This window comes from Euphorbia lathyris, chromosome 8, assembly GCF_963576675.1.
Source record: "Euphorbia lathyris chromosome 8, ddEupLath1.1, whole genome shotgun sequence".
Taxonomy (NCBI): Eukaryota; Viridiplantae; Streptophyta; class Magnoliopsida; order Malpighiales; family Euphorbiaceae; genus Euphorbia; species Euphorbia lathyris.
Genome location: NC_088917.1, coordinates 52,371,955 through 52,434,309, shown reverse-complemented (window position 1 = coordinate 52,434,309; position 62,355 = coordinate 52,371,955). Strand labels below are relative to the sequence as shown.

The 62,355-nt window shown below is 35.8% G+C and overlaps 2 protein-coding genes across 2 annotated transcripts; one reads left to right on the top strand and one right to left on the bottom strand.

Moving 5' to 3' along the window:
• The first annotated feature begins 27,489 nt into the window (after nt 1-27,489).
• LOC136203761 (uncharacterized) lies at nt 27,490-58,556 on the top strand. The gene is made up of 26 exons (XM_065994986.1): nt 27,490-27,803; nt 29,803-29,991; nt 30,214-32,412; nt 33,430-33,505; nt 36,262-36,384; nt 38,198-38,447; nt 38,523-39,014; nt 39,077-39,262; nt 39,367-39,663; nt 39,930-40,577; nt 41,773-42,157; nt 42,284-42,411; nt 43,000-43,170; nt 44,569-44,769; nt 45,792-46,352; nt 46,515-46,574; nt 46,681-47,009; nt 47,601-48,030; nt 48,603-49,064; nt 52,744-52,860; nt 52,938-53,059; nt 53,143-53,875; nt 53,991-54,245; nt 54,588-54,770; nt 56,124-56,465; nt 57,473-58,556. Exons 2-26 carry the CDS (start codon nt 29,817-29,819, stop codon nt 58,220-58,222), a joined length of 9,675 nt encoding a protein of 3,224 aa, XP_065851058.1. The 5' UTR covers nt 27,490-27,803; nt 29,803-29,816; the 3' UTR covers nt 58,223-58,556.
• A 1,059-nt stretch (nt 58,557-59,615) lies between these two features.
• On the bottom strand, nt 59,616-61,676 carry LOC136202887 (protein SLOW GREEN 1, chloroplastic). Its single transcript, XM_065993850.1, has 4 exons — nt 60,968-61,676; nt 60,177-60,323; nt 59,994-60,074; nt 59,616-59,916 (listed from the first exon to the last, which is right to left on the bottom strand). The coding sequence occupies exons 1-4, from the start codon at nt 61,568-61,570 to the stop codon at nt 59,752-59,754; spliced, it is 996 nt and encodes a 331-aa protein (XP_065849922.1). The 5' UTR covers nt 61,571-61,676; the 3' UTR covers nt 59,616-59,751.
• Nucleotides 61,677-62,355: the final 679 nt, after the last annotated feature.

Below are 62,355 nucleotides of genomic sequence, written 5' to 3'. Positions count from 1 at the left end.
TTGAATTCATTTTACTTTTGATTCTTATATTTATATATTTTTTATTTTTTTCCTCAAAAAATACTTTTGACCAAATTTTTATTTATTTTTGTTTTGATCCGTGTATTTATTTATTTTTATTTTTTTATCCTGAAAAATAATTTTGACAAATATTTTTCTTTTATCATATAATTGAGTTTTAGAATTTATTTTTAATTATTTTAAAATTATTTTTTTAAATAGAATGTTTATACATTTTCTTTGATTTATTTTATTTCAGTTTCCTCAGTTTCATCTTAATGGTTGAAGCAATTGATTTTGATTCTTATACATGTGATTTATAGTACTGCAGATACATGTATATATAAAACTTATTGTTAGAAACACAACCATGGTTTATTACCTTATTTGAACCAAACATCACAATGAGAATTAGAGGTATATCATCTCTTTGTGGAACTGAAACGAATAGACATGGGGATCAAGGTTATTATATTCTTTTCTCCTTGTTTCCATTTCTTGATTCCATTCTGTTACCTTTGCACAAACCAAACGCCCCACAAAGAATATAGGTTATTAAATTGAAAATAGTAATCAATTAATATTGGCTTAATACATCCCCAGCCTCCTTAAGTTATTCAAAGATTATAACTAATCCCCTGAACTTCAAAACGTTACAACTAACCCCCTTAACTTGCTTATTTGGAACCAATAACCTCTCAAATAGGTCTAAATTTATGGTTTTGTGGGGTTTTTTTTGTGCTTTTGTTAATGTATCAGCAGATTAGTTAGATGTAGCTTCAAATAATTTGGAAATCTTTTATTTCTGTTGTAATGTTATATTGAAAGTTGTTTGGATTTAAGGGTTATTTGTTTCAACTAAGTAGCTTAAGGGGTTATTTGTTCCAAATAAACAAGTTGAGGGGTCATTTATTCCAAAAAAGCAAGTTGAGAGGGTTAGTTGTAATATTTTGAAGTTCAATGGGAAAGTTGCAGTTTTTGGAAAAGTTAAAGTGGCCAAGAATGTATTAGGCCATTAATATTTGTATTTACAATTGAAATTGATGCAATCAATTGCCATTCCCTCTATATTATTAAAAATTTGGCTTAATACAGCATTTGCTCCTGAACTTGTCCAAAAAGCTTGATTGCCCCCCTAAACTTTCAAAGTGTCCCGATAGTCTCCTCAACTTGCATAAAATGTTCAGTTAGCTTCCTAAACTTGCACAAAATGTAATCAATTGATCACTCAGTTGCAAAAAAAATAAGTTAAATGCGGAAAATGTATTGCACGAGTCTTAAAAAAAGTAAAACGACCAAGATCGGAGTATGCAATTCTAATATTAGAGAAGACAAGTTTTATAGTTGAGCAAGTAATAACTTTTTTTAATCTATTTTTAATTATGTTATAACATTCTAAGATGCGTGGAATACATCTTCCGTATTTAACTTACTTTTTTGCAACCGATTGATCAATTGATTATATTTTACGCAAGTTCAGGGAGGCTAACTAAACCTTTTATACAAGTTGAGGGGGCTATTGGGACACTTTGAAAGTTCGGGAGCCAATCAAATTTTTTAGACAAGTTCAGAGGCAAATAATGTATCAATCCTAAAAGTTATTACATTTTGAGCATAATTTATATTATCTTCCTCAAAACAAATAAAAATTCAATCTTTGTTTGGTTATAACTCTTGATATGCCACGTACATTTAACCATGACTAAAAATAAGATATGAAAAATATAGGAGTGTTTGTTTCACCTTTTCGGAGCAGCATTTAACGTTTCACTTTAAACCATAAGAAATAAAGTGTTTGGCTAGGTTTATACAACAACAACGTTTTAGAGTTTTTCACAAAAAGCTTCTTTGGAGCTTTTCATGAAAAATTGTTTATATATATTTAATGTTAACATAACTATCCTTCTAATTTTTAAACATGTTTTTTTAATATCATTCCTATTTCTATAACATTATTAACGAAAGAATAAGGTTTTACCCTAATTCAATAAAATTATTATTTCTAATTATTTAGATTATTTTTATTAATTTGGATTGTATTTTTTATTGGAAAAATTTCAAATATAACCATGTGGTTTTACCGATTTATATATGGGTGTTTGTGTTAGTGATTTTTATTTTTATTTTGCTAAAAGATGACTAAAGTTCACGTCGTTAGCAAACTAAGAACTTTTAGGTTGGCAATGTCAATTTTGACTATTGATAACCTCAAATTAGAAACTTTCAAGAATTAATTTTCTTTAGTACAATATTTACTATGGAATTACGTTTTCGATTTTCCAAACTCATAATTTTCTATTTTGATTACATCAACAGTTAAAACTGAGAGTATAAACTTACAAGTCTAGAGCTTTGCTTAACGATGAGGCTAAACTATTCTCAGAAATAAGAACACTAGAGAACATCACAGATACAAGCCATCCCCTTTTGAGGAATTCGGCCAAACACGGATAGTTTATGTATGGGGTTTTTCGTTCTCGTCATTGCAAGCTCAACCCAGTTCTTGTTCTGCTAGTATGAACATATAGGGAGCTCGAATTTCACTTGCTAGTGTGAACATAGAGGGAACATCTCTTATTCCACGGAGAAATGTAATTAATTTCTTTAACCTTATTTTAGCTATGTGATCTGTGGTGATGTCTTCAATTATGAACAATACTTTTTGATCTATCTTTCGATGACCTGAATCAACAACAAACAGTCAGGGAGGGGCTAGAATCCGACATCTCCTCTCTGATGCTTAAATTAGTAAGATACTTAAGAGTAATTATTAACTTGAAAGCAGTTAATGAGAGAAATGTAAATAGTAAATGTACCTAGATCTCTATTTTCGAGTCTATTAATAAATGATTACATACCTAAAGTGCAATATACTTTACATGAGTCAGCTTTTGATTGGGTTCGGTAAAGTGCCTTTCCATATGTAGACTTCTGGTTGGTTTCGAACTCATGTCCTTTTATGTCATTTCATGATGTATGATGTGATCTAGGGAACATGAGTGTATTTTTGAGGTTCGAAGCAACCATTGGTCCACGTGTTAAGTTAGATAACTTTATGTTGAAGCTTCTAATTAGTTGTACAACCCAACTCTTTTAGCTTGCTTTAATATGGGCCCTTGGTTCATTCCTACATGATTGATTCGACTGGGCCTTTATCTAAGCCTAGTCATTTTATCCTATATCAGATGCCCTCCCCTTAAGCTTTAAAAAGCTTTTTAGGGCTTCCTTATTTGAAAATGATGATGTCACTCTTGGAACTCCTATCAATGATGATGCTTTACTGAACCCTCACGTGAGCAGTCATTCCATAATCTGCCATTATGACCTTAGGCTTTGAGACAAACGAAAAGCCTAAGGAGTAATGATGGGAAACCTTTCAAACTTCTTCCTCTATATATAATGAAGAAACCATCTTCCAGAATTCACTTGGTGCCTTTGGTTTCTTCTCTGCAACTAAATTGTAAGTTTCTTTATCCTACTTCTCCTTTACTTTTTCTTTACATGGCTCCAAAATCATGCAAAATGCCTTCCAAAAAGATTCGCCTTTTAAAAAGTACCCAAGCCTCTTCCTCTCAGAACCCAGAAGAAGCTCTTGTGGAAATTCGCCAGGTAAATCCAAAGGTTTCTACATGACCCTCTACCATAACGCCAGAGCTTGTTACCAAAGTTGGAGAGAAATTTTCATGGTTAAAATAAATGACTATCACCATTCCCTAGGAAAACAAACGAGCAAATCAACCACCATCAGGTAAATTGGATATCTTTACTCAATACTTGTAATCGGAAATGAGGTTTCCTTTGCCCAGAGGTGTTGTGGCTGTTCTAAATGAGTTCAACATGTGCTCATGCCAAATTTTGCCTAACTCATGGTTTGAGCTTCTCATTTTCGATAAAGTCTGTGATGATTTGGATGTTGATTTGACCAGACCCTTGATTCGGCATTTATGGCACCTTGTGAAGAAAGGGGATGAAGACATGGTTTATTGGTATGTTCACACGTTTCGATGACCCTTTTTTTGGAGAAGATAATACAGAGTGTGAAAAACTTCAAACCAAAGTGGTTCTCGATAGGACTGAATGGTGTGGATCCCAATAACCCTTATGTTTGAGGTTTTCGCTTTGCCACGAAGTGGAATGAAGCTCCCATGAATTCGACTTCATGGAAACCCCCCAATACTTTGAGCCCCAAAAAGAAAGATGGAGCTGAATGGATTGAAGCTTACATCTTTAAGTGGACATATCACGATATGTTAAACTTGATCTGTAGTGATGGTTACACCTGTTTCCTGAGCAAGAAAGGGAAAATCATGTATCCAAGCTCAAAAAGGTTCAATAAGCTAGAAGGTGATTTTCTTTCCTTATTTTTAATTTGTGATATTTACTTAATACAGGCAATTCCAACTCAATGTCTATTCGTGCACAATTCACAGCCTGAATCAAGGCCCTAACCGCTGTTCAAAATCCTCCTAATGTTCTAGATGCCTTAGATGTTCCTACTGTTGCCAAAGGGATGAATGTCACACATGAGGCTGGGTTAAACATGGTGAATAGGACATGTCTCCTCCCCAATTCCAAGCTGATCAAACCATTGTTGCCAAAGGGCAAACTGAAGATAAAGCTAAAGCCCTTCCTTCTTCTCATGTTGGCGTAATAGAAACTGAAACCAGGATTAAGACTCCTCTTACCCTTGCTATCATTACTTCCACTCCATTTTTGCCTCTCTCTCTCTCTCTCCCAAACAAACCTTATAGGGAGAACGAAGAAGCCCTTCCATCCCTTAATGAGTTTATAATACTCCTTTTCTTTAGGAAGAGGAGAAACAACAAACTAAATTAGTGATTTCGATATCTTTATCCCCGTAGCTAATAACACTACGCCGGCTTTTGCTGAAAATCAAGCCACTTGTTCCCAAAAACTTCCTCATTCTCACCAAGCCAATCCGGATAGCTTTATTACATTTTCTCCAATTAGTGAGGGATCTAGCTATTCAGATTATGATGTTTCTGAAGCGATCGAATGGGTGCAGTTGGAAGAATTGAGTAAGGATGATCTTATATCTCGACTTTGTTGCCTCCAACGGATTTGAGTGCCTATTATTGATAACCCTAAACTCATTTGGAAGCGCCAAAGGGTGCCAGATATAGATTTTATCCCTTCCAAATAGCCAGGTAAATTTCACTTATGGTGTACAAACTTTACCCTAAATCACACTTTGGTGTACAAACTTCAATTTGTCACATTAATATATACGTACTTAGGGGTGACCTCCCACTATGGTATACAACAGGTAAAAATGACCAGTCAACGCTCAGTCAACGCGCCACCTCAGCTTTGACCGGTCAAAAAGTCAAAAAAATTCAAACACTAATATGAAATTACTATTATACCCTCCTCTTCTTCTTTCTTCTTCCTTTCCCTTCCCCTTCTCTTCTCCCTTTCTCTCACTTACTCTCTCCATCTTATTTATTTTCATAAGAAATCTGTGGAAAAGCATGTTCAAGCCAAACCCACAATATATTTGTCACAATTCAACAATATTCTTCACATGATGAAGATCCATAAACAGTACAAAATTACAATATCAAAGGGGAAAAAAGAATAAATGCTCTTTCTCAACAAACTCTTCTTTCATTTTCTCCCTAACTCCTCTCTCTCTCTCTAAAACTCCTTTCTCTCTCTAAAAAGCTTTCAACAATAGCCTAATTTTAATTTAGGGAAAAGTACAAAAATAAATCTTGTGGTTTGGCCCATTTTCGAACAGCACCCATGTGGTTTAAAAGTTTGCAAAGTGGTACCATGTACTTCATTCCGTTAGAAAACGCATACCAAATTGACTAACGGTGTTAAAAGTCAAAGGAAAAAGAGTTAATTTGGTCCTTGTATTTATTTATTTTATAAATTAATCCTCATCATTATCTAATTATTACAAATAAACCCCAAAATAAAAATTAAAAATCAAATACACCATCTTCTCCATCTCTTTCATTTCTTATTTTTGTTTTTCTTTCTCTCTCTTCTCTCTCTTCTTTGTTAATTTCTCTCTCTAAAATCAACTGAATTTATCTCTCTAAAAAACAATCTCTCCAAATCAATATCAAAATTAGTGAAAAGAAAATAGTATCAGCAACAATGGAGACGATATACATCCAAATCCAAAAAATGGAGAGATTGTTTACAACCAAAAAGGTACTTAATTAACAATCATAATTATCCAATAATTATATTAAACTATCTTCCAGAATCTCTAAAGATGGAAGCATATTCAGCACAAGTCTTCATCTTCCTCATCTTCTTCGATGTACCAAGCAGGAAGAAAAACCCTTAAACAATCACAATCCTTCATTTCATCATCTCTCCATTCAGTTCGTAAATCAAATGTCAACCCGTCCAAGAAGCCAATAGCGCCGTTACTGCCGACTTCGCCTAGAGTTTACAAGGTAGATCCAATGAATTTCAGAGATCTTGTTCAGAAACTCACTGGCACTGCCGAAGAATCCATAGAAGAGCAGAATCTGCCACAACAGCACCGACTTCAACGAGTGGCTCCTCCTCCGATTGTTATTCTTGATAGACAGTCAGCGTTTTTGTTTAATAATTTGCCGGTAAAAACTCCATTTTCGGCGTTGTATCGGGAGCTTATGTGCGATACACCTGATCAGAAAAGTAGAAATGTTTCAGAGAATGTAATGGCTCTCGGGTTCCTGGATTTGAACCTCTTTTCTCCGTCTGTTTGGTGTTCTTTTCCTCTTTTAAGTCCGGGAACTCTTTCCAGCTTGGACCAACTGTTCTTTAAATTGTAATTATTGGATAATTATGATTGTTAATTAAGTACCCTTTTTTGTTATTTTGATTTTGATTTGGAGATATTGTTTTTTAGAGAGAGAAATTCAGTTGATTTTAGAGAGAGAAATTAACAAAGATGAGAGAGAGAAAGAAGAACAAAAATAAGAAATGAAAGAGATGGAGAAGATGGTGTATTTGATTTTTAATTTGTATTTTGAGGTTTATTTGTGATAATTAGAAAATAAGGAGGGTTAATTTATAAAATAAATAAATATAAGGACCAAATTAACTCTTTTCCCTTTGACTTTTAACACCGTTAGTCAATTTGGTATGTGTTTGCTAACGGAATGAAGTACATGGTACCACTTTACAAACTTTTAAACCACATGGGTGCAGTTCGAAAATGGGCCAAACCACAAGGTTTATTTTTGTACTTTTCCCTTTAATTTATTATTCAATTTCATGGTAGTCCATCATCGTCATTGTCATCGTCTCCTACTTTCCTAGTTCCTAATTCGACCCCTCCAAACAGACACAGCAAAATTCTCTTCCTTGCTGCCTATAACTCTTCCAATCCTCCTTTCTGTGTGACAAAATCAGTCTCTTTCTGCATAATATGAAACCGTACCAATTCCTAGTTTCTCAAACAACCAAACACAATAATCTGAAGCTTCCTATATTCACCCAGCATCATCACTCTACAATTTTCTCTTCAAAATCAAACCTAAAATCCGACACTCAGTAGACTGAAACTATAAATTCAATCAACCCAACTCACCCATCACTAGTAATTACGCATCATTATCTGCTCAACTTAATCAAATTTTCTCAGTGGCATTTTTTCAAACATCTTGCTCCTATTCTCTGGTTGTGAAAATCAATTGAGTTAGAGAGAAGCAGGTAGAAAATGAGTTTTTCCAGAATCCATATAATTTGAATTTTATCAGATCAATTTCCCAAACCCAAATAGAAATGGACCTGTCTGATTGTGTAAGGAGGAGCCACCAGTTTGAATTTTAGAGAGAGAAAGGGAGAGTTAGAGAGAAGTTGCAACTGGTTTTAGAGAGAGAAATGGAGGGTTAGGGAGAGATGTAAATAATGAACGAAGGAAAGAGGAGATTCTTGAATTCCTCTTCAAGCTTCTGAAACGCATCAGCAAGGATCCCGCCATCAAAATGAGCTCGTTCTCCGGTTACTTTCAACCAGTTTTTCTTCGAGGATTCTCAGAATATCTTCCATCCATTGAACTGCTAGCCCACAATTATCACCAAGAAACTTCAATGCATCTTTTAACTTCTTAATTAGGATTAGATAAGCATGAAGATCGGAACCCGGGTTCTCGGACATTACCAAATTCTCCATCTGCTGAATCGAACTGCATATCCTGGAGGTAAAAATGATAAAGGATAAAAATGATAAAGGATAAAAGTTATTTATTTTTTATAATTTGTAGGTCCCACTTTTACTAATGATTTTAATAAAAAAAATGATGAGTTGGCAGTTTTGACCGGTTTGACCGATCATTTTAACCGGCCATATACCATAATGGGAGGTCACCCCTAAGTACATATATATTAGTGTGACAAATTGAAGTCTGTACACCAAAGTGTGATTTAGGGTAAAGTTTGTACACTATGGATGAAATTTACCCCCAAATAGCCTACTCCAAAGCGCTTTAGAGCGTTAAACAAGAATTGGCAAGGAAGGGGAAAAATAAGAAAATCTCTATGGAGATTGGTAATGAAACTGTGAACCAAGTCACGCCTAATGTCAGCTAGGAGATGCTGGATGCGTTTGCTTAGTATGATCAGCCAAAAGTAGCTTTATTTTTCTCCATCTGAAAATTATCTTCTTTTAGCCTTCGACTATAAATGGAGAGAAGTCATATTTTTCCCTTTTATGTGCAGTTGTGGCGGAAACTCTACGGGGAGAATATGAGTATTTAGATCCTCACCATTGCTGAAGATATCACTCGTTTGGAAGAAATTTCAAATGAAACTGAACTATTTCAACATGTGTCTGCATATACGACCATGAGAACCACCATTAAGTCTAAAGTGGCAGTAAGGTTTTATTATTAATTTTTTTATATCTTCCTTCCTAATTTTTTATGTACTTTTTGTAATTTATTAACAATTGTTGTTCTGACAAGATTTTTCTTCTACCGAGATATTGTGCCACCAATATTCCAATATGATTGAGCGATATCACTATCAGTGTGAAGAGCTAAACACTCAAATTGGTCTTACTAATGAGGCACTCATGCAAGTATATCAATGGAGACAAGAACTAGTCGATGTGAAAAGGCAGGATGAATAGTCCAAAGCAACAGAAACCGAAGCTAAATGTAGAGAAAAGCTTACTCTTCAATAAGCCCAAGGCATTACTGACTTGGAAAATATGATTAGGGACAAAGACATGCTCATAAAGAGTCAACTAAGAAGCCTCCATACTCTTCAAGCCGAACTTAACACTACCAAAAAAGAGTCAAATAACTTTTTGAGGGCACGAGACAAGTTTGAGGCTGAAATGTATGCCCTTAGAATTAAAGTTGTTGATCTAGAGGCAGAATTGGCTCAATCCCGAATTGAAAAATATCAGGAGAAAGATAAGTTTGATCTCTTTAACGAAGGCTTAGTTGTTGCTAAGGAGTCAGACACCTCTCTTCGGGAGAAGATATAGCCATTGGAGATTGTGGGCATTAAATATGGGTTGCAAAGGTAGAGAACAAATTATAAAAGGAACGTCCTTGTATGAAGTTGATAGGCGTGTTGAGAGTAAATATGTAAACAATGCCTTAACTCACTACAAGTTACGAGTTACTTAAAGCCATGTGTTAGTATCCGATTCGCACCACAACAACGCTTAGCCATCTGGAAGATGATTCAAATAGTTATGTATCTTGGTTATTTAAGATCTTTTATTTTTGTTCTTTTGTTCTTGATGCTAACGATTATAATGTAGCTCCCTTCAATCCATTTTTTTTAATAATAATGTAGTTCCGGCAAGCTTTTGGTCTTTTCCATCGGTTTTTTTCTAAACCGTTGCCAAAGATCTTACCTTTGGCATCGGTTTTGTTCTAAACCATTGCCAAAGATATTACCTTTGGCATCACTTTTTTTTTATTAAGAATCGATGCTATTGGCGCTCTTTGGCAACGATTTTTAAGATCTTTGGCAGCAGTTTTTTAATTAAAAATCGATGCCATTTATGGTAATGGCAACATTATTAATTAAAAACCGTTGCCAAAAGTAAGATCTTTGGCATCGACTTTACAACTGATGCCGGACAATGGTGTCGTTATTATCGACAACGGTTTTAAGACCGACCCTAAAAGAAAAAAAAACCGCTGCCAAATGTCATTTTTGTGCTAGTGAAGTATGAGTTCAGTTGGGTGCAATGTGTTGGTCCCGTGTAACGTGATAATATTAGTTCCAAGGGGGGGGGGTTAGGAACTATTTAAAAAATTTCACGTAAGGCTGACTATTAATTTTCAACTTAGACTTTCTCGAAGTCTTTTAGCACAGTGGAACTGAGTAAGTTTTAGATGCAAACTTGGTCAACAGGTGACTAAGTCTGAATCTATCATTGAGTCAGGAGATAGCACTTAAGTCTATTCCTGAACTCAACTTCTCAGTTCACTCAACTCAGCTTATGTTCTTTTTAACGTTTAACTAGACAGTGTTATAGCAAGCAATAATTTAAGGAGATAAGGGTTAGAAAGATATTACTCAGCAGACGTATCCTGGTTCGGCCTCTCCGCCTACGTCCAGTCCCCAAAATTCCTTCCGAGCTTTTTAGAATCCTCTACTGAGCTCTTTAAAGGTAGAGCACAAATCTTTTACAATAGCAAGCTGAGTATACAAGAGTACCTTCCTTTATTCCTCTACTCACTCCTATTTCTACCGCTGAGTACTATGACCGAGTACTCAGCTTCTCCTTTCTATACTTCTACAAATGATAAGTGTTTGCTTGTCCTAAACAACAATTGCTAAGACACTTTAGATGATTTAGATCACTCTAGACTTTTACACAAAATTGGAATTGGTGTAAGATTTTGCTTTGCTTTTCTCACAGAACTTCGAATATCAATTTGGTCAGCGTTTCGACTTAATTGAAGATCTGCATCAAATGAAGCGTTTGAGTGGCCTATTTATAGTGACACTTGATGCACCGGTAATTTCAAATTTCGAAATAACCGTTGGAGGGAAACGGCTTCCTGTCGCTTTCACTCAGTACGTGCTCAGCGTCCTTGGCCAATCAAATTCTTGTATTTTCTATCTTCGGCAGTGCTCAGCAGCTTTTTGTCAGACAAAACAGAATGTCTCCACATTTATGGTAAACTTTTCCAGACAGCTTTCTGCGTCTTCTGAACTTTACCCAAAGTAGAATTAATTTGTCTTCAAGTTTATTCAGGTCAGCCACTGACCTGACTTTCTTGTCGCTCAACTCAGCAGCTTCATCTTGAAGCTTTTGTTCGAAGGCTTCTCGATCCTTCTCATTGCTGGGCTTGCATTTTATTCAGTACGAATTGCGTTTTGATCTGCTTGGGCCATGAGGCTTTGATCCGTTGACTTGGGCTTGACTTTCTTTTGTGGGCCTTTGGGCCGTTCAACTTAATGTCTTATGAATTGAATAACTCAACATTGAACAAACACATTAGTATGAATAAATCAAAGCATTTAAATTTAATGTGTTAGAATATTTTTATCATGGAGATTTAATTCTTGTTAAATAATTTTGTCAAATCAAAATCATGTGGAAAGGTGTTTCAACAAACTCCCCCATTTTGATGTTGGCAAAAATATTCAATAAGGAACTCAGTGTTGAGCTCCTCCATAATGGTTGACCTTTTCTTAACTTCTTAAGATTCTCCCCCGTAAGGGTTGAACTACTGACTTAGTTTTACTTTAAACATTTCAAGGTTTAATCAAGTAAGTCTAAAGTCAGTTTTTAGAGTAAGGTCGATACTTAGAACATTTTCACTTTACTCAGTTTCTATATTAAGTTAGGCGGAAGATTAAGTTCAGATATCAGAGTAGGTTGAGTAAGTTAGTTGGGGCTGAGTAGTTTTACTCAGTGGCCAAGTACTTGATTAATTTTTTTTATGTTTATAAGCTTTAGTTACTTTGTTCAATGAGTCTGAATAAGACGACATGTGAGAAAGGTCATGAATCTAGATCAACACAGCAGAAGAAGATACGTTAATATTTAACTCAATAAAGCACAAAACATGTCAGCAGCAAATACACAAGTTTAAAAATATCATCGCCTAATATTGACAGAAACTTGGTTAGATTTGGGCTTGGTCTGCTGACTTGACTTTGTTGTATCTTGTTGCTGAGGTTGAGTGCTGGGAGGGACAGTAGAAGTGGAACAAGGATGTTTCTTCGTTTGAGTTCCTGCTGGGTGTTTATCTTTCTCCCCCTTTTTGCCAGCATCAATTGGCTGAGGGACAGCAACATAAAACTTCCCTTGATCAACGGCACGAGTTAGTAAGGCCGAATATTGTTAGAGTTGACCCGTACTGTGCTTAAGTCCCTCAAAAACTTTGATACCACCAGCCATGTTGGACGCCGGAAGTTCCATATAAGAGCTGATGACGCTGAGTATAAACTCAAGTGACTTGCCCATCCAAGTGATGGAGTCTGCCATTTTGGCATAGGATTGATGGTACATCCTGAGCAGTGCGACATCATAATGGTGACACTGATGAGATTGATGTGTGACATGCTCATAAGTAGTCTTGGCGAGTTTGAAGATTTCAGGTGACTTCGCCTGGTCAGTTTGCATCTCTTCTCTGGATAAGCTTAGCATGCGAATAGCTTCAGCGATTTGCTCTATTGTGCATTGAGAGGAAGAGGAAACCAAGTCTCTAGTGGCAGTCAGCTCTGTGAGGACTTGAGCTGACTGAGCTACACCAGAGTTTACGGCAGATAAGGCATTCATCTTTCCTTCGATTGTATCCATGTGATGCACCATGTGCAGATGAAGGTTCACCATCTTTGTAGCAAACTCCTGCTTTGGCTGCTGAGCGACCATATCGGTTAGCACACACAAAGGCTCCTTAAGACTTTTTAGTTCAGTCAGAAGTTACGTTATGGTGCTCAGTTGAGTAGGCTCAGCAGAAGGACACTCAGCATCAGAGGCATGAGTCCGTTGTATGTCTGCAATCAGTTCTTGAGCAGCTTGTAGGATTCTTTTCCCAGAGTGGGAAGAAGTCAGGAAACTCAAGGGATCAGCTGATGAATTCTCAGGAACTGAACTCTGGTTGGCAGCAGGTGTTTGGACATTTGATTGCTCACCAAGAAAGGGGGTGCCTTCTTGATTAAGTGAAGGTTGAGCAATGGGAGTGGCAGACTCAGTGTGGAGACCAGCAGCAGGTGCTGACTGATTTGCTAACTGCTCAGTAGAAGGATTGAGTGGTGCAGTAGCATTATCTACCTGCTCAGTGTCATTCTGGAGCTGAGTATGGACTTGTGGAGGAGTCAGCTCGAGATTGTCCTGAGCAGGAGTTTTCTCACTTACTTGTTCATGTAATTGAACAGTAGGTTCTTTGATGCATGAGCAGCGGTGTCGGTAGACTTCTGACATTAAGGAGCATCAGCTTCGGCATGTTCCTGACTGTGAGAAACATAGGCTTGGTTTTCCTTGACTGGACTGGACTTTGCAATTGGTTTTGAAAAGAAGTTGAAATCCAAACAGTCAAGTCGACAATAGGGTTACGCAGTGGAGAGTCATCCAGAATGTCAAACACGGGTGTTTTACGTGACTTCCTTTTGAACCTTTTCTCACTCCCTTCTTTGGATAGGTTTAGGGAAGGGATTTGGTCAGGAGAAGTTGTGTTTATTGACTCAAGATGGACGTCCTCAGCTTCAACAGTTGTTGGGAACTCAGTGTCAACAGTTGGGGATTCAGTTTCAGGCTCAGTAGCCGGTTCTTTGGCAGTTGAGTTACTTGGTGCATTCTTCTTTGTCTGCTCAGCAGAGACAGACATTTTCTGTTGACAACTTGGAGTTTGTGTGCTTTTATCTGGTTCCTGAGCTCGCAGGAAGAAGGAGTCATCTGGAACAGCAAAATCCAGAGGAGTTGCATTCAATGGTGTTACTCTAGAAACCTTCTTCCTCTTTAGGGGTGGCTCATTATCCTCTGGTTCATCCTTAATTTCTTGGACAGTAGGTCGTTTTTGGGCAGCTATAGCAGGCTCAGCTTTATTCTTAGCTGACTCAGTGTGAGAAGGTTTGGCCAGCACCACTTTAATTCTTTTGGCAATCTGTATTGCCGACTGAGCTTTCTGTGCAGCTGACGTGTCTGCTTTTCTCTTTTTCTCTTTACTGGGCAGCTCAACTTCCTCTTCATCTTCTATCACAGTTTCCTTTCCCTTTTTTGATTTAAAGGGAAGGCTGTGTGTGAGTCCAGCAAGGATTTCAACGGTGATTTTCGTTCCCACTACACTTTCTTCATTCTTAAAGTTGATCTTGTGATCTTTGAGAATCTCTGTGATGAGTGATCCCATTCGAAGAGCTCCAGTGCTTCGCTTAATTGCCCTAATTAAAAACACAGGCATATTTAGGGGTTTGTACTTCAGCATGTGCCATAGAAAACACTGCTCGAAGTTGGATGCAGAGGATGTGGACTAAGTGAGTTGGTCAGGAGATAGTGGGCGTGTCTTTGATGCTGACTAAGTGAGGTGCATGAGACTTCACCAACATGCCCTTCAGGCTTACAGAACGTAGCAGTGTACTTGACCCGTTTATAGTCATTGGTTTTTCTTAGCTCAGCCTCTTCCGTCTTTAGGTCTAAGAGAATGGACAGGTATGAAGGGTCGATGATGATTTGTTTCTTGTTTACATATGTGACCATGAAATCAACATCATCTTTTGCAACAAGTAAGTTTGAGTAGAACTCAGTTACCAGCTGCAGATAAGTTAGACCATTCAGAGAGAAGAGTTTGGTCCACCCGTTCTTGGATATCCAGTCGTTGTAGGGTTTCTCAGCTTCGACGAAGCTCTTGGAGAACCATCGTGAGGGAATCACGTCGAGGCCCTCAACGTCTGAGAACACTGACATAAAGGTTCTCTCCTTAGGTTTCTTACCATTCTTCTTCTTTGAATGAGTTGAGTGTTCGGTCCTTAGGTCAATGCCAAGGATGCTAACTTCATCCATGGGTTTATCGTGCTGACCATGACCCGTCTGAGCCTCTTCTTCTGAGGTTTCGATATACTCCTAATGAGGAGGAGAGCTAGGGTTGATATCTGATCGGTTGTCTTCGTACTGATCATCAGAGAGGTTCTGGGAATCAGACATGATGTTCTTGAAGAGTTCTTAGGAATTTGTCGAAGAGTTTTGAAATTTGAGAGAGAGAGAGAGATCGAGTGCGAAAATTAAGCGTAGAAAGTGAATAGTGAGAAATCTTTCACTATTTATAGCCGGTAGGTGTTGATTTGATAGGTCGGGGAGAATGGTGGGAATTTGAGCCATCGTTAGTCAGTCATTAATTGCAAGAAAAGACACGTGGTTTTACTAATGATGATGCTTACGTCATCCTAGAGGCTACTTAAATATGCGTGCAAACCCTAATTGTGCAAGTTGCTTTACTCAGCAATGTAGTTACTTAGCAATTCAAGTGCTAAGTGTATAAGTCAGTTTTATAACTTTGTATGGTAAAAGCACTCAGCATGAATTATACTTAGAATTTATTAAAGAGGATTAAACATACTGATAGCTTCTCTAAGTATGTTGAATTGCTCACGAGCCAGCGGCTTGGTGAAGATATCGGCAAGCTGCTCATCCGTTGGGACATAGGTCAGCTTGATTTCACCTTTGAGTACGTGGTCTCTGATGAAGTGATGCCTTATGCTGACATGCTTCATCCTGCTGTGCTGGATTGGGTTCTTTGATAAGTCAAGGGCACTTTTGTTATCACATTTGACTTCAATCATTGTGGTCTGAACACCATAATCTTCTAGCTGTTGTTTGATCCAAAGGACTTGGGCAACACAGCTTCCAGCAGCAATGTACTCAGCTTCGGTGGTTGACAAGGCTACTGACGTCTGCTTCTTACTGAACCAAGACACAAGACAACTTTCAAGGAAATGACATCCTCCTGAAGTGCTTTTTCGCTCCAGCTTGTCTCGTCCATAGTCAGCGTCAGTGTATCCGAGAAGTGTAAAATCATGAGTGTTGGGATACCATAAACCTGCATTTACTGAGCCTTGCAAATATCTAAGGATTCTTTTTACAGCTATGTAGTGAGATTCCTTAGGGTTAGATTGATATCTAGCGCAATAACATACTGAGAACTGAATGTCCGGTCTACTAGCTGTTTAGTAAAGTAAAGAGCCAATCATACCTCGATATAATTTGCTATCTACTGACTTACCACTTTCATCAGCACAGAGGACAGTGTCAGTGCCTATTGGGGTAGATATTGGCTTACAGTTTTCAAGTTCATATTTCTTCAATATCTCCTTAGCATACTTCGTTTGACTGATGAAGATGCCATTCTTTCCTTGTTTGATTTGAAGTCCAAGGAAGAAGTTGAGTTCTCCCATCATTGACATTTCAAACTCATTCTGCATTTGCTTACTAAACTCCTTGCACATAGATTCATTAGTAGCACCAAAAATGATATCATCAACATATATTTGAGCCATCAGGGTGTCTTTACCCTTTCTCTTAATGAATAAGGTTGTATCAGCTTTGCCTCTGACATAATTTCTGGTCAGCAGGAAACTGGTTAGCCTCTCATACCAAGCATGTGGTGCTTGCTTGAGACCATACAGAGCCTTTTTGAGTTTATAAACATGGTTTGGGAATTTAGGATCCTCAAACCCTAGAGGCTGATTAACATAGACTTCCTCATTTATAACTCCATTAAGAAATGCACTCTTAACATCCATTTGAAACAATTTAAAATTCATGAAACTGGCATAAGCGCACAATATTCTAATTGCTTCAAGCCTTGCCACTGGGGCGAAGGTCTCACCATAGTCAATACCTTCCTGCTGACTGTAGCCTTGAGCTACAAGTCTTGCTTTGTTTCTGACCACATTCCCTTGTTCATCCAGCTTGTTGCGGAAGACCCATCTTATTCCTATGGTCTTCTGGCTTCTTGGGTTTGGCACCAAGTCCCAAATATAATTTCTTTTAAACTGATCAAGCTCTTCTTGCATTGCACCCATCCAGAACTCATCGTTCTCAGCTTCTGAAAAATTCTTTGGTTCCAGAACTGAGACAAAAGCTACATTGCTGAGGTATCTTATGAGTTGATTCCTTGTCATCAGGGTGTTCTCAGTAGTATCGAGAATGGCGCTTTCAGAGTGTCCTCTTGGGATTCTGATTTCTTTTGGTAGTGTGATGTCTTGAGCTGGTTGTGTTTCAACTATCTCTGCAGGTATGGACTGGTCAATGAAAACAATTTGAGTGTCGTTTTTACCTTTGGTCAGCCCTTGAAGTGGTGACTCATCGTCTCCACTTTGGTCAGCATCTGCTGAGTGTGGATCATCCTCAGTCGGTTGACTGACCTTCCCTGTAGGGTTAGTTTCATCGAACTCAATATGTACTGACTCTTCTAAGACCTGAGTTCGTTTATTGAAAACCATATATGCTTTGCTGTTTGTTGAGTAGCCTAAAAAGATAGCTTCATCAGCTTTTGGATCAAACTTAGCAAGGTTGTCTTTAGTATTTAAAATAAAACATTTACAACCAAAGGCACGAAAGTATCCAATGTTGGGTTTTCGTCCTTTCCAAAGTTCGTAGGGAGTTTTCTTCAATATGGGTCTGACTAGAGCCCTATTGAGTATATAACAGGCTGTGTTGACAGCTTCACCCCAAAAGTACTTTGGAAGCCTATTCTCACTCAGCATTGTCCTGGCAACCAGGGTTCTGTTCTTCCTTTCAACTACCCCATTCTGTTGAGGAATTCTAGGAGCAGAGAAGTTATGGTCAATGTCGCTGGCTTCACAGAACTCAACAAACTGTTGGTTTTTGAATTCTCCACCATTATCACTTCGGATGTGAGCTAGTTTTAGGTCTTTATCATTTTCAAGTTTTCTAACCAATGTCAAAAATGTCTCAAAGGTTTCATCCTTGCTACTCAGCAAGATGATCCAAGTGTACCGAGAAAAGTCATCTACAATGACCAAGGAAAATCTCCTACCACCCAAGCTCAGCGGCTGGACTGGTCGAAGAGATCCAAGTGTAGCAACTCTAGTGGACGCTTAGTTGAGACGATGTTTTTACTGTGAAAAGATTTTTTGGTTTGTTTTCCTTGCTGACAAGCATTGCACAATTGATCCTTTTCGAACTTAAGTTCGGGTAGTCCCCCAACTAGTTGCTTTCTTGCTAATTTGGCCAGGAGGTCCATGCTTACATGACCAAGTCTCTTGTGCCATAGCCAGGAATTTTCTTCCTTTGACACTAAGCATATATTTTTTGAAAATTTCTTTTCTAAATTCAGCATAAAGACATTGTCAACGTGAGGGGCGGTTAAAATCAATTCATTTGTTTTCCCCTCGAGTATTTTACATCCAATGGCATCGAATATAACCTTTTTACCGCTATCACATAGCTGAGCTACGCTCAGTAGGTTATATTCAAGTCCTCTGACTAGAGAGACTGACTCAATAGTAGGATTACCACCAACGGTTCCTGACCCTACTATCTTACCCTTCTTGTTGTCTCCAAAACTTACGCTTCCTCCTTGTTTAAGCTCAAGTGTGATGAACTGAGTTTCATCACCCGTCATATGCCTTGAGCATGCGCTGTCAATGTACCACAACTTTGACTTCTTCACACACCTCAGGCCGACCTGCAATATAACTAGTTATCTTTAGGTACCCAAGTCTTTTTGGGTCCTCATTTGTTAGACACAGTAGGTGATACATCATATTTCATTTTATGACGGCACACATTGATGGTGTGGCCAGTCTTACCACAGAAGTCACAATGGACTTTTCTTTGTGGACGCCTTATTGGCGGGTCAGCACCATTGTGCTGAGCATGCCAGCATACCTTAATAGTGTGGCCTTTCTTCCCACAAAAGTCACATTGGACATTTCGTTGGGGAGTCCATTTCTGCTGACTAGTACCTGAGTACTCAGTGTAATGATGGAAACTTTTCTTATTTGGAACCTTTAGTTGGTTCTGAATAGATGTGATGTCCTTTCTCAGTTTCTTAGAATCTGATTGGACCTCAGTGACATACTTATGCATGATTTGTAAGTTCTCATCTTGCCTAGTATTGTCCTGGAGAAGATGGCGGAGATCACTGAGTTTGATCTCTTCAATCTCATCACATCACCGACTGAGTGCTCGTACTTTCTTGTTACACTTTTTGACAAGTGTATAAAGATCACTCAGGGCGTTAATCATTTCGTTTCTGAGCAAAGGTAGAGTTGTTACCTCAGTTGGTTGTTCTTCATTGTCAGATGCACATAATGAGTCAGATTGCTCAGAAGGACAGATGAACATTTAAAGTATATTATCACTAAGAAAATTTATCTCATATTCTCAACTCCTTGATAATAGATTTTCTTAAATAATACTTTAGGACAAATATTTGTAAACATATTATACTAGATAAAAGATAAATATGAAAACAAACATTTTATTAATTTCCAATAAGTATTTACAATATATACAATGTACGACACCAGGGCAGACATCAGTAACAATCTCCCACTTGCACTATTGTTTCAAGATGCCTATTTAATTGTAATTGATTCATTGGTTTTGTCAGTGGATCAACTGGATTATCAACTGAAGTTATTCTCTGTATAAAGATATCTCCTCTCCTAAATATTTCTTGAATGTGATGAAATCTTCTTTCCATATGCTTGGATTTATGATATGCCCTAGGTTCATTTGCTTGTGATATAACACCATTGCTGCCATAGTAAAGTGGTACTGAAGACTTAATGGTAGGAACCACGACAAGTTCAGTTACAAACTTGTGAATCCAAAGGGCTTCCTTTGCAGCATCTGATGCAATAAGATATTCAGCTTCTATAATGGAATCAACAGTAACATTTTGCTTGGAACATTTCCAGCTTACCATTGTGCCATTATAGATAAAAACGAATCCACTATTAAATTTTAAATCATCCACATCCGACTAGAATGAGGAATCAATAAATCCACCAATTTGAAGTTCACCTCCTCTAAGAGTTAAGACTAAATCTTTACTTCTTTTCAAGTACTTAAAGATAGTTTTGATTGTCATCTAGTGTTGGAAATATGCATTTGATTGAAACTTGATAGTCAAACTAACAACATAGGCAATATCTATCATTATACACAACATTGCATATATTAAACTTCCTATTGCCGAAGCATAAGGAAATCTGGCCATTGTTCTCTTTCTTCTTGTGTTTGTGGACACATTTTGGTAGAAAGATTAATGGCATCTCTTACAAGTAATAATCCTCTTTTGGAATCTTGCATATTGAACTTCTTCAATATTTTTTTTGAATAGAGATTTTGGGAAAGACCTATTATTCTTCTCGATCTATTTCTATAGACACGAATCCCAAGAATATAGGTTACTTCTCCCAAATCTTTCACGGAGAAAGTTTTTAAAAACCAAATATTGACACTAGTTAACATTCCAACATCATTTCCTATCAACAAAATATCATCAACATATAAGATTAGGAAAGCGATAAAACTCCTACTAATCTTCATGTAAACACAAGGTATTTCATTTTTTTTATAAAATCATAACTCCTTATGACTTCATCAAAACAATGATTCCAACTCCTTGAAGCTTGTTTAAGACCATAAATGGACCTTTTAAGCTTACACACTTTAGATCTATCTTCGGATTCAAAACCCATGGGCTGATCCATATATATATACTCCTTTAGAAAACTATTAAAAAATGTGGTTTTGACATCCATTTGCCAAACCTCATAATCATAGTGTGTTGCTATTGCTAATAAAGTCCTAATAGATTTAAGCATGGCTACTAGAGAGAATGTTTTTTAGTAATCAATTCTCTCGTGTTGACAAAACCCTGTCGCCACTAGTCTTGCTTTGAAGGTTTCTACCTTCCCATTAGAGTCAATCTTACGTTTGAAAACCTAATAACATCCAATGGATACTATACCCTCTGATGGATCAATAAGTTCTCAAGCTTTATTTTTATACATGGAATCCATTCCAGATTTTATAGCTTCTAGCCACTTTGAAGAATCAATGTCTAACATTGCTACTTCATAGGTGAATGGATCATCAGGATGATCTTTTGCTTCAAGAAGAAACGTCTTGTGTACCCTATTCTCAAGTAGACCAAACCATTTATAAAGTGGAATAGACACTCTACTTGATCGTTTAAGAGTTGGTGTGATATTTCGTGCATCAAAAGGTTCAACGGTTTGATCAATATCTATTAAATAATTTTGTTGGGTGGATATGTGATAGATCTTCATCCAAACTAATATTTCTTCCTATACCACCTTCTTGATTTTTTTCCAAGAAATATGGCATCTCTACTGATAACAACTATTTGTTCAGTAAGAAGATAAAAATGATATCCTAACCCATCTTTAGGGTACCCAACAAATCTAACTTTAATTGATTTCTCTTCCAATTTACGAGATTTCAGTTTTTTTAATAAAACCTAGACATCCCCAACTCTTAACATGTTTAAGACTTGGAGTTTTACTATTCCACATCTGATATGGTGTAGTAGAAACTGATTTGAAAGGGACACGATTAAGAATATATGCAGTTGTTTCTAATGCATATCCCCAAAAGGAAATGGGTAGGACAATACAGCGCATCATTGATCTCACCGTGTCTAACAAGGTTCAATTTCTCTTTTCTGATAAATGTAGTTGTGGTGTTCCATAAGATGTTAATTGTGAAATTATACCATGCTCTTTAAGAAACTCATCAAACTCAGTACTTAAGTATTCACTACCACGATCTGGTTTCAGTGTTTTGATACTTTTTCCCTTTTGGTTTTTAACTTCAACTTTGAATTCTTTAAACTTTTCAAAGACTTCATTTTTTGCTTTATCAAGTATAAATACCCAAATCGTGATGTATCATTACTAAAGGTAACAAAGTAATGAAAACTGTCAGAGATTAATATAAGATCTATAATTGGACCTTAACTATAAGCTTGAGCTTTCAGTTCAATTGGTTCCATGATATGGTATCAGAGCCGCTTGGACTAAACGGTCGAGGGTTTGAGTGCCATAAATTGAAGACATGATTTTCAAAAACATTAGTAGCCCTTGAAGACATGATTCATAAATTGAACCAAAATTAGGACCAAGATTAAAAGATCCAAATCTTTTCCAATTTGTTTATTTTGTCTTCTACAATATGTCTTATCTTAAGTGCCATAAATGTTTTAAATTATGTATGTTTGATTTAATGATTGTACTAACTTCAAGATCAGAAGTTGAAGGAACTTGAACATTCATATTATTCACATGATACAAACCATCTTTTACATAACCATTACAAATTAATATATTACAATAATATATTTTACAAATATCATGTCCAAAATGGAATTTATAATTCCGTATAGCCAAACTAGATATATAGATGATATATTTATAAGCAAAAGGTATATATAATACATCTTGTAACATCATGTCATGATTTTCAAAAAGTGCAGAGGTCGAACCAATATCTTGAGCACCAACACTTGCTCAATTACCAAACCATAAAACTTCCAAAGTTTGATTGATATGATGTTCCTTTAACAACCTTATATTTTTTAGAACATGTATAGAGGTACAAATGTGAGAACTTGCACTAATATCAAGTATCAAAACCAAAAATGAACTATCAATGCCATTAGAATAAAGAAAACAAGAAATTGACGTACCTTCAGAAGGCTTGTTTGTCTTTTGCCCCTTTACATACTCCAAGTATTTAGGACAATTTCTTTCTAGTGGCCCTCCTCATTGCAATGAAAACATTTTCCTTTGCTTTGGGAAGTAGAAGCCTTACCCCTATCCTTATACTTTTCATACTTACACTAGTCTTTGGAGTGCACTTTTTGGTATTCTTTTTTTTTCAGTTTTATTATAAGAAGAAGCAACCAAAACAACTTATTTGCCTTTTCTTTTAGGCATAGTGTTTTGTTCCATAATAAGCATGTTCAACAACTGACATAAAGTTGGATCTATTTTGTTCATGATTTGAAATGAAATTCTGATAAGTTGGTGGGAGAGAAAGTAAGATCACATCTATTTGGAGGCCAACATCCATTAAAAATTTCAAATTTTCTAATTGTTCTATTAGTCGAATCATTTAACCAACATGGTCACTGATATCTTGACCCTCTTCCATCTTTTCAGTTTTGAAAAACTGAGTAGATAGACTAAACCTTACAATTATGCTAATTTCACCATACAACTCTTGTAGGTGATTCAGAATTTCTTTATCCAAGTCATATTGCTCATGTTGTTTTTGAAGCTCATTTGTCATTGATGGTAACATGTAGCACTTGACTTGGGAATTAGCTAGATACCATTTATCATAGTACTCATGATCTAGTACAATGGATTTTTCAGATAATGCTAGAACAAGTGTCTCAAGCACATACATTATGCGCTCAGATGCAAGGATAATTTTCAGATTTTTTAACCAATGAACAAAGTTGTTCCCAATTAAATGATTTGTGTCAAGTATGGTAGACATAGGATTCAATGATTTCATACTGTAGAAAATAACAAGATTATTAGTAGTACTAAATTATAACAATCATTAGGTCTCACTTTGCACATTATCCATTTAAAAACAAGAACATTTAAATTAGAGACTATTTTAATTTAGAATAGGTGGCTCTGATACCATTGAAAAATACGGAGGTACCGATGATATGCTTTAGCTAAAATTCAAAATTTTAGTTATTTAGCGAACTTTTGCTGACATCGATTCATCTCATGAACCAAACATCCATATGATCGTCTATTCATATTTATAACCATCTAATTAGAACCCTATAAAAACGATAGTACGCAATATTGCCTTTTATAGATTACTAGTAGCGTTTCATATAGTGCACCAAGCGTTGCACTTCTAGCCAGTTCACACGAGTTCCTTTTGCTCTAATGTAGGCTATGTGTTATTGTTCTTGTTCGATCAAAATAGGAATCTTAAATGAAAACTATTTCTATTTGAAGTCAAACTTGTTATATACGTTTGAACAAAGATAAAGATTAATGAAAAACTATTTTCAATTTATTCTTTCTTTTTATTCTTACATCTAAAACAAATGCATAAAGTTCATATTTATATGAAGAGAAAGATGGATGATTAGTCATCTCTAAATGCAAAAAAAGATGGCACGTTTTTTTACCTTTCACATGCATTTATTTCTTATTTTTTTTTAACAAATCCACTATAAGTCTTCAAAATGAGAAAAGATGAGTCATCACTCATCAAAGTAATCTTCCATCTCTTTCTAAATATCCAACACCTCTACCTACATCATATGACATATTTCGTATTTTCTTTCTCAAATTAATCTTATTAATATAAAATAAACATCATCATATACTAAAACTACAATAGTTATCTTATTTTGTTTTACTTATATTATATTATATTATACTATACTATATAATAACAATGATTACATAATATCAAAAATATTACTATTATCATATAATAATAATAATTATTATTATTAGTTAACAACTTAATTTGAACAAGAATAAATATTTACAATTAAATCACACTTAATTATAAAAATAATAATTTGCGCATTCAATCTATAACCATTTATAAATTATTCTAAATTGTCAAATTTAGATTAAATTTAAAGACATGTTAGAGTCTTTATACCAAACAAATTTAATCTAATAATTTATTATTTAATTGAAGTCACAATTCAATTAATTCATAAACTATTTTTAACTTAGAGCATAAGACCTCTAATGTGTGTGACTTTCTATGTTCAAATTTAACAGTAGTAAGAAACATAAAACTCTTCTCCTAAAAGTAATATTTCATATCCCATATTATTTTTATTTTCTTAAAGATCAGGGTTAATGCCTAACATTACATGCCCTGACACTAAACTAAAATGAATAAACTCACGGTCTATAATAAATGAATCATGATCATAATTACTATATACTCGAATAATTTTCATTACAAGATCCCGATCTTAACTAGGATCACAGTTTGTCAAAACCCTAATTGTCAAGATGCTATGTCTTCATCCTCAGAACTAATTCTTTGAGTAGACAAGACTTTCTCTAAAGTCTTTTGTACCTAGTCAGGCTATAGTATGTCAAAGAATATTACAAGTCGTGAGATCTTATCCCTGCTCTTGCATGGTAATGAAATCCTATCTCAGCCGATCTCTTGCTACACTACATAACATAATAAGACCATCACATGCCGGATCACCATATGTGGTTAACATGTGCAAAGCAGTAACAAACCTTAATCTCCTACGAAATGGCAACTGAGTCACCTCAAGTCAAAGGACTATATATATTATTATGACCTAAATGACAAATATTTGACAAGTAAGAAAACTCCATGTTATTGTCATTTAACGCAACAATTCAGTCCACTCGTCTCAATGAGTACCCACATATTCATCCTGATATCCCATATCAAGTAGTATGAGATTCATTACTTCTCTAAGAAGATGAATAGAGATAATGGTCTATGAATTAATAATACCTATTTATTAATTCTAATGACCATGAACATTTAAAGTGTATTATTACTAAGAAAAACTATCTTGTATTATCAACTCCTTGATAATAAATTTTCTTAAATAATATTTTAGAACAAATATTTGTAAACATATTATACTAAACAAAAGATAAATATGAAAACAAATATTTTATTTATTGCCAACAAATATTTACAATATATACAATGTAAGAGACTAGGACATACATCATTAACAATCTCCCACTTGCACTAGTGCCAATCAATACAATATTTAAGACCTATTGTTTCAAGATGCCTATTCAACTGTAACTGAGTAATTAGTTTTGTCATTGGATTAGCTGGATTATTAACTGAAGCTATTATCTGCATAAAGATCTATCCTCTCCCAACTATTTCTCGAATCTAATGAAATCTTCTTTCCATGTGCTTGTATTTATGATCTGCCCTAGGTTCATTTGCATGTGCTATAACACTATTATTGTCATAGTAAAGTGGTACTGAAGACTTAATGGTAGGAACCACGCCAAGTTCAGTTACAAACTTGCAAATCCAAACAACTTCCTTTGCAACATCTGATGCAATAAGATATTCAACTTCTGTAATGGAATCAGCAGTAAGTGCTTGCTTGAACATTTCGAGCTTACTGTTGTGCATTGTAGATAAAAATGAATCTAGTGTTAGATTTTAAATCATATTCAACTTGCCGTTGTGCGATTACGTTAAACAGTTTTTTGACATTTTTTTCACATTCAAATGATTAATTCCTCACATCCATCTTTTTTGTATTTGTAGTTGCAGCTTTTAGGTGACAATTTGATTTCGTTAGATTATCTACAAAGTTGAATTATATTCACATAACTCTATTTCATTGTGACTAATTAAGACCGAGTTGAATGATTGAGGGCCTTAAGTTGATTTATTTTTTTTGATCATCCTATTTGCTAATTTTTATAAATTGTGTTAAAATTGGTTGACCAATGTTTATATGCTTCGATTAATGATATTTATCAACTAGATATATCTTTTAAACGTCGTTTAATTAATTAAAATTATGATGGTATGCTTTTTGGGACATTGAAAGAAAATTATACAAGAAATGCATATTAATGCAAGTGACAACTGATCATGCTTAGTTATTTAGGTATTCTGATCCTACGTTTTTTTATCACATGAATCTTAATGACTATGCAGTATTTGCTCATTCACCACTAAATATAAGCTTATTAGAATTCCAAGATGGAGATTCAAAACATCATAAGGCTTAGATTTAATAAGACTAGATCTAACGGTGAACGACCAAATTTATTTGGTTATTAAGATCCATACAAACATTGCTCTATGATGCTAGTGTGGGTTGAGATTTTGCTAATAGATTTTTGAAATTGTAACGTGTGTAAAAGTTATTGATGAATTTAATCGTCAATTGATAAAGATAAAAGTAGCAGTTAATATTTATGTTTCTAAAATTTTGGCCAAAAATATTGTAGTACCTAGACTAACATGCTTTTAATTATGAATAATGTAAAATGAAAGGATTTTAATTATTTCATTTATGATTTGGCTCATAGAGGTGGCCAAAAATGTTTTTTTATAATAATATTTATTGAAGAATATATTTTTAATATTTTCCTATTATTACAAAACTCAAATTTGCATATCAAAATATTTACAGCCTCTCATTTTTAGAAATTATTTATAGATATTTCTAGTACGGACTGTTGATAATCACTTAGATATTGTTTTAGAAATCAATACAAATTATTTTTTCTACCTTCAAACTTTTTATAAATTATACTTCAAAAAATTAAATTCTTATGACTTGATTTTTTTTTTTTGAAGAATTATGACCATTTTTTTTGAAACAAATTATGACTTGATTTTTGATATTTCCAAAAGCCATTAAATGCAATAATTCATACTATCATGTAAAGTGATATGTGATATATATATATATCTTGTACATTGCACTAATTTTGTATTATTGTTTCAATATATATATAATTGTTATTACGACGCAGAAAAGGCGTCGTCGTCTCAAGTTTACGACGGAAAGAAGGCCTCGTCAATTTGGAGTTTTAACAAAAGTGGGAAGAAAACAAAAACGCACCTTAAGGCTGCGTTTTAATAGAGTAATACGGGGTTCAGATCGACCCCCTGGAGCAGATCTTTTCCCATCTCTCCCGTCTCTGCCATCTAGTCTCGCTCTCTTCACTTCCACCTATTCTTCTCGCCTCTCGCCGTCGTTCGCCCCTGGTGCACTTCCGTCGCCGAGCGCCGCCGCTGATATGCTTTCCCAGTCATCGTTCCTCTCTCTGTTAGCTGACCTCCCTCAACGAAAGACAACTCCAGTCAAGGTTTTTATTCCCATTTCCTGCTTGTTATGTATGCTTGTGTTCGAACATAATACAGTGTTTATTATGTCCAAACAAAAGCAGGGATGGATTTCAGGATGGGTTAGGAATTTGTGAAATTGGATGCACTTATTGTCATAATCGGTCTTTATGGATGGGATTGAGTGTAACATGTCACTATTTTGTTATCAAGGAATTTCTGGGAGAATTGTTCGAAACTTGTATGGATTTAGCTGGTAAACTTAGTTTCAGTTGTTTCTCATATTAGCTGGACCATTATCTAATCTGGACCCTAGGCAATTCATGGAGCACTTACTAAAATACTAGGTTGGCTTTATCTTTCTCAGGAAGCCGAACTTAGTATGAATTTAGCTTTTCTATGAACATAGCCTAAGAAGGCCCAATTAATTTTAGCTGTGGGAATTGAAAGGGCCTAAACACGCACGATTTTGTTCTGTTTTTTTGCTGTAATATTAGAATTATTGTGAACCATGATGATACAATGCTATATGAATTCCTATCACTTTCATAAGGTACAGTACCTGCAGAAAATGGAACTTAGCTTAATGCAATTCAAGATGCCTGCATCATATATGATTTAATAAGATTCCATTTATTATATGTAACTAATTTGTATTTTGTATCCTGGTCAGTACAGTTGATTTGTGAAGCTTTTCACTATGGCTTCAGTGGTCCCTTCTTAAACTTCCAATTTTGAAGGAAGGACACAAATAGTTTAACTTGATTTAGAGATCATTGAGAATATGCTAAATAAATGATATGCTCATGTAATTATGAAAACAGAATCTCTGTTTCATTTGTTCCAGCAATGTCAACTGATGAACATGAATCAAAATTATTTTGATTTTAGAGAACAAATATATGAATAGTCTAGAGAATATACTGACCACTCATGGAGAATGGCGAGTTAGAGATGAAAGAGAATTATATATATATATATATATATTTTGCTATTTAAAAAAAATGGAGTAGTGTCTTACTGAAAATGACTGTTTTGATAATGATTTGACATTTGATCGAGTTTTAAAAACCCCTAAACAAGATACATAGACTTCCTAATATAACTTAAATTACTAAAATGCATCTGACTTGCAAAGTTAATTAGACTTCCTGTATAACTTAAATCAGGAAAAACAAATCCACCTATGCTGATTTGTGGCCTTCTGTGCCTCTCACCAAAAGGCAACACTTAGGCACATAAGGCCATTACCTCCTCAAAGCCGCCCCTATTTTTTAGCTAGAGGTAACTTGCACCTTACCTTTGTGCTTAGGTGAGTTCCTTTGATTACACTGCAAAATAATAGGCTTTCTTTTTCCATTGTCCGAAAATATGGTTCACTTTCCTTTTTGAGAATGTAGTTCATCTGTTGATACTCTAGTATGCCCCTACTTGATGTGCATTGTTATCGACAAATGAATTAGTGTTCTTAAATTATGCTAGTTTAAATTATACTTAATTAGTTCATCTGTTTGTATTCATAATAGCCTTGAGCTTGCAAGATTAATTTTAATATTTCTAGGATGTTTAGTTTTAGGAAAAATGTACGCTTTAACTATATTACTTCTTAAAAAAAACTGTGTGAAAAAAAATGTAAGCTTATTTTCTTTTGTGATGGATAGACGATAAGCCAGTTTCTATCTTTTATTTGGTTTGATTAAAAACAAAGACCAATTTATTGATTTGTGCATCTTATTTATAGGAGAAAGCCAATAAAAGGGAGCTTTGTTCATTTATTTTTATATTTTAGTATATCATTGAGTACTGGTGGTAAATAAGTTGAGATTATGATGTTGAGGCATTTATCTCTCCTTTATAGACACCATGCAAATATCTTTCATAGTTTTATGCCATTCAAACAAAGTATTGAGGACAGCTCTTATTTTACATGGTTTGTAATTATTTTTAAATGCTGAGTTCTCTAACAACCAAATCTTGCCATTCATTCTTATTTTTGTATTTCTTTTACTTTATTTTGTATAGGATATTAGGACATAATGAATTCCTCTCTTGGTGGTGAGACTCCTGGTGTCCTGCAGCTACTCAAATGGGAACTTTCTCATTTCTCGTTGAATTTATCAGAATTTCGTGAAGGTTTCATTTCTCCTACAAGGGATCAGTTGTTATTGCTATCCTATAAGAGTGAAGCCTTGCTGCTGCCTTTGGTTAATGGTAAATATTCAAAGAGGACTCTTCTTCAGTTATTGCATAGTTTAATATTTTATTATCTGCAGCAGTTTCTGCAAACTCCTGCAGACCTCTATCAATGTGTCCAAGTGTGTCTTATAGTGTGAATCTTGTTATCTTCACCATATGTAAGGTTTTCTAGATTTCAGATTTGGGGTTTAAAAGTTTTGACATCTTATTGCCCTTTCTTTTCAATCATCTTGGTAGGGGATTCCACAGATGAAAAGCTTTCAGAAGGTTGCCAGAAGGAATGTCTGCTAAATAAATCTTCACCAGCTTTTTGTTCGCAGTCATCAAAGGAACCTAGTTCAGATTCAAAAGACAGCATTTCCCTCAATGATGCATCAGTAATGGATTTTGATGGTGGAGTTTCTGTTCAAGATGCAATTTTAAGATCTAGTGCTTACCCTTTTGTTTATGACGTGAACTCATTGGCCTGGGGTATATGTGGAGATTCCTATAATTTGCATGATGATCTTTTGTTCCGAGAGCTCCTATTTGTGTGTGGCAGTAATGGCATTACAGTGCATGCCTTTTGTGAACCTGATAAAATTGGATTAACAAGAACCATGATGGAAGGTGAGTTTGGGCAAGGAAGGTGGGTGGAGTGGGGCCCTTCTAGGTCAGCTCAAAATATGGGATTTCATGAGTCCTTTGGCTTGCATTCCGAAGGCTCTAACACTAGCTCAGTTGTTAAAGAGGCCAATGAAAATGGAGAAAGTTGGCAAGATCTATCTGAAGAAACTAGTGTTGATCGGATGTCAAGAGGTATTTCTTCAAAAAGCTGGTTGTGCTCTTTCTTTGTCCAACCTGAAACAATAAAATCGAATGGTAACATATGGACTATGTTCCCGGAGAAGACATCATTTCCATGTTCTACAAAGGTTGTTTCGTTTAGCATTCTTGATGAGAAGTTTCCAGTTCTGGACTTGCTTTCTTCTCTAAACTCCAGCTCTAATAAGGAAGAAAGCCAGCATGAGACTTCTTTGGCTCCACATAGTAATATGAATATGTCCGCTGGTTCCTCTAATAATTTTGGTGCTAGTTCATACAAATGTTCCAGAGTGTTCTCCAGCAACTCACATTGTCTAATTGGCTTTGTTTTATCATTGACAGATTCTCTTTTAGTTCATTCTGCGGATGAGATTGGAAGAAGCAGTGTAAAAATTATGCTCCTTGTTGCTAGGTTAGGTAGTTTGGGGATCCAGTGGGTTTCGTTAGTGAAGCTTGCACATAATGTAAATGTAGATCCTGTGACTGAGTGGACTGACTTTTGCTTTTCTGACAACCTTCTTGTTTGCTTGAATGCTTCTGGGTTAATCTATTTTTATGCTGCAATTTCTGGTGAGTTTGTTGCACATCTCAATGTTTTACAGGCTTGTGGTTTTAACCCAAGATCAACCCTGTGGCAGCAACAAAAAGTTTCTGCAACCCTTGATCAACAATTGAAACATGTTGATCAAATTAGTGATAAGTCAACTTCCCAAGTTGGTGATTTATTTGGTAGAAGAATGTTTAGAAAGTTGCTTGTTACTATACATACTTCCTTATTAGCTGTAGTTGATGAATGTGGTATTATATATGTTTTGTGCGTTGAAGACTATCTACCAGACACTTATTACACACATGAGAAATTGCTTCCACATTTTCAACATCTAGGATTGGGTACATTGGTTGGTTGGGAGGTAGGTGGTTCTGATATAGGCCACCAAAGGAAATTTTCTAATAATTCATCAGTTAGGAAAGGTGATGCTTCCATTTTCCAATGCAATACAAAAAATGCATTTCAAACTATTTTACATGGGGACATTCATGGGAAGGGGACCCAGAGGGACATTTGCTCAAGCATCTCTTGTGCTTCATCAGAATATACGTCTTGTGATTCTAAGGTAAATTTACAACCTATGAGGAAAGTTTTTCTTCCAACAGAGAGATTTAGTGAGCATGATTGTATCTGTTTCTCGCCTCTGGGTCTCACTCGGCTTGCCAGAAAGCAAGGTATTAAGAGCCAATGCAGTGTTCAAGTCATTCATTCAAATCTGCATACTGGATTGGTTGTTCATGATGATGCATACTTGAATTATGGGGGCAGAAATTTCCAAGGGAATGAAGAAGCTTCTGTTGGAGAAGCAATTGGTTGCACATTTCAGGGATGTCTTTATTTAGTAAATGAATTTGGCATTTCTGTTGTTCTTCCGGCTGTTTCCCTCTCTTCAAATTTTCTTCCTGTTGAAACCATTGGGTATTGGCGGCACTGCTTCAAAACAGGTACTAGATTTGCAATGAGAAAAACTCTTCAAATGAAGGAATCAAAGGAGCTGTTCTCAGCATGGAAGGTTGAAGTCTTGGATAGAGTTCTTTTGTACGAGGGCCCTGAAGAGGCAGATCGCCTGTGTTTGGAAAATGGTGAGAAGAATGCTCAAACTTTGCACATTCATATAATTTATTGCATGTATCAATTATTTATGCAGGAACAATAATTTCTTTGCAAGTACTCACATTTCTTTATCTTTATTATTATTTTTTTTTGTGCCAGTTTATTGCGTATATTATTATCATATAGTTGTCAAAGCTGTTAATTAGGGCATGTACTTAATTGACCTTCTGGTATTGGTAATTATGGAAATCTGTTAGTTAAGCTAGTTGAAACTTTTGGTTATGTCTAATTTGTCCTTATGGGAAATAGCTAAGGTGAAGTTGTGTCTATAGTGGACTTTCTGAGCATCTTAATAAAAGAAACGTACAAGTAAATGTTGGATATAAACTTGCTTGTTAGTCCTTGGGTGATCTAGTTTTTGAAACCTTGAATGTGCTAAGTAGAGGCAATGGATCTTCCTTTTTTTTTATTTTTATCACCAGCACGAGTCTTGGTTAAGGTGAGAGGCACTTGGCGCTTGAATCGTACTATTATTGACCTTCTTAGTTGTATGGGGGAAGCTCCTAACCTGTCAGTATCCCAACACTTGTTTGGTGCCTTCCACGACTTCGATTAGTTTAGGGCGTTTCATGTGTGTTGTAAATATGTATGTGCACATTGACAGAGGCAAAGACTCTTAATATGAGGATGAAATGATGAGAATTGAACCAAGTTTATCTATACAAAATGGTAAGTTGATGAAGGATATAGTCATTGTTCAAGGTGCTTCTTAAATAGTAGAAACTAGAAAGTAATGAACACTGTCTAGTATTTGCAGAGGCATGCTTGAAATTGCTAATTAATGGGGGTAGGGCCTATGATGATTAAGGTTCTCAAATTTCATTGATTTAGTCATGGAGTGAAAGTAATGCATCCTTTGGAAGGTGGTAGATATGCTTGGTTGCTGGATGTAGTTTCTGACTTTATCATGTGATTATTGCTTTGAAATTGCTGCATTTTTCAAATGTTAGTGTGCTTCTGAAATTTGAATTTTACTGCTATGTCAGACTGGGACATAACAATTCCTAGGATGCGTCGGCTACAAATGGCATTGGACTACCTGAAATTTGATGAAATAGAGCAGTAAGATTCTACTCTTTTGGCTTTTGCATACCTGCTTTACTTATGATGGCATTTTTTTTCATACCCATACTTCAACTTTGGCCTTACATATATATATTTGTTTTTATTTTTGTGTGCGTGTGTTTGTAAAGGGAATGTCTAATATAGGATTTGTTTCTATTATTCGTGTGTCTGTATTTTTTGCGTGCAAGGAGTTGAACAAATAGAAATATGCTACCTTACTTGAATTGGCAGGTCAATGAAAACTAAACAATATCATATAAACATACACCTATTATTATTATTCTTATTCTTAGGGGTGGCAATTATCGGGTTTGTGTTGTGTTCGTGTCATGTCAATTATCAAGTTAGTGTCAATGTGTCAATCGTAACCAAGCCTAAAATGTCGTGTCAACCCAATTGGGTTAGTGTAGATTTCGTGTTGTATATTATTTATTAGATGTTGCTTAGTTTTCTTCTATCCTTGAACCCTTCTTTCTGCCTTCTACATGTACCAGGTTAGGATTTGGAAGTGCGAAAGTATTTGGATGCTCAATAGCTGTACCTTTTCTGTTTGCTTAACTTGTTTCTGAATGTTTGACCCTTCATTTGAGAAGTGAAACCTTTCATAATTGAAGCATTTAGGTTTGTTGTTTTAAATTGATTAGCAAATTAATTGTTGCTTGCAGATGAAAAGGTCTAATGATGTGCTTTTACAGTTTAATATATGTATCACGTGCTCCTGCTGTAGTCAGTTTTATAATCTCTCATGTTACATTTTGTGGTCTCCTGTTATATATTGAAGTTTCTATTTGGTGTTTTTATGTGGGGTACATGTGCCAATGAGATTTGTGAAGTTCACAAGTTATTAAATTAAGGTCCCTGGATAGGGAAAGAAAGGCTAAAATTTGTTGCTTGTGCAGTTAAAATGGAATACAATTGTATGCCTAACTTCTCCATGTCTATGAAGCACGGAAACGTTCTTCAGCAAAAGTTTCAGCGTTTCCACAAGATGTTGGAAACGGGAAGCCCGGAAACGGAAACGAAACGTTTCCGGGCAGGTTTCTGCAATTACATAAAATTTGAAATGCGTTTCCAGAATGTAAACACGTTTCTGTGTCAAAACTCAAAAGGTTTGTACCAATTGCGATTCTGAGGAAAAGGAAAACTGAAATTGGTTCATATTCACTGACATGTTTAAACGGTTTAATTGATTTCAAAAGTCATGTCTATGAAGCACGGAAACGTTCTTCAGCAAAAGTTTCAGCGTTTCCACAAGATGTGGGAAACGGGAAGCCCGGAAACGGAAACGAAACGTTTCCGGGCAGGTTTCTGTAATTACATAAAATTTGAAATGCGTTTTCCAGAATGTAAACACGTTTCTGTGTCAAAACTCAAAAGGTTTGTACCAATTGCGATTCTGAGGAAAAGGAAAACTGAAATTGGTTCATATTCACTGACATGTTTAAACGGTTTAATTGATTTCAAAAGTCAAAGATCTAATTCTATATAAACAACTTATCAAACATAATTTCTCCAATTACTGAATCTTCTTGAGATTGAAATCTATCTCCACTGACTTGAGAAAAAACGCAGGTATTAACGTCTTCTTCTTAATACTGAAACACAAACTCTGATTTCTTTTCTTTGATTTCTTCTTCTTCTTCTTGTCTGTTGATTTCTTCTTCTTCGACTGGTCTGGGAAATCAGAAGACCAAGGCTTGAAGTTCTTCTTCTTGTTGGTTTATTTTCAATTTTTCTCTTTTTTTTTGTCTTCTCTAATGCTGTGGTGAGATGCTTCTGGAATGTTATAGTTGGGCCTTTTATGTTGTTGATAAATGTAATTAAGGTGTGCTCTTTATTCTTATTTATTTTTTTAACATAAAGAACTTAGTTTTAAAGACCATCATGATAAATGTTAAACTTTTATGTTTGTTATATTTTTAAATATTTATAAATATGCCCCTATATTTTTAATATTTACATGTTTCCCCCATGTTTCCGTTTCCTATGTTTTTTAGAAATTCCGTTTCCCCCGTTTCCATTTCAGTTTCTGTTTCTGTTTCCGTGCATCATAGCTCCATGTCATTCAGCTTGGAGTAGTTTGGAAATTGTGTCTTTTATTGGATATGGTTTTCTTCCTTCTCCTTTGTATTTTTTTCCTTAAAGAAACTTTTTCATCCTTTATTGAGGGGGTTGACTGGCCTCAACTGTTCTTATCTCTGATCATGTTGAAGGGAAAACCTTGAATCTTGAAACCACTGTTTGCTTTATTGCTTTAAAGTATCTTGAGCACAATTTTTATTTTTATTTTCTATTTTTAATTTATTCAAGTTAAGTGGGTTTTTGAAGGGGCTAGTTGTCAAATCGTAGATTGCTCACTTGTATTTGCTGCATGTGTACCATTGAGCTGTATTATTGGTATCTTTAGGATGATTTTAGCTGTTAGTGTCTTCAGATCATTCTGATAAAATTTAAAGGAAGGTGATGTTTTTATCTTTAAAAAAAAATGCATATTGGCATTCACTCCTGTGTCTTGGCTGTAGATTTGGGTGATAAGTTGACTCTAGGACCCTAATGTTTGAGGGACATTGAATATCTGGAAGTTATGGGCCTGCTAAATAAAATATTTGTCTTCCACCCTGTTTCTTTTCCTCAGCTTATATTCCTCTTAGATACCAGTAAGTAACAATTGATGTCAATGACATATATACACACACACACACATATGTCAAGTTGTGAAATAATCAGTTCTTAGCTCTTTTCTGGTGTAACAGATCTCTAGAAATGCTTGTGGGCATCAATCTGGCAGAAGAAGGCATTTTGATGTTGATTTTTGCTGCTGTTTATTTGATGTGTCGCAGAAATGGCAGTGATAACGAGCTTACTGCTGCATCCAGGTAAGATTTTTCAACAAATTTTTATTCCTTTTTTGTTATTATTTGATGGATATCGCGATACAGAGATATGTTAGATAGAAGATGATTTGAGCTTATGACTAGAAATTGTATTTCCCAACAACTTATCAATCAAACAGAATTGAAAACACAAGGAATAGAATGATAAAATCAGTAGAGAAACCTAATGCCCAGACATACTATCAGTGGAGAGAACTCCACTCCCAAACTAAATTCCCAGAGATGCTTTTCCCCTCTAAAACCTCACACAACTATATAACCTACAACCCTCTCTCCTTCTCTCCCAGCAAACTCCAGCTAAGCCCATAAACCACGTGTCTTTTGATTCCAATTTACACCTCAATTCCAAAATCACATTCTCTATCATTATTCAACAAATTTTATTCCATTTTGTAATTATAATGACAACACACACATATGTACCTTATTTTTCTTCTCCCGTTTGAAGTGTATAAGAAGTTATGCCACCTTGTTCACTGAAGTTCTTATTAGGCTTGTCTATTTTTGGTACAAATCATCTTTATTTGAATTTTTTACTTTCTTACTAGTTTAATCTGATTTTCATGAATTTGATATATATATATATATATATATATATACATATATAGTTGTGTTAGACTGTGGAGCCATATCTTAATCCTGTGCATTACATATTCACACACTGCCTAGTTTAATTCAGGTTTTTCTGTTTTGTTTTTTTTTGTGTTGTTTCTTGTACACAATTGATGGAAATATAGTGGGCTTCCTAGTTTCCACTTAAGAGCGTATAAGTATGTCATTGGGCATTTTCTATGGTTATTTTGTTTTGAACAAGTATAACCTGATTTTGTAAAAAGAATGATCAAATTGAAAAAGAATGCTTGAAGGAAAAGTAAGCATAGAGTGCACTATGTCTCTCAAATTCAAATTTGTTTGTGTCTATAGTCCCTTGGATAGAAACTGAGAAAAAGAGAGGGGGAGGGGGGCTAAATTTATTTCTTAATGCCAATTTTCATGACTCAGACACAAATTTGAATAACTGACAAGAGTGGTCAACTGAGTCTTTGTTCCATAGACCATTACTTGGCGTAATTATTTTGCAGAACTGTGGTCAAAGTCCAATACAGTCCACATCTGTCTCCAAAAGGTTGTTTCTCAAGGATTTGGATGAAGTTGCCACTCTACTTTGTTAAAAATTTGTGTCTAATTGTCCATAAGCCACACCAAAGTCCTAGTACTTTTTTTTTTTTTTTGTGTACTTCACTCTGTATGTTGAGATGGATGTGTGGTCACACGAGAAAGGACCGGGTGCGTAATGAAATAATTAGGACAAAAGTAGGGGTCACATCTATTGAGAATAAAATGAGAGAAAACCGACTAAGGTGGTTTGGCCATGTGAGACGTAGAGGGCTTGATGCGCCGGTTAGGAGAACCGAAGAGTGGCAAAGGGACGTAGTGGTGAGGGGTAGGGGAAGACCTAAGCAAACTTGGAGGAGGGTGATCGAGAGTGATATGAGTTTATTGGGAATTGAGGAAAATATGGTAGTGGATAGGACGGAGTGGAGGGAGCGAATCTGTGTCGCTGACACGACTTGATTTTCACGGTTTTATATGATGGTTCATGTTAGCCGACCCCGAATCATTTCGGGACTAAGGCTTTGTTGTTGTTGTTGTTGTTGTTGTGTACTTCACTCTTCCCCATATTTGTAACTTTTGCAGTAACTGACGTATAGGTTATAGTTCTTATGTCTCTCAAACTCTTCCTTTCACTACTTCTACTAAAGTTTTTCTTTCTTATTCCAAATCGGTAATACAGGGTTCTTGCATTAGCCACTAGTTTCACAACAAAAATGATTGGAAAATGTGGATTGCTGCAGCATAAGACCGGGAAGTTACATGGATTAAGGAAGATGCCTTTGCTGTGTCTTCCACCAGTTGTGCCCGATAAAGTGCAAAATGACGTAATGGACTTATCAAGTCTTCATGATTTGGCTCGTCTTTTGGAGATTGTTCGAAGTCTGCAGTATCGGCTTGGAGCAAAATTCAAAAAGCCTGGCCAGGGTTTGGTATGTTTTTCTGTCTATAGAGGAAGTATTGGATTCCTCTCTTTTACTTAGTATAACCATTTTTCTATGTTATAGGTTGACGGTGGAGAGGCATTAAAATTGATGGACACAGATTTGTCTGATGATGAACCTCAGCTACCAATTGTTCCGGCTAATGCTGTTTCATTGCAGACAATGAACCAACAAGAACTTTCGATTTCTCTGTCATCCATGGGCTCCAAGGATGATAAGGTTGCTTTAATGTCCAGAGGCGTCTTGGATTCCAGTGGTCCTTCTGACCAAGAGGATTCAAATGCAGTATCTATATTTTTGCCACAAGCTGGAAATTTTGGAAGGAAAGTTTTTCCTTTGGAAAATCCTCAGGAGATGATTGCACGATGGGAAATAGATAACTTGGACGTTGAAACTGTTGTTAAAGATGCTCTTCTCTCTGGCCGTCTTCCTTTAGCTGTCCTTCAATTACATCTTCATCGGTCAAAAGACTTAGACACTGATGAAGAGCCTCCTGACACTTTTACTGAAGTTCGTGATGTCGGAAGAACTATTGCTTATGACCTATTTTTGAAGGTACAAAGTCTTTAGTAACATAAATGTAAATTAATGCATAACTAATCATGTTTAAATTACAGGGTGAAACTGGACATGCCATTGCAACATTGCAAAGGCTTGGAGAGGACATTGAAATCTGCCTTAAGCAGTTACTATATGGAACAGTGAGGAGATCTCTTCGGATTCAAGTTGCAGAAGAAGCAAGAAGATATGGTTATGTGGGACCATTTGAGTGGAAGATAATAGAGATGATATTACTAATAGAGGTATTGATAAGAACGTCCTAAATTTTTCTTTTTCTGAGCAACTGTTCTCTGTTTTGTATTTCAAGTTCTGATGAGGTTTTTCTCGTGGTTTCTTTATTGGAAAGAGGCTGTACCCTAGCAGTAGTTTCTGGAGAACTTTTCTTGTGCGGCAGAAGACATCAACAAGAGTTGATTTGACTTCACATTCACCTGGAGGAATTAAGCTTGAGTTGCTGCATTCACATGTATTAAGCAATTATTTCATAGAGTGTGGTGAAGTTGATGGAGTTGTTTTAGGCTTGTGGACAAGCATCAATGAAAGTTCTGCTGAACCTGTGGTCGACGAAGATACAGCTAATGCTGGATATTGGGCTGCTGCTGCAGTATGGTCTAGTGCCTGGGATCAGAGAACCATTGACCGTGTAAGTTTAATTTTTTGGCTCTTTGGAATGCACTATGTTCTGGGGAATGGTAGTGAAGGTGCATGCTAGTTTATGGCAAACATTCTGGGAATAGTTCTTATGTTTCAGAATATCATCTTCCTTCTGGAGACTTTTATTCCTAAGTATAATTCTCATAGATGTGCCAGTTAAATGATATTCCTGATTGTTTTTCTCTAAATTTCAGTATGAGTGCAAGACAATAAGCACTAAACTTTTTTTGCAACAATTACTTTCTTGCTATGCAGATAGTTTTGGATCAACCTTTCCTTATGGGTGTTCATGTATTGTGGGAGTCACAACTCGAGTATTATTTGTGCCATAATGACTGGGAAGAAGTTTTAAAACTTATGGACCTTATTCCTGCGACTGCTGTATCAAGTGGAAGTCTCCAGATCTCATTGGATGGCTTAAAGCATGAACCAGCTATTGGATGCAGCAGCGGATATCCCGAGTATAGCAATTATATATGCTCCATTGAAGAAGTGGATTCTGTGTGCATGGAAGTGCCAGGAATCAAAATATTTAGGTTTCCTGTGGAGTCAATGTGCTCGATGTGGCTAAGGATGCTCGTGGAACAGGAGCTTGCTAAGAAATTTATCTTTTTGAAGGATTACTGGGAAAGTACTGCAGAAGTTGTACCTCTGCTAGCTAGTTCTGGCTTCGTAACTACCAGACCTAATCTAATGCAGTCAGAAGATTACACTGTGAAGGGTTCATTTGATCTAGATGTAGCAGATGGTGGAAGTTCTCTTTTTGATACCTCATGGGCTTTGCATAAAATACTCTTGCATTACTGTATACAATATAAGTTGCCAAACCTTTTGGACCTTTATCTTGACCATCACAAGTCGGTCCTACACAGTGACCGTCTTCACTTGTTACAGGAAGCTGCAGTAAGTTTCCTCGCACCCATGGAGTGTTACTGTTCACTATATGATATTTTACTTGTTTGTTTGACATTTATATAAGCTTTCTCACCAGTTTCAATGTCCATTGCTAGATTATGGTATTTAACTTATTTACTTTCTGTTGGCTATACTGATTCATTTGTAATATGTTGCAGTATACACTTAATAACTGTATTACCTGCTTCTTGAGATGACCCTTCACGCTTTTTGCCAATTAAACAATACCAAAAGATCAAAGGTCAATGCTTGAATTTATTTATTTACTGCTTAAACCACACAGTGCTGTAAGTTTTTTTATTTTATTTTAGGATAAAGCAAGTGGGGTCCTCCATGCTTATAGCTGGATCCCTGTTTTACTGTCAGTATTGTTCCGTTGCGCCAAGGCTCGCCCTCATTTGGAAGACTAGTACATGAAAAAATTGTGGCATGTTAACGATTGGCTTGCTTTCTTTCCTTTCAGCAAGAAGAGTTGTGGTTTTTCTTATTATTCTAGAACTGTTAGGGTGGCAGATTTAGCTTGGGCATCATTTTGTCCTGTAAACTAATAGTCATGGGCTGTAGTACACGGGGATTATAAGTTATGGCAGTGGGACGAACTGCACTACTCGAGATAATCCTCTCCCATTCTTGCTCTATATTTATTATTTTTTTGTCCCTGAATGAGATTTTCTTTTCCAATTTAGTTGATTGTATTGTTGAGCATCTTCTTAACTTGGATGCTTTCAGCCATGTTTACAGTTATGACAGATTTTTGTCAACATAATTTTTGTACTAATTGAGCTACTCAATTTTGATTGTTTTTCAATCTCTTTTGCGGATTTTTTGTTGAAATATAGTCAAACTCTTGGTATATTGGATTAGAAGGAAGTGCTGTAACTCGCTTTAAATGTAAGACTAGAGTCGTTAAACCTTCATGGTTATCATGTAAAACCGCTGTTTGAAAATTCTATTATATCTAGCAATATGATCCTACTAAAGAAGACACATCTGATTGCCTTTGTTGATAGAAATTACATCACTGGACTGACAATCGTGGAATTAAGTGTATTGTGGGCTGTAATGCTAACTTTGTCTAGATATGATGCTTTCTCATTAATTTCATTGAAATGTGGCTTGTTATTGCCTTGATTAATTTGTACATGCGTTTGCTTATGACATTTGTTTTGTCTCAACACTTTAGGGCGATTGCCAATGGGCGAAATGGTTGCTGCTATATAGGATTAAGGGTCGTGAATATGATGCATCATTTTGTAATGCTCGGTCTATAATGTCACATGATAGTAACCTCAGTGTTCTGGAGATTGAAGATATAATTCGTACTGTTGATGATATTGCCGAAGGAGCAGGTGAAATGGCAGCTTTAGCAACTCTGATGTATGCCCCTGATTCGATTCAAAGTTGCCTTAGTACTGGTAGCGTATCAAGGCATAGCAGCTCCACAGCTCAGTGCACTCTGGAAAACCTTAGGCCTGCTTTACAACAGTTTCCTACATTGCGGCGCACTCTTGTAGACACAAGTTTTGGACAAGATACTTCTAATATGTTGGGCTCTAAGGCAAATAATGGTTGGTTTTAACTGCATTTTGTTTATTTCCATCTCTGGGTACATACAAGCTAGGCATCTGGAGGTTACTTTTGCTCTAGCATTTTCTTCTAATTCCTGTGTTTAATTTGTGTATTTTGAATTCCAGCACTGTCAAAGTATCTTTGTTGGCGCGATAATATCTTCTTCTCTTCTGCACGTGATACTTCACTTCTTCAAATGCTGCCTTGTTGGTTTCCTAAAACTGTGCGGAGGTTGATACAGCTTTATATCCAGGTCTGTTTTGTTATTGACTGCACATCTTGCTGCTTTTCAAATTTGTTTTCTGGCTTGCTAGCTGTTTAGCTATTATATTGAAGAGCTAATGACCAAATAAACTTAAAACATAATGAGATTTTCATTTGGGACTAACTTTGTATTTGTATATCATTGACTGCAACCTTTAAGTCTCAGTTTTGGTAAATTGTAGAAAATTTATAAGCTAAAATTTGGATGAAATGTACACAAAAGGTTCTTCCAAATCTATTTTGAATTTGTAGTGCTATCTTTCCTGGCACTGACTGCATTTCTGTCTAGCCCATTTAGATCTTTTTATGTATTGTTTGGACCTTTTACCTTATTGTGTACTAGTTGGAATTCTCCTTGCATCTTGCAAGTCTCCTGCTACACTTGATATGAATTTTAATTATGCTGGTGCGTTTGTACTATTTAATCTGCTTAAGGTTCCCTTGAACTAATTTAAAAATTCATAAAAATTGGTGTACATAATTTGTACTCATATATTGGTATTACTGAAACTTACACTATTCTTTTGGGTTTAGTTGGCAAGTAAACAGTACTCATGATGCTTGCACGATATTGCAGGGTCCTCTTGGATGGCAATCATTCTCAGGGCTCCCGGTAGGGGACTCTTTGTTAGATAGAGAAATTGATTTTTACATACATACTGATGAACACACGGAGATAAGTTCTGTCTCCTGGGAAGCAACTATACAAAAGCAGATCCAGGAGGAACTCTTTGATTCCTCAATTGAGGTATCTGCATCCTTTTCTCATAAGTAATCTTCATGTATAATCTCATGCCTGATAAGCTCTTTCTTTTTCTTTTTCTGTTTCCTTTTCTTTTTCTTTTCTTACATGTTTATATTATGAACTTCCCTTGGAGCGTTCAACTTGGTTCGGATGGTAGCATTGTGTACTAAATCCCAGTTGCAATGGATTTGATATTCTAATTGAATGCAAAAATGATGCTATTTCCAAACCAAGCATTCAACTTGGGTGGAGGGATGGTGTCATGGTATTTCATCATGCAAGTTGCAATAACATTGATGGTACAACTGAAAAAGGAAATTGCTACTTCTAGATTTGATGGCTTATATAGTTGAATTTGGAGAGAGTAGGTGATCCATCTCTTGACTAAGTATTATTTGTTGTGAGCTTATATATTAAGCACTGGTTTCTTGGGAGTCTTATCTATGATGTTCTGATAGGGGGAATGTTTGGCTTATCATTCAAGATGTATGATAAGGAAGTGAACTCAAGGCTATGTAGATATTTTATTCTTCACTAATCTGATTAAACACAGATCTCTCTCTCCCCTCTCTCTTCTAAGACGACGTAGAAGATACGATAGAAACCAAAAACAGAACGCACAACAAATAAGAAATATAGAATTGTATTGATAAGCTTGAATAGGATTAACAGAAAGAGAATGAATTGAGCCTGTAGTCAAACCCCACAGGAAGATATTCTTCCCTCTTTACTCAATGAGCAGAGCCTAACTCAAATGAGCCAAACAACATCATTTTTCATACCCTTTCCTTCTCTCCCTAGTACTGCTATATATATATATATATATATAACAACTGCAACCCTCTCTCTTCACTAATTCTCTCTCATAAGACCCCAAACCACGTGTCCCCCAATTCCCAAATTAACCTTCATTCCCATTAACATATTCTCTATCAAGGTATTTTGATTTTCTCATGTTCTTGTATACTGCACGTAAGTTGACAAGATAAGGTGAATGTAAATTTTATCAAATTGAGTGGCCTGCCATCTTGTATGCTTGAAGAAGGAAGTTCATAGTTCATGAAATGCAAAGTCATGCTTTAGATTCTTTCAATGGAATTTACTGATGAGAATGCCATTTTCGGTCGATAAATATTTAAGTCTGCAATGATGTGATTAGAACAGCATTTGTCTTCTGAGTTTATAATTTAAGGAGTTCGTCTTTGCTTATGTTGAGTAAATTGTTTGATGGGATTCTGGATGATTTAAAGTGTCGCTTTTGTTTTGATCCTTTCATTTTTCTTTTGCTATAGAAGAATTTGAATATTACTATCCTTTTATTTTGCTTATTCCGTGATTTCTGTTTTTATACACCATCTTTATTTGAATGGCGATAATCTAATGGTGTTATATTGACTTTAGGAAACTGGACATGGGCTTGAGCACCATTTGCATCGTGGTCGTGCGCTGGCTGCTTTTAATTATATGCTTGGTGTCAGAGTTCAAAAGTTGAAATTAGAAGGCCAGCCTGGCTCTTCATCACATGGACAAACAAATGTCCAGACAGATGTGCAAACACTTCTAGCGCCTTTGACAGAGAGTGAAGGAGCTATTCTTTCATCTGTAAGGATTGATTTCACTGCATCTATTCATAGAGGCTCCATTGGTTCAGTATCCAAGCAAATCTATAAGATTGAAGGAGCTAGTGAACTGAGTAAATTTTTTATTTCGTAATGAATCAGTAAAAGTTTCTCTTTTGCAATGGCAATAATCTTACGTTAAACTGCAAAAATACATGATTGCAACCATTTTCATTTGACTATGTGGAAGTAGTTCTCATTTTTCTCCTTTGTTTTAGACTTCAATCAAATGATTAGTACAATTGGGTAGAATAGAAGATTTCTTTTCTTGGGGAACCAGCCAGAAATGGCTAATTATTGTTATTATAAGAATGTGGTGGTTTCGATTGACAGAAGAGAAGGCTAATCACATGATCCTTCACTTCTCCTGCCTCTGCCTCTTCAATTAATACATGATTATGGGTCAAAATCTATTTGATACTATGCCTTACAATAATAAAAATCTAAGTTTTGGTCACAGTAAGATCTTGATGGTTTTAGAAAGGTAAGCAAAATAATGTATTACACCTCAGTTGCTATGAATTGTTGCTTACTAATAAAAGTAAGCAGGCATCTGGACCTGGACTTTCCCTGAATTTCAGCAACTACCATTGTAGGTTTAGATTTTACAAAGACTTGCTTACTGATTTCAAACTTTATAATTAGTTGCATTGATATGTGTATCAGGATCACCATTACGCATTTGTTGTTTTCTGGTCTACCTGGAGAAGTTGCTTCTTTATTGAGTTCTTGATCTGTTAATTCTAGTACTGGATTGGAGATAAAATTGCAATTTATGAACCTGTTTCAGAAGCGACCAAAATTAACTACTCACGTGAATTCTTGGATTAATTTGATTCCACATTCTAAAGGATTTACTAGACAATGGAGTCTCAATTTGTCTTCCACTTAATCATAGTCAATTATATTGATGCCCATCTTTCTTACTAGTTTATGGATGCATGAATCTTTCATTTTGTGTCAGACATTTGTTTATCTAATTCAATTTATCTCATGTCATCTCAGGTCATTCCCCTTGCTGTTACTCATTTTGAGAATTCTGTATTGGTAGCATCATGTGCTTTTCTTCTTGAGCTGTGTGGTGTATCTGCAAGCATGCTTCGTATAGACATTGCTGGCTTGAGGCGCATATCTTCCTTCTACAAATTAAGTGAAAGTAATGACGCATATGCTCAAATTTCGCCCAAGGCCTCTGCATTTCAGGTGGTTTCTCATGAAGTTGGCATGGTAGAATCTCTGGCTCGATCACTAGCTGATGAATATCTGCGGAAGGACAATATTAATGATGGAAAGATAAAGCGGGATCCAGATGTTCTTACCAGCAAAAAAACTTCAAGAGTGGTCTTGCTAGTACTACAGCATTTGGAAAAAGCTAGCCTGCCAGAGATGATAGATGGAAGGACTTGTGGATATTGGCTGCTAAGTGGTATTGGTGATGGAGCTGAATTGAGGTCGCAGCAAAAAGCTGCAAGCCAACGGTGGAATTTGGTATCAGTTTTTTGCCAGATGCACGGGCTTCCACCAAGCACAAAATACCTTGCTGTATTGGCAAGAGATAATGATTGGGTATGGCGCTTTCTTATAGTCAATTAGAATAATGAAAATGGATATGCAAAGGTGGGAGAGAGAGAGAATGAGACGATCTGCTCTCTCCCTATTTTGTTTTCTTTGTTTTGATTTTGAGTTTTGTTAATCTGCCAATCTTACGTTGCCACTTCCTTTTATAAGGTTGGGTTTTTGTCTGAAGCTCAGATTGGAGGATATTCTTTTGATGCAGTGGTACAAGTGGTAAGTGTCTTTTAAGTTTGTTTTTCAAACTTAGATTTTCTTCTTCAAAGAGATTTTTATTTTTGAGAAGGTTTTCCATTTGTAAGTTTTTCATTCACTTTTCCAGGCCAGCATGGAATTTAGTGATCCTCGTCTCAAAAGCCATATTTTAACAGTGTTGAAGGGTATGCAGTCAAGAAAACAAGTTGGTTCCCCCTCATACTCAGATAATGCTAATCAAAGGAGTGAAACTTTATACTCTGATGTGAATGTACTTCTTCCCACTGAACTCTTTAGAATTTTAGCGGATTGTGAGAAGCAGAAAAATCCAGGAGAAGCCCTCTTGAAGAAAGCAAAAGAGATGTCCTGGTCACTTTTAGCAATGATAGCATCATGCTTTCCTGATGTGTCTCCATTATCTTGTCTTACAGTTTGGCTGGAAATTACAGCGGCAAGGTTAACTACGGTCCAGATAAATTATGCTTCCAAGTTGCCATATTATTTTTCGATCTTAAGATGCTAAGAGCATCTCCAACAGCCTCTTAAATTGGCTCTTAAGTTAAAATTTGAGGAGGGAGAACAAAAAATCAGCTCCAACAGCCTCTTAGTGGCTCCTCAAATCACTAAGAGCCTCTCCATCCTCTCTATTAATAGAGAGCCTCTCTCCACCTCTTAGTACCTCCTAACTTCATTTTTTAATAATAATTTATTATTGATGAGTCTCTCTCCTCACATTATTGGTAATGTAACAATAAATAATAATCTTAATAATAAAATAATAAATAAGGAGTGAATATAAGTAGCATTGTTGGAGATGATATATCTTAGCCACTCTTAAATCACTAAGAGTTAATATTTTATATTATTTCTAGAGAGTTTACTAAGAGTCTGTTGGAGATGCTCTAAGCATTTTTTCTGGTGTCCTCATTTCAGCATTTCACTTCATATTAATATGCACTTTTCTACACAATGCATTGTTCATTGTTATTTAGGTTTAAATTAATTTGCACGAGGAATATATGTGAGTTTAAGGTAATAATCTTGCAGGGAAACTTCAGCCATCAAGGTGAATGACATTGCATCCCAGATTGCAGCTAATGTTGGAGCAGCTGTGGAAGCTACTAATTCCCTTGCAACGGGGAATCGGGCTGTAACCATACATTACAACCGCCAGAATACTAAACGTCGACGCCTTATGGAGCCAGTGTCTATTAATCCATTAATTGCATCAGCTGATGTTTTAAGTACTTGTTCTGATCCAAAAATTTATGCGGGAAAAGGTTTAACTGGTGAGGAGGAAAGAAAACCTGAAATTGGTGAGCATATTAAAATTCCAAATGATGTCGATGAAGGTCCTGCGTCACTTCCAAAGATGGTGGCTGTGCTTTGTGAACAGCGTTTGTTTCTTCCATTACTAAAGGCTTTTGAGATGTTTCTCCCTTCATGTTCTTTATTACCTTTTATCCGTGCACTTCAGGTCCGTGAACACACTGACGACTCATTTTTGAATTCTATCCATCTCTAGGATTCCTTATGATGAACACAACTCTTTGGTAGATAGATTTTATCCTAATGATACTGGCTTGAGAGTTCCTTTCATCTCTTCCTCTTTGATAGTGTTTTTACTTGGGAACTTGCATACTGATTTTTTGTGGGACCAAGCCATAGTCTCACTCCTACCTGCTACAATTAAGTTTTAGGGTGTCCACTTGGATCTACATAGTGCATGTTAAAAATTTATCACACGGAACTATATTTGCGTAAAAAGGTGCTCAAATAATCAGCTAGATCTATGATCTTTTTGCCACCCAATGTGCATATCTGTATGCATGCTATTCTCAAGAGGAAGGTTTTGAGTAATTTACATGGAAGATCTAAGAATAAAGATATCTTAAATAGGTTACAAATGTAGAAATACTGTATCAGTCCAAATCAAATTTGTCTGGTGGGTTAGTAAGACAATGAATTCATCGGATCAGATTATGGTAGAGACTATGATTTTTTTCCCCCTATTTTTCGTGTTATTTTTCACTTCTCTTTTTGTTTCAGGCATTTTCACAAATGCGCCTGTCTGAAGCTGCGGCACATCTGGGTTCCTTTTCTGTCAGGATAAAGGATGAATCTATAGAGTCAAATATAGGAAGAGAAGGGCAAACTGGAACATGGTGGTCTAGTTCTACTGCTGTAAAAGCTGCCAATGCCATGCTTTCAACTTGTCCATCTCCTTATGAAAAAAGATGCTTGCTGCAACTTCTTGCTGCAACAGACTTCGGTGATGGAGGATCTGCAGCAGGGTACTATCGGAGACTTTATTGGAAAATCAACTTAGCCGAGCCTTTATTACGGAAGGATGATGATCTGCATCTTGGGAATGAGACTTTAGATGATGCTTCGCTTTTAACAGCATTAGAAAAGAATGGGCATTGGGAGCAAGCACGTAACTGGGCCAGACAGTTGGAGGCCAGCGGCGGACCTTGGAAGTCATCTGTTCACCATGTCACTGAAACTCAGGTACTATTTTTATGACTAATATTCCTGTTCATTTTAGTTTAGTTATTAGTTCTTTTTAATGATAATAAAAGATATCATCAATTAAAGAGAAGAGAAATCAATGTGAACTGATGCTAAATCCTAAAAAATGATAAAAATGTGACCATGATGCTACATCCTAAGATGTTTGATAACTGTTGAGACCCAGCTTATTCTGCAAGACTAATTGACAGCTTCTTTGTAGACAGTGATGCACATCTGTTTCCATCAAAATGTATGTAATAGTGCAAATAACGCACGTTCTATACGACTTATTCTTGATTTCTGCCTAATCCTCTCTGATTTAGCCGACAGAAATCTTTCTAGCTCCGTTTAGATAGAGGTTAATATGAAATGATTCAGTATTTGCAATTTGACATTATAGGAGTTCTGTAATTTTTCCACTTAAAAACAAAATGCTAGTTTCACTCTCATTTCAGATCAACCTATATCCAAATGCATTCTAAAAGTTCACTAAAACATATTTTAGTTTTCCTGTTTGACTGGAAATTGGTAACGACTAAGAAGAGCATTCGGTTTAGTTTTAATTACCTTTCTATTTCTTATTTCTTATTGTTGTTCTAGTATTCTAGAGTTTTATTAGCTATTTTGTCTTATTAGGAAGCATAAGCTTTATTTGTTATGTAGAACAGGCTGCTGAACTGTTAAACAGAAGATGAATGAAAGAGTTTTCAAGTTGAAACTCCATAATTTTGCACTCTTAGATTGTAGGGTTATAAATGTGTGTGTGGCACCATGCATCATGTAGGAGATGATGCCTGTCATGTTCTATGCTGGTCATTAGTGTTATGTTTTTGTACAAGTTGCATACTTCTCATTGAGCTTTGGTAAACTATATATTTGAATCATCACCTTTTTATGTTGAGTTTAATGGTACTTGACTTTCAATTCAAAATTTGTTATAGCTATTTATACAACATTCCTCTTTTTCGCGGTGTTCTGTTTAGCATCTGAAAACATGGATGAAAATTTATACTACTTGACGACTCTAGCAGTCAATAGTTGTTCCATCTAGAACTACGTGAATGGAATTGCGCATGTGAATGACTCAAATTTTAGGCCAATTAGAAAATATTCTCTTCTATAAAAGCAAGTCAGAGATATGTATTTTACTAAAAGCCATGGAGATTTCTAATCTATCATTTATTTCATGTGTTACAAACTAGATTAGTCTGTACTCGCATTAGCTTTCCAAAGTATATCAACATGAGAAACGTAAGAAGGGTGATGAAAGGGGAACATAAGATGGGAAAAGTAGGATTTTCATGAGAATTCACTTGAGTTGAGTGTTAAGAAATCTAACTTCACATCTTGCTCAGATGGAAAATTACAAGTGTGAACATGACAAGCAATGGAAAATTTAGATTTGTGGAAAAAGGTAAAACTTCTAGTGACAATGATGTTATTTGACCCTTGAAAGATCCTTTTGTTCAAGTGCTTATAGTAACTGTAAACATATTGAACTGGTTGTTATGGAGTAGGGGCACTTGAAATGTTCATTTAAATCTCTTTAAAGAATCATTAGAATTCTCTATTGCCCCACTAAAACTTGTCTTGCGTTGGTTGATAGTTAATTTCTCTTAGAGAACAATCACAAAATTTTGTCAGTGTCTTCTAAGATATTGTTAGTTCTATGGTTATTACTTCTTACCTTTTGTGGGTTCATAAAACTTAAGTGGTGTTTGATAAAACTGAAACATTAAGTGCTGAATTGTACTTGCAGAATATTATAAATGCTGACAAAGCTTTTTGGGTTGTACTAAAGATTAAGCATTGGATGTAATCAATTTTTTGGATAATTAAAATACTAAAAATCATAAAATTATGAATATGACATTTTTGTCCCTTTTGTATTCATTCAATTAATAAAAAAAAAAAAGAAAAATTATAATAAATTTAATGCAATTATAGTAATCAGAAGAAGGGAATACTTTTGTAATTTGATCATGTAAATAGGATTTTGTATCATCATATGAATTAGAAGATGAAATCACATAACTTTAATGTACTTGTTATATTTTGACATACAAAATTTGTGAAATCAATGAGATGCATTGAAATACTGGCTTTTTGAATAATTGTATTCTTTTTTTTTTATTTGTCACTCACAATTTAAATTCTAATATACGTTTTCTATGAAATTGAGGAAGGAGGGTTTTAAGTTTTCTTGTTTAACTTATTGATTATTTTAAGCTGTAGGTGGATGACACTTATGAAACACACTTAATTTAAAAAGTTACTATATATTAATTTTCAGCACTTATTTTGAGTTATCAAACATGCCCTTAGTCTCTAATTTCATGTTTTTTTTATAGTTGTTACCTTTCGGTAGTTAATCCCTAATAAATTTCACCCAGCTAAGTTTGTTCCCAGAAAGAGGAACAAATGTACGCATTACATATTTTGATGAAAAGATGTTATTTATTGGGTTAGTACTTAGTAATGTAGAAGGAAACTGTAAAAGTTATTAGGGTTGTCAATTATGTATTATATTATAAATTTCAAATTTATACTTCCATTGCTGACCATAAAAATCCTCTAATAAGTGGAAGCAATAGCTGATTAATATATACACACCATTTAACTGACCTTAGATGCCTTAAAGATTCACAATTTAGAGTCATTAGACCCTTGAATCATAATGATAGAAAACTAGGCTGGTGAAATCACCATTAGTTAATCTTTCTTACCTTTTCTACCCATATGTATTATATTATAAATTTCAAATTTATACTTCCCATTGCCGACCATATTCGGGTTCTTTTTAAAAAAAAAACTCTAATAAGTGGAAGCAATAGCTGATTAATATATACACACCATTTAACTGACCTTAGATTCCTTAAAGATTCACAATTTAGAGCCATTAGACCCTTGAATCATAATGATAGAAAACTAGGCTGGTGAAATCACCATTAGTTCATCTTTCTTACCTTTTCTACCCAAAACTTTTCATCTTCATAATCCTATAAAAATTCGTCAGCCTCCTCATGATGTCATTGAAGAATAGCTACCATCTGCTGTCTTCTCTTGGGATCTGCTAGTAGATCAATTGTTGTTAACGCAGCATATGAGATTTCTTTCTTTCTGATGAAGACACTTTGGTTTGCTAAATGGGGTCTGCTGATATCTTCAGAAAATAATTAGATAACATGTTTTGTAATATTCCTAGAAAGAAATAAGATTTCTTATTAGGTTTACTTTTTGTAATAATATATTTTTAGAACAATAATGTTGGTGGACTGTTCTAATGCAATGTGGTAATCAAAGTAGTTATAACATATATTTTGCATATAAACATTGGATACTAGGAGGAAAACATCACACCATGTGAAAGTGCTAATCTATAAGATGTTATTTTCAAATATACCAAGCAATCTTTAGAGGGCATGTATTTCCCCTTGACCACAATTTGATTATGAAGGATCGCTTTATTCAGTACAACCTTCACAATCCAACTCTTTTTTTGTTTGTGTGTGCGTCTTGCCAATGTTAACATGATAAAAGAGGAAGTACTACAATTGCTCTCTCTAGTCCTTTCCCAGGGGCCTCTGTTTCCTGCTACTGTCCTATTTTACAAGATTTATTTCATTTTCCTCTGAGATCCCTCCATCAGATATGACTTCCTGTTAACTTTTGCTAGGCTGAATCAATGGTAACTGAATGGAAGGAATTTCTTTGGGATGTTCCAGAAGAGAGAGTTGCTCTATGGGGCCATTGTCAAACACTGTTCATAAGATATGCCTTTCCTCCTTTACAGGTGTGTTCATTTGCATAGGAAAAATATTTTGCCCTGCTTGCTGCTAATGTGTTGAAACCTCCTTGTTTTGTTTATAGGCTGGCTTATTTTTCCTTAAACATGCTGAAATGGTGGAGAAAGATCTTCCACCGAAAGAGCTTCATGAACTATTGCTGCTTTCTCTCCAGTGGTTAAGTGGGATGATAACCCTGTCCAATCCGTAAGTGATCTATCACCAATTCAAGTGTATTTCACTTCTTTGCTTAAGACTGTCTTTACTCACCTGGTGTGATGTTTTGTCAGAGTTTATCCAATAAATCTATTGCGAGAAATAGAGACAAGAGTATGGCTTTTGGCAGTAGAATCAGAAGCTCAGGCAAAGAATGATGGAGACGTTACAACAACCGCTTCCAGCCGAGACCTTGTGATTGGAATTTCTTCCAATATCATTGACAAAACTGCAAGCTTAATAACAAAGATGGACGTGCATATAAATACAATGAAAAATAGACTTGTAGATAAACACGATGGGAAGGACAACACCTTGGGACTGCAGAAGAACCAAGTACTGGATGTCAGCACTCAAATAGCGGGTCCCAATATAAAGATAAAGCGGAGAGCCAAAGCCTATCTACCATCAAGACGTCACTTAATAGATCCAGTGGATGGAAATACTGATTCAGAAGATGTGCCTAATCCTCTTATTTCTAGAAATGAATTGCAGTTTCAGGATGAAAATTTGAAGTTAGAAATTTCTTTTTCCAAATGGGAGGAAAGGGTAGGGCCTGCAGAACTGGAAAGGGCTGTTCTTTCTTTACTGGAATTTGGACAAATAACTGCTGCCAAGCAACTCCAGCATAAGCTTGCTCCAGAACATTCTCCTCCAGAATTTCTTCTCGTGGATACTGCTCTAAAGCTTGCAGCTATATCAACTCCCAATTGCAAAGTATCTCCATCAATGCTTGATGAAAAAGTGGCTTCTGTTGTCCAGTCATATAATATGTACACTGATCAGCATTTTATTGACCCACTGGAGGTTTCTCTCTCTCTCTCTCTCTCTCTCTCTCTCTCTCTTATCTTTGAATTCATATTTACATTACTAACTTCATCCTTGTGTATGCACAAACTGGAATTTTTACTTGTGAATGAAGGTCTTGGAGAGTTTAGCAACTATTTTCACAGAGGGTTGTGGTCGTGGACTTTGTAAGAGAATAGTAGCAGTTGTAAAAGCAGCAAATATTCTAGGTCTCTCTTTTTTAGAGGCATTTGAGAAGCAGCCAATTGAATTGTTACAGCTTCTTTCTCTTAAAGCACAAGAATCATTTGAAGAAGCATCTCTTTTAGTGCAAACTCATTCCATGCCAGCAGCTAGTATTGCTCAAATTCTTGCAGAATCATTTTTAAAGGTAGACGTTTTGCTTGTAATTTTAATTTTTATTGCTATTTGCATGTTGGGCTAATATTATAAGTTTGGGGGAAATGCACTTTGTAGTACAGGTGTCGTAGTAAAAAAGTAAACTATTTTTCTGTGTTGCTTTATGTTGGCTATGTGAGCTGTAGGAATGATTCCAGCATAGGTAATTGATCTGTGTGTGTGATAATAGGGCTATTTTTTATTCGTTCCAGTACATGATGAAAATTATCTTTTTTGTTTTGTTTTTCTTTCCTAGTCATTCAAGTCTTAACTAATCAAATGCTACTCCTAATCTATGGAAATGTCCTGTATTTTGACTTTTAATGTACTGCAGGGTTTACTGGCTGCTCATCGAGGAGGTTATATGGATTCTCAAAAGGAAGAAGGACCTGCTCCTCTATTGTGGAGATTTTCAGACTTCTTGAAGTGGGCTGAGTTTTGCCCTTCGCAACCAGAAATTGGCCATTCATTGATGCGTCTGGTGATTACCGGACAAGAAATACCACATGCCTGCGAGGTTTGTAATTTTCCAATACAAGTGGATTGCATTTGCATGTAATGTGCTTTCAATATAAAAGAATTGAACATGTTATTCTTCAATATATTTGTTGGTGCTTATCTGGATTTGGTTTAGTAGTGATGGTGGTAGTGTTGAGGGCGAGCCTTGGCGCAACGGTAAAACGTTGTTGTCGTGTGACCAGAGGTCACGGGTTCGAGTCTTAGGAGCGGCCTCTTGCCAATTAAATTGGCAAGGGAAGGCTTGCCCCCAATACACCCTTGTGGTGGGACCCCTCCCCGGACCCTCGCTCAGCGGGGACGCGTAATGCGACCGGGCCGCCCTTTTTTTTTTAAGTGATGGTGGTAGTGTCATATAAACCATAAAGTCATCATGTTATCGGGTAAAATGATGGTAATACAGATGATGAAGGTTAATGGATCAATGCAGCTATCTTTTAGATGTGGGGATCATTTAGGTTGAGCTGGTTCTGGATTTCTCACATTGTTATATTCTTGGGTCACCTAGGATTCAGCGGGTTCATGTTACTCATTGAATATTGATTCTCATATTATGAAGAGTTTTTGGATATCACATTTTTTAATTATTTCTAGAAAAAGCAGTATGTATGTATTATAATAAGATAAGACATCGTATTGAGTTATACTTTTGTAATACATTCTAATTGCCAAACTCACAAATCAAATAAAAAATAGTCATATAGTTTGCAAATGTAATCGCAAATTTACATATGTAATTATCTGAAAAATTAAATCATCAGAAAACAAGTTCACACACACATACACAAACAAACACACACAGAGTGGTTATCTTTTCTGTGCATGAGTTCTATGATTCATTTCTGATGGACTCCCTTTTTGGGAAACAGTAAAATTTCAATGATCTGTTTCAGTCAGGTCATGAATGATTCAACCCCATCCATAAGTTTTTGGATTCAGGTATTTTCCAGGTTTGGGTAGGTTCTTTGATCATGTAAAATCTGTGCAGTCTCTGTTAGGACTCGTTGAGTTGACTAGAGTTTTAACCAATGGTAGTTCTGCATTATCATGATTGATTGTTATCTCTTTTTGGCCAAGTTTACGCAACTGTAATACTGGAATTTATTATTGGTTGATCTATTTTCCACTTGTTCTTTTAGCCATTAACACCATGATATTCAATTATAAGGCAACTTGTATTTCAAACTGGTTAAACATTTCTGTAAACAGTAATTAGCAAATGCCAAGGATTGGTTTGGTAATGCACTGGTTATTCGGAAAATATTTCAAGATGCATTTCATGTTTATATAGATCTGCCTATTTAAATAATCCCTAATCATCTGAAGCTTTTCTTCTGTTGAATTTCATGTCCAGGTTGAGCTTCTTATTCTTTCTCATCATTTCTACAAATCGTCAGCATGCCTTGATGGAGTTGATGTTTTGGTTGCTCTTGCTTCAACCAGGGTGGAAGCCTATGTTTCTGAGGGTGACTTTCCTTGTTTGGCTCGACTGATTACCGGAGTTGGAAATTTTCATGCTCTTAACTTCATTCTGGGCATTCTGATAGAAAATGGTCAGCTTGATCTTCTACTTCAGAAGTATTCAGCTGCTGCAGACACAAATGCAGGAACAGCTGATGCTGTCAGAAGATTTCGGATGGCTGTTCTGACATCATTGAAGCATTTCAACCCAAAAGATCTTGATGCATTTGCCATGGTTTGTATTATATGCATGAGTATATATTTTCTGAATCATCCTTTTTTAGAAATTGCAACAGTTCGAACAGCATAAAATTTCATGTGTCATTTAGGAGCATACGAGTTGCAGAGATCTTCCTCATAAAAGATTTTTTTTCCAAGTGAAAGGAACAAATTGGTTGAAATAAAAGATAAAGCTGAACGGCTTAGATTGAGGTGTAGAAAAGTCTTTGGCATTTAAGCATCTAATGGAGAGTGGCTTTTGGCAAGGTGGAATAGAAGAGAGGGGTAGTTCGCAAACATGAATAGTTTTCAACATGGATAAGATGGTTTCTGCTTATGTTGCACACCTAAGACATTTAATGCTTGCTTTGTGTAACAAATCTAATTATAAATCATCATGGGGGAAGAGAGAGGGGGTTGTCTCATCTCTTGTGGCGCTTGGATTGAGTTGTATGTGCTATAAATTGTGTGCATATTCTAGAACTTCTCACTAGTGCCAATCCGTGCGGGGCTTGGAGAGTCGTATATATGGTATCAAAAGTATTTTCATAATATGCTATGTTGGTATTTTTTTCTTGCTGTGTTGCGAAGATGGGATCTTTCTTTGTAATTCAACAATGATTACTTGTACAAAATTGGGATTCATTTGTTGCACAAGATTACCATGAATCTCGATTCATTTTCATATATGAATCTTATCCATGTTTACTCATTTTGTCTAAAATTCGCTTAGCTCATCTTTCATGTCATTAACTGGAGATGGTATATCCACATTTATTTCCTTTAGAAGGTGTTTACTATACAACTATACTAGTCGTAGACTAGTAATTGCAAGAATGCATGTTAAACTTTGGATGTTGCAACTCAACTATAGTAGGAAAGATACTGGTTTTAAGTTTGAGCTGCTTGACTATCCCATGTGCACTGGTTTGTCTCATTGGTGCCACATTCAGATCATTTTTTGAAATGGAATTCTTTTGCATTTTTTTGTGTGGACCCGATGCATGATTTCCTTCTTTTCAGGTCTATAACCACTTCGATATGAAGCACGAAACAGCTTTCCTTTTAGAGTCACGAGCGCAACAGTCTTCTGAACAGTGGTTTCATTGTTATGACAAGGACCAGAATGAAGATCTCCTTGAATCAATGCGATATTTCATTGAAGCAGCTGAAGTTTACTCTTCCATCGATGCAGGCAATAGAACTCGCAAAACATGTGCAGATGCATCACTTGTATCACTCCAAATTCGGATGCCAGATTCCAAGTGGCTCCTCTTATCTGAAACCAATGCTAGGCGATTACTAGTAGAGCAATCTCGTTTTCAGGAGGCCTTAATTGTCGCTGAGGCATATCGTCTTAACCAGCCTACTGAATGGGCGCTTGTGCTTTGGAACCAGATGCTAAAGCCAGAATTAACAGAAGAATTTGTGGCTGAATTTGTTGCAGTGCTTCCTCTCCAACCTACAATGCTTGTTGAACTGGCAAGATTCTACAGGGCTGAGGTTGCTGCCAGAGGTGACCAATCACAATTCTCAGTTTGGCTGACTGGCGGTGGGTTACCTGCAGAATGGGCTAAATATCTGGGAAGATCATTCAGATGCTTGTTGAAGAGAACCAGGGATCTCAGGTTAAGATTGCAGCTGGCCACAGTAGCTACTGGTTTTACTGATGTCATTGACGCTTGCACCAAGGCCCTGGATAAGGTTCCGGATGCTGCTGGACCACTTATATTGAGGAAAGGGCACGGTGGTGCTTACCTGCCATTGATGTGAAAATGATGCTTGGTGGAAAGATTATGACCGTGAAAAAATTCAAAGATAGCAGCACAGCTGCCTTGCTGTATGTCAGTCGTGATTTTCTGAAGACAGTAAAGCTAACAGCACAGTTCCTCCATGATGTAAAGCTAAAAAAAGCATTTGCTTTGCGCGAGAGATGTAAAGCTGGCAGAGTTATTGGGATTAACACAATTGTATAGAAGTGGAAAAGTTCAAAGGGTTTTTGTTCTTTTCAAATATGAATCAAGGACCCTATGTAGAATAGATGGTCAGATCAGATGAGTGTATATTGATTATTTTGGCGAAGTAAATAACAAACATCCATGAAACAGATTCATTTTTTGGTTTTACTGTGTATAGTATACACAGGGAGAGGGGGCATACTATGTATCCTCATTTTTGTTGTTGTTTTGATGGAAGAAAAAGAAAAAGAAACGCCAAAGTTACTTGAAAAATTAGAGGAAACCAAAGATATTATTACTGCTCTTTCAAATTGAAAATCATGTATTTTTTTGGTCAAATTGATAATATTTTTAATATATATTATGGAGGTTTAGGATCCGTTTATTTGTTGGAAATATTATGCATGGAAATATTTCAATGATTTTTTGGTAAATGTTGAAATTTTTTAGGTTAGTTGATAGAAAATTATATGAAGGGATTAAAGATAAATATTTTTCTAAACTTTTGTGATCCTACTCCATTCCTTCTTATTCTTTTGAAAACAAAAGATGCCCGTTACTTATTTCCATTTTCCGGTGTTATAATCAAATTGGAAAATATTTTACTTTCTAATACAAAATAAATATTCTTACTCAATATTTTTCGACAAACAAATGTGACTTTATTCAACTTTGCTCATGATGCTTTTACTTTTAGAGAATTGTAGATATGTTCTTAATATAAGAAATTTCGTCCATAACGTTTTTAATATGGAGCAACTTTGATTCCAGGTAACAAAGATAGGTGTCGGTGAGCGGTGCACCTTTTCGCTCCTACTCAGGCTTATATTTTCATCTGCAGGGTGCTGATTACACCGCTGTAGATGTATGATGTGCATTATTCTTTTATTTTCCGTAGCTTACAATAAAACAGTGTTGTTATAGTTTGGGTAAAGGTAATTTTTGTAAGTCCAGCATATATGGGACATGTTTATTTATTTTTTACCACTCTAAGCAGTTGAAGGTTTGGCCCATCAGAAATATTAAGCACAAAATTTTAGTATTTTTAGAGCAAATTTGAATCTTATCTGTTATTAACTAGGTTAATTTTGATGTGCACGTTAAAATAGAAATATAGATAGACAGAAGAAAGTGCAGAAAGATGTGTTTTTGTAAATAATTGGGTTGTATTAATGTGATAACTTTTATGGTAGCAATGGCCAAATAAATGGTGAAAATAGGGAAATTAAATATAGTAATATTTTAGTAAAAGTGTAAATCAACCCAAACTGTTGATTCTATACATTACTATAAAAATTTGTAAGAGAGAAAAAAGAAATTGTTGGAAGAGAAGAGAATTGAAGTTCAAATTCGTTCCTTATCCTTATGTTGTTGAGTAGCTGCTCTTGCTTCCAATATAATATCATCAATAAATCCTCTTTCAGGAAATTCTTCAGGTACAAGACTCTGATATGTTGCAAATTGTTCATCAGCTTCCTTTTTTTTATCCAACAGACTGTATACTATTCCCTGCAACAATTTAACAACTGGATACAGTAAACCTTTTACCATACAGAAAACTGGATTAGTAAAGTGTATATATATACCTGGCAAAGATAAGGCCGGAAATCCCGAGGATTCTCATTAATCAGTTCTTGATATTTTTTCAAACCTTCCTCCAATTGCCCCTGCAGTGTACAATTTTCCAAAAATGAATGGTGCATTTAACAACTGACTACGTCCGGTTCACCTCCAATTCACTAATCTTAAGCAAGTATTATATGATTCACCTTGACAACGTGCATTTGTGCAATTAGAATTTTGATGTTTCTCTCCTCAGTGACTCTTTTTTCACGACAAGCTATTTCTAGAGCCTTATTCAACATCTCAAACATAACTGGACCTTCATTGCTTTTGTGCATCACCAGTGCCAGACCCTGCACAAGGAAACAATTTTTGAAGTCAGCCAGACCGTTGCTTATTACCTCAAAAGAAAGGCCTTTTCAGCATTAAAAGAAGCAGAAAAAAAAAAAAAAAAAAAACTAACTCCTCACCATTTTGAGGCAATATTAAACTTAAACCCATTCATATGCCATATTAAACTTACACATTTGAGATTCAGGAATCGTGATAGATTGATTCAGACCCTTTCTCTCAAAATCAAAATAAATCTAATCATAGAAAATAACATTCTTAACCCAATGCAAACACAAGGATCCTGAATACAGTTAAATTTGAATCCTTGTCAAGAGTAAATGCCAACTAGTACTGCTAAATTGAAAATAAATAGAGATAATTGTTTATGCGAAACGTAAATTGCATTTACTCACTACTCCTAGGAACCTCAGAAAATTAGAAATGGGAAGTCATGGAAAAATTTCTCATTTGTCTAAGCAAAATTTCTAAGGAACTATGTGATTAAAACTCAGAAATACAATGAAGAAAAAGAAGAAATCTGCATAACTCATGAACAAGATAAATTTAGTAACATTATATATTCCTATAGTTCAAACAGTATATCTGGCTGTTCAGACAATCTAGTTATTAAAGAAGTGGAAAATGAGAGCAAAAACATACATACATGCAAAGCTCTAATCAGAAGAGGTTTGTCCTCCAAGATTTCTTTGTATAATCTTTTAGCCTTGCTCAATTGCCCCATCATTTCATAACATAGAGCCTCCAAAAACCTCCATTCTACTTCATCAGGCTCAATATTAATCAATTTCCGCACATAATTTAAAGCTTCCTCATTCTTACCTTTCTTCATCTTCCCATGTATAAGCACCTTCAAAGCCTCCACATCCTTTGGTCCCTCCTCCAAAAGTTTTTCGTATATCGCCTCATTTTCACTGGATTCGCTAGCTTGAGTTGGTAATGCCAAAATTGGTTTGGCATTCCAACCAAAGGAAGCCAAGAAAATACATGCCCCAATAACCGACGAGATGAGTACTCTCTCTAGCAAGAAATTGGAAGCGGGAATGTCAGGAGTGGCTGATTTCGAGAGTTTTGAGGAGATGCTTAGTTGTTTGGGTCCAGGGAACCGGAGGAGGTGACATAGTCTGTGAGTGTAGATTGGTGGATTGATGGATAAAGGAGGAGGCTTTGGTAAAACGGTGAGGCTATGGTTTGGAAATCGATACTTGGGGTTGGGAAAATGTAAAGAGAATATTTGGATTGAACCCATTCCCGTTTTTGTTGATGAATATGAATTCAATTTGAAGAACAAGTGTTGAATTGAAGTCGATATTTTACTTCCCAAATTTAAAAACCCTAAACCCCTCCAAAGGGAGAGTACTTAGTAGAACGTTTTTTTTGAACTGCTATATTACCGCGCAAAGGTTATACTTTCCACTGCACCTTTTTGACATTTATGCCCTTCTTATAATTTCAAACCAAAAACTAAAAACTCTCAAATCCTCTCTAGCTTTTTTAGTTTTTCAAAAAACCCGACCTAAAACGACATGTCGCCAAAGAAAGGAAGGGGAAAAGGCTTCGTGAATGTTCCGGTAAGTTTTTTTTTTTTTAATTTGTCCGAAATCACGGGTTCCGCCTCCGAAATCGGAGACGGAACCTGTTTTTTTCCTAAACGGAATCCTGATGTCGTTGCCACCACACCACGGGCGGAACGGACGACCGTGGTGGCAACGGCATCGGCCATGCTTTCCACCGTAAGGTGGAAAGCATGGCGCACTCGTTCCACCATTAGGTGGAACGAGTGTCGCACCCGTTCCACCGTAAGGTGAAACTGGGTGCCGTGCTCGTTCCATTAGGTGGAACGAGTGCCGCATCCGTTTGGCCGCTAGGCCAAACGATTGCGGCGCTCTGTTTAGGCAAAACGGGCCCCGAATTTTTTTTAAAATAAATTAATTCGGACCGCCCGTTCGCAAGCCCAAATTACTGAAAAAATGAGAAATTGAGTATATTAAAAAAATACGTTATTTGCTTATATATGTATTTTTTTTTATTTTA

Excerpts from the sequence above, each read along its gene's own strand:
- LOC136203761 (XM_065994986.1), top strand. The coding sequence starts at position 29,817 with ATGAATTCCTCTCTTGGTGGTGAGACTCCTGGTGTCCTGCAGCTACTC. Across the intron at positions 48,031-48,602 it reads CTTTTATCCGTGCACTTCAG|GCATTTTCACAAATGCGCCT; the intron begins GTCCGTGAACAC and ends TTTTTGTTTCAG. Across the intron at positions 52,861-52,937 it reads ATGCCTTTCCTCCTTTACAG|GCTGGCTTATTTTTCCTTAA; the intron begins GTGTGTTCATTT and ends TTTTGTTTATAG.
- LOC136202887 (XM_065993850.1), bottom strand. The coding sequence starts at position 61,570 with ATGGGTTCAATCCAAATATTCTCTTTACATTTTCCCAACCCCAAGTAT. Across the intron at positions 60,324-60,967 it reads TTCTGATTAGAGCTTTGCAT|GGTCTGGCACTGGTGATGCA; the intron begins GTATGTATGTTT and ends TTCCTTGTGCAG. Across the intron at positions 59,917-59,993 it reads TCCGGCCTTATCTTTGCCAG|GGAATAGTATACAGTCTGTT; the intron begins GTATATATATAC and ends AAATTGTTGCAG.